Source organism: Schistocerca serialis, chromosome 1 (genome assembly GCF_023864345.2).
Source record: "Schistocerca serialis cubense isolate TAMUIC-IGC-003099 chromosome 1, iqSchSeri2.2, whole genome shotgun sequence".
Classification (NCBI taxonomy): Eukaryota; Metazoa; Arthropoda; class Insecta; order Orthoptera; family Acrididae; genus Schistocerca; species Schistocerca serialis.
The window spans coordinates 784,141,206-784,213,294 of NC_064638.1; the positions used below are offsets into that span (position 1 = coordinate 784,141,206).

The following is a 72,089-nucleotide window of genomic DNA, read 5'->3' on the forward strand; positions in this document are numbered from 1 at the left end:
GAGTACAGTCATTTAAAAACACTCGTCTAGTTTATTGCTATTCAATACTGCATGACAACTCACCGACAAATTTCTTTTTATTATTGTGACCGAAATATTTCATATAGCTAGAGGAAAATAAGTCAAGATGTGCAGAAATGAATGTGTTGATTGGAGGAGAAGGCTAAGTAGTGTACCGTTGCATCATTTCTAATAGTTCGTAGTTCCAAGCGATTTTTCCTCCTAAAATTAGTTCTGGCTGATGCATACGCAGGTTTATCAAACGCACGTTGAATGATGTCTGTGAAAGATCTTGGATTTTTCCACTCTATAGATCTACTAACGCTTCAGAGGAAGGGTGGTGGGAGGTGACAAAATGACAATGTGTAATCAGCAACAGTGAACTACACATTAAATATAACAATCTGTAAGTAAACCCCTACCAACAGGAGTACCAACATGCAAAACAAAAACGCTACGAAGTTACGTACCAACCTAGAGCTTCGATTCCGGAAATTCACTGCCACAAGAGTAATTTACCATGAGCAACAGCTTATTGATAACGGATCGAGGACTGAAACAATTGACAATAGGGCCATTGGGCAGCAAATCTTTTATCAGTCGTGCTGTGAAACTGAAATGTCTCTCTTTCCACTGGCCCAGCAGGCCGCACCTGTGCGGTAGGACGTTCTTATTTCGCCAAAGAATGTGTGTGGTGGCCACAGGACAGAGGTAGGCCACATCAAGACTTGCTGGGACGGTGCGACACCGCGATTGGCGGTTGGAAGCATGGAGCTGAATCGGGCACATCGTCTGGATTCCGGTGCCTTGGCCGCAGTGTGGAAGCAGCTGACAATACTGCGGTGTGTCGTTGACGGGCGAAGCATTGGTGTGTCGGTCAGGGCTGTCTGAAGTCGGTGGGCTGGTCCATGATGTACCGGGTCAGAGCGGGCCTGCAGTATGGAGCGGAAGCGATGGTTTCGACTTGACCGAGCGCTGGAGGCAGCTTTGGACTGTGGCTGTGAGATCGCGCGGCAGTGCGCGAGTTTTGTACGACGTCCTGGCCGGACTACTTTTACTTCGGCGTGGCTGTCCCAAGGAGTTGCCACGGAATGCATTTCAGTCTAGTAGAGAGCATAGTAGGGTTTCGTTGACGGCCACCGAGGAAGGAGACACAGCGGAAGCAGAGTGTTGCGGAGCCGTGAGCAACATGGAAGCAACAGCAGTGGACCACAACCGTCAGCTGTAAGGTGTACTTCATCGAGATGTGATAGCAGCTGGTGTCTTTATCCTGGCGTCCAGAAGAAGACAACAGCTGGTAGACGGAAAATGACATTTAGATAGTGGAAGTGACACGAGGCTATGCGCCTTGGAACGGAGAGCTGCATGTGTGACCTTGTGGGGCTTCCGGGAATTAAAGCTGGTTTTTTTTCTATAAATCCTCTTCTCTGGTCATCGGGGCTCACTTCGAAGCGAGACTGATCACAGTTCTACTCCAGTCAATGAGGTTCCAGACCGAAAACGTGCTTCGAACTGAGCCGAAGACGTGTCTGGAGAAGCCCCGGACAGCGTTGGGATACCAACCTGACTGTCGCCCGCCATCTGGCCTGGCTCTCTGGACTGACTGTCTGTGGTGGAATTTATTTTCATAGCAGGATGCCTTTGGTTGTCATCCGCGGCACCCTCACAACACAGCGATACGTAGACAATATTCTACGCCCTTCATGGCTAACCGTCCTGCTTGTCTACATGCTTGCAAAACCCTACTTTGACCGGAAAGTTCGCCGTATCTCTCCTCAATTGAGAGCACTTGGAGTCCTATGGGCAGGTCTCTTCAACCATCTCAGGATTTTGACGATCTAAAGCGCCCATTGGACAGAATTTGGCACGGTATTCCTCAGGAGGACGTTCGACAACTATATCAATCAATGCCAAGGCGAATAACAGTTTGCATAAGGCCCAGAGGTGGACCAACGCACCATTGAGTTGCTCAATTTGTGAAGATCTTTCTCTTCAAAAACTCATCCAATGTTTTAGAAATTCTGATCATTTTTTTGTCTCTCTGTGTATATCACATCTACCGATCTCTATTCCATTCGGATGATTTCTACAACTACAATTATACTCCGCAAACCACCCAACGGTGTGTGGCGGAGGGAACTTTACGTGCCACTGTCATTACCTCCCTTTCCTGTTCCAGTCGCGTATGGTTCGCGGGAAGAACGACTACCGGAAAGCCTCCGTGCGCGCTCGAATCTCTCTAATTTTACATTCGTGATCTCCTCTGGAGGTATAACCAGGGGGAAGCAATATATTCGATACCTCATCCAGAAACGCACCCTCTCGAAACCTGGACAGCAAGCTACACCGCGATGCAGAGCGCCTCTCTTGCAGAGTCTGCCAGTTGAGTTTGCTAAACATCTCTGTAACGCTATCACGCTTTCAAAATAACCCTGTGACGAAACGCGCCGCTCTTCTTTGGATATTCTCTATCTCCTCTGTCAACCCGACCTAGTACGGATCCCACACTGATGAGCAATACTCAAGTATAGGTCGAACGCGTGTTTTGTAAGCCACCTGCTTTGTTGATGGACTACATTTTCTAAGGACTCTCCCAATGAATCTCAACCTGGCACCCGCCTTACCAACAATTAATTTTATATGACCATTCCACTTCAAATCGTTCCGTACGCATACTCCCAGATATTTTACAGAATTAATTGGTACCAGTGTTTGTTCCGCTATCATATATTCATACAATAAAGGATGCTTCTTTCTATGTATTCGCAGTACATTACATTTGTCTATGTTAAGGTTCAGTTGCCACTCCCTGCACCAAGTGCCTATCTGCTGCAGATCTTCTTGCATTTCGCTGCAATTTTCTAATGCTGCAACTTCTCTGTATACTACAGAATCAACCGCTAAAAGCCGCATGGAACTTCCGACACTATCTACTAGGTCATTTATATGTATTGTGAAAAGCAATGCTCCCACAACACTCCACTGTGGCACGCCAGAGGTTACTTTAACGTCTGTAGACGTCTCTCCATTGAAAACAACATGCTGTGTTCTGTTTGCTAAAAACTCTTCAATCCAGCCGCACAGCTGGTCTGATATTCCATAGGCTCTTACTTTGTTTATCAGGCGACAGTGCGGAACTGTATCGAACGCCTTCCGGAAGTCAAGGAAAATGGCATCTACCTGGGAGGCTGTATCTAATATTTTCTGGGTCAAATAAAGCGAGTTGGGTCTCACACGATCGCTGTTTCCGGAATCCATGTTGATTCCTACAGAGTAGATTCTGGGTTTCCGGAAATGACATGACACTCGAGCAAAAAACATTTCTTCGTGATGTGTCTTTTTTTTATTTTTTATTTTTATCCCTTATTTTTTATCACGCGGTGCACAGTTTGTTCCGAAGGCAGGCAGTATATTCCAGACAGGAAGGAGAAGTGTGTAATCAGCGTGAGGTGTTCCACATCGCCTTACATACGCGGCTAGCGCCTGCTGTGCTGAGGTGCTGGACCCGACGGTGCAATGGCCGATCGCGGAAGACGGCGGTATCGCGGTGAGGAATACGAGCGCTGAGGCCAGGAAAGGCGTTCCACCGCAATGCGCTGCCTAATCTCTGCGCCGCACTCGCACAGTTTCCTAGCATTCAGAGATCTCGTAGATAAACTGTATAGCGAAAACAACATCTGTCTGCACTGGCCAGGTACTTGGAAACATACTTTTTTCTTCGAATTTCTCTGTCGTTCTTTAAGTGGACTCATTATTTCAGTACAATGATGAAGAATATCTTCGAAGTTCAGAGAAAATTCACAACATACTTATTGTATTGCTGTATACATCCAGCTCTTATTATCATATAAGTAGAAATTTCTTACGAAATAAAGAACAGCAACACCAGATGATAATCGATAATCTCAACTGGAGTATTACTTCGTGTATTTAAGATGAAAAAGGACAAAAATTATTTATGCACAATCTCTTAGTAATCCACCTACGTAACTGAGTGACAAATGCGTTTCGTCACCACGCACGCGACCCGTCTTCGATTTCTTGTATTTTTTTCCCCTGAGTTTGAAATTCGAAACGGGTGGTAACGCTCGCAAGGACAGGTAAGAAACTACTTAAATGAGACATTGTTGTTGTGATTTGGAGAAACCGGCAGTAATGACCGGAGAAGCGGGCGCTAATAACACGTCCTCCATACTGACATTAAAATGATGCTATAGGCATAGAATGAAACAACAGTCGGCCTGCATCGCATTTCTCCCTCAGTTTACTTTTAGTCTTTCAGTGGATGAATCACAAAGCGTTGCAGTAAAAAAGGAATTCTCTCAACCTGCATAAAACTAAAAATGATTGTGTCGTTGAACATGACCTCGTGCGATTTGATCATAAAGACTCAGAAAAAAATATAGGTTGATATAAACGCTACTTAAACTTAGTCTGAGTTAAAAAGCGATTATAACAAGGACGAAGAGGATTTTTATTTTTCAACTTCTGTGAAGCTTGATAATACTTCTTGTGTTTCGGTAATGAGTTTATCATTTCATATATGAAGTCAACGTTGCTGACAGGGGAACTAACACGTAGCTTCCGTTCAAATTTACCATTGCAGGTTTAAAAGAGATTTTTAGCATTTTTTTTTCAAGTTCAATGAGGCGAATTATAGCTGTATGCCATATGCATCAAGACACTTAAAAAGAAAAGAAACATTCGCTTTTCTCGCAATATATATGTATGTATGTGTACTATATTAGAATTTTTTACTTCTTTTGGCAAGATACCGAACATCGAATGAGCAGATATTGTACATGTTTCAGTGCATTAGTTCAGGAAATATTATACAATTGCAGGTTTTTTTCTGCTTCGTGTTCACCGAATACATATCGTAAGCAACGTCTCGTACCTCATTGAAAGAGTAAAGAGTAACCGGATTGCAAAGTCACGTGTTTTATAACGAAGCGTATATTGACAGTATAAATGAATGTTCCATCAGATATTCTTTACGATAGCGATTAACCGGAGATGTAGTCACAGGAAACTGCAGAATTCGAAAGAGAAGTTAAATTTTCACTTGATCTATAATAAACTACATTTCACCTTAAAGACAAATAACAGATTAATGCTGACCAATAGCTGTAAAAACATAGTATCAAACAGCACCAATAACATGTGTTTGAACTTGATCACAATGTTGGAATGATTGCGTGTAACAACAATGTATAGCGACATGTAACCACGCAATCAACTTTGGAGGAAGCCATAAACTCTTAGTGACGGAAACATCTTTGAATCTATATTGCTTTCTTGTTTTGACGGTGATTTGCCTCCTGGTGATAAATGATTCGCAAAATAATTAATAGTTGCTTGAATTATCTACTGTCAATTGTTTAAATTACCGTTTTCAGATAAATAAAATGTTTTGCAACAGTCAATAAATCTGAAGTAGGTACTGCAGAAACAACAACAAAAATTAATTAGTACTTCTCTCTGTGACCATTATGGCGTATCTTCTGCCTTCGTTGTACAATATTGTAACGCTTGGCTGTTTAATACAAGGGAATAAAGCGTGAAAAAGTGCGGATTTGATAGACATTCATTTAAGACCCAGAGCAGGGGCTTCAGTAAAGCAGAAATCCTTCATCGTTGTTAAAATGAAGAACAGCGTCTCACGAGAGTCTTTTCTTCAGACAATATTATTCTCTTTACTACCAACGCTGCTGATTAAAACGGCTCATTCTAAAACTACTTTTACCTAGTACTCTGTCTTAACAATGACTGTGTTCTCAGCTCTAGCAACAGTATAAGTTTCAGTTTTTTTTTCAATTTTAAATCTACGGTCCACATATTTTGGCATCGTGGTCGTTAAGAAATTGCATCTGATTCGTTTAAAATATACTGATCAGGATGACAGCAACAAGTTCTTCCTGGGTTATGAGTCTAATTTTGCAATCGTACCTTGTCTTAGCTGTAATATTTTTCCTTTGAACTTTTGTACACAGCTCGATTCAAATTACGTACGCAATTTAGATACACTTCAATAGTCGTGTGAAGAGAAATCATTTTAACAGAACTGAAACTGATACAAGTCGTCTTCGAAGGCAAAAATTCAAAGAGAAACTGTAAAAAGTGTAAGAGCCACTAATAACAGTCCTATGGGAAACTGAAAAGATATGCACCAAAAACCATTTTTTTTGTTTCTAGCATCCCCTTGTTCTGCGAAATGCTTTAAATCTGTATTCCATATCTAATTATTATGTCTTAGAATACCTGTTCAGAGGGCACACAGGAGAGGTTTGATTTTCGCAAAAGCCAGTGGCAGTGTGGAACAGTGACCACACACCTCTCTTGTCTTTGACGGGTCGAACAGCCTCGACACACGTTGGACTGTCAGTCGCCTTACTCGTTTCTTGTGGACCGTCACGGCTTCCGTTCTTGTGCCATCCTCGTCATCCGAGAGTGGTATTTTCACACAATGTCCTCAACCATTTGTTGGGTATATTCCAATCTCTGCCTTCCCCTACAGTTTTTACCCTCTACAGCTCCCTCTAGTACAAAGGAAAATATTCCCCTTTGTCTTAACACATGTCCTTATCATCCTGTCCCTTTTTCTTTTCAGTGGTTTTCATATACTTCTTTCCTCGCAGATTCTTCAGAAAAGTTCCTCATTTCATATCAAACATATCCACCTAATTTTCAAGTTATTTCTGTAGCACCAAGTCTCGAGCACTTCGATTCTCTCCTTTTCCAGTTCCCCTGTAGTCTATGGTTCACTACCATACAATGCTGCGCCAAAGACGTACGTTCTCAGAAATTTCGTCCTCAAATTAAGGCCAATGTTTTGGCCAAGGATACCCTTTTTGCCTGCACTAGTCTTCACTTTATGTTCTCTTCGTTTCGCCCGTCACGTGTTATTTTGCTTCAGAGGTAAATTCCTTAACTTTATCTGCTTCGTGGATTTCAGTTTTGATATTATGTTTATCGTTAATCTCATTTCTGCTAATTCTCATCAGTTTCCTCTTCTTCGGATTACTCTCAGTCCCTATCCTGTATTCATTATACCGTTCCTTCCATTCAAGTAAGTCTTCTACACTTTTACTGACGATAACAACGTCTTCAGCGAATCTTATCGTTTATATACTTTGACCTTGAATTTAACCCCCCTGATGAACCTTTCTTTTATTACTGCCATTGCTTCTTCAATGTACAGATTGAACAGTAGGGGAGAAAGTCTGCAGTTCTGTGTTATACCCTTTTTAACCTGAGAATTTCATTCTTCGTCTTACATTCTTATTGATCCTTCTTGGTTCTTATACATATTCTAGTCATTTTTGAGAGTTTAGAAAGGCTTGCACCGTTTCAAATTATCGAACGCATTTTGTATCCCATCAGTCTGAAAAGTTGCGAGACTGGACTAATAAAAAATAGAGAAACTTTAAGTTGGTGGTTTTAATGCTTCAGTTTTCTGCATAATCCCCCCCCCCCTTGAGTACAACGCACAGAACGTACATATCGCCATGTTAAATTGCCAGAAAAGTACTTCTTTGGGATGTTGTTCAACTTGCGCGTCATATTGCATTGACTGTCAGTTCTGTCGTCAAAGTGCTGACCTTCATATGAATTTCTGCACTCGTATTGATAACATCAGCTCTCGTCACCCTTGATGATTGTTCCAGAAAACATTGTCCACGTTCTGCATTTCAGTCAAGTTGCTGCATGGGTCCAGGCGTCGTTTCTGTACTAGAGTCCAGGTGTACGGGACAAACTTTGCGTACACTTTTCGCTTCTTCAGAACGTTCTGGAGAACGTATTGAACATTTGATTAAGAGATGTTGCTCCATAGGAATATGTGACCCAAAAACATTAACATACTACGGACGCACGTCCACTACTGAATACTGCCTGCTCACAAGGTGCGCTGACGTCGCTTGATGATGATGATAAGGTCTTCAGTCCAAAGACTGGTTTGATGCAGCTCTCCATGCTACTCTATCCTGAGCAAGTCTTTTCATCCCCGAGTAACTTCTGCAGCCTACATCTTTCTGAATCTACTTACTGTAGTCATCTCTTGGTCTCCCTCTACGATTTTTACCCTCCAAGCTTCCCTCCAGTACGAAGTTGATGATCCCTTGACGCCTCAGAATGTGTCCTACCAACCAATCCCTTCTTCTAGTCAAGTTGTGCTACAACTCTGTTCAGTACCTCCTCATCAGTTACATGACCTACATATCTAATCTTCACCATTATTCTGTAGCACCACATTTCAAAAGCTTCTATTCTCTTCTTATCTAAACTGTTTCTCGTCCACGTGGATACACTCCGCACAAATACTTTCAGAAATGACTTCCTGAAACTTAAATCTATACTCGATATTAACAACTTTCTCTTCTTCAGAAACACTTTTCTTGCTATCGCCAGTCTACATTTTGTATCCTCCCTACTTCGACCACCATTAGTTATTTTATTGCCCAAATAGCAAAACTCATCGACTACTTTAAGTGTCTGATTTCTCAATCTAATTCCCTCAGGATCACGTGATTTAATTCGACGACATTCCATTATCCTTGTTTTGCTTCTGTTGATGTTCATCTTATATTCTGCTTTCAAGACGCTATCTGTTTCGTTCAACTACTCCTCCAAGTCCTTTACTGTCTCTGACAGAATTACAATGTCATCGGCAAACATCAACGTATTTATTTATCCTCCCTGGACTTAAATTCCTTCTCCAAATGTTTCTGTTGTTTCCTCTACTGCCTGCTCAATATACAGATTGAATAACATTATGGATAGGCTACAACCCGGTCTCACTCCCTTCTCAACCACTGCTTTCTTTTCATGTCCCTCGACTCTTATAGCTGTCATCTAGTTTCCGTATAAATTGTAAACAGCCTTTCGCTCCCTTTATTTTACCGCTGCCGCCATTAGAATTTGAAAGAGAATATTCCAGTCAACGTTGTCAAGATCTTTCTCTAAATCTACAAATGCTATAAACATAGGTTTGCCTTTCCTTAACATATTTTCAGTGAGAAGTCGTAGGGTTAGTATTGCCTCGCATGTTCTTATATTTCTCCACAATCCAAACTGATCTTCCCCGAGGTCGGCTTCTACCAGTTTTTCCATTCGTCGGTAAATAATTCGCGTTATTATTTTGCAACCATGAGTAATTAAAATGATAGTTCGGTAATTTTCATACCAGTCAGCACCTGGTTTCTTTGGAATTGGGATTATTATATTTTTCTTGAAGTCTCGGGGTATTTCGCCTGTTTCATACACTTCCTCACTATATGGAAGAGTTTTGTCATGGCTGACTCTCCCATGGCTATCAGCTCCAATGGAATGTTGTCTAGTCCCGGGGCCTTGTTTCGACTTAGATCTTTCAGTACTCTGTCAAATTCTTCACGCAGTATCGTATCGCCCATTTCATCTTCATTTACGTCCTCTTCTATTTCCATAATACTGCCCTCAAGTACATCGCTGTTGGATAGGCCCTCTATATACTTCTTCCAAGCCGGCCGGTGTGGCCGTACCGTTCTAGGCGCTTCAGTCTGGAGCCGCGTGACCGCTACGGTCGCAGGTTCGAATCCTGCCTCGGGCATGGATGTGTGTGATGTCGTTAGGTTTAAGTAGTTCTAAGTCTAGGGGACTGGTGATCTCAGATGTTAAGTCCCATAGTGCTCAGAGCCATTTGAACCATTTTTTACTTCTTCCACCTTTCCGCTTTCGCTTCTTTGCTTAGGACTGGTTTTCCATCTGAGCTTTTGATATTCATAAATGTGTTTCTCTTTTCTCCAAAGGTCTCTTAAATTTTCCTGTAGGCAGTATCTATCTTACCCCTAGTGATATATGCTTCTACATCCTCACATTTGTCCTCTAACCATTCATGCTTAACCATTTTGCACTTCCTCTCGATCTCATTTTTGAGACGTTTATATTCCCTTTCGCCTGCTTCTTTTACTGCATTTTTATATTTTCTCCTTCCATCAGTTAAATTTAGTATCTCCTGTGATACCCAAGGATTGATACTAGCCTTGGCTTTGAACCTAATTGATCCTCTGCTGCCTTCACTATTTCATCGCTCAAAGCTATCATTCTTCTTCTACTGTATTCCTTTCCCCAGTTCTTGTCAATCGTTCCCTAGTGCTACCTCTGAAACTCTCTGCAACATCTGGTTCTTTCAGTTTATACAGGTCCCAACTCCTTAAATTCCTACTTATTTGGAGTTCCTTCAGCTTTAATCTACAGTTCATAACCAATTAATTGTGATCGGAGTCCACATCTGCCCCTGGGAATGTCTTACAATTTAATATACGGTTTCTAAATTTCTGTCTAACCATTATATAATCAATCTGAAACCTTCCGGTGTCTCCAGATCTCTTCCACGTATGCAACCTTGTTTCATGATTCTTAAACCAAGTGTTAGATATGATTAAATTATACTCCGTGCATAATTCTACTAGGCGGCTTCCTCTTGCATTCTTTTCGCCCGGTCAGTATTCATCTCCTGCTTCTCCTTCTCTTCCTTTTCCTACTTTCGAATTCCAGTACCCCATGCCTATTAAATTTTCGTCTCCCTTAACTCTCTGAATAATTTCTTCTATCCCCTCATATATTTCATCAATCTGTTCATCAGCTGCAGAGCTTGTTGACATATATACATGTATTACTGTGGTGGGTGTGGGCTTCGTGTCTGTCTTAGCTACAACAATGCGTTCACTATGCTGCTCGTTGTAGCTTATCCGCGTTCCTATGTTTTTATTCATTATTCAACTTACTTCTGCATTACCCCTGTTTGATTTTGTATTTATAACCCTGTATTCACCCGACCAGAAGTCCTGTCCATCGAACTTCACTAATTCCCACTATATCGACTTTAACCTACCCATTTCCATTTTTAAAATTTTCTAACCTACCTGCCCGGTTTAGGGCTCTAGCATTCCACGCTCCAATCCGTAGTACCCCAGTTTCGTTTCTCCTGATAATGACGTCCTGTTGGGTAGTCGTGCCCAGAGATCCGAATGGGGATTATGTTACCTCAGGAAATTTTATCCAAGAGTATGCCATCATCATTTAACCATACAGTAAAGCTGCATGCCCTCGGGAAAAATTACGGCTGTAGTTTCCCCTTGCTTCCAGCTGTTCGCAGTACCAGAACAGCAAGGCCATTTTTGTTAGTGTTACAAGGCCAGATCAGTCAATTATCCAGACTGTTGCCCCTGCAACTACTGAAAAGGCTGCTGCCCCTCTTGAGGAACCACACGTTTTTCTGGCCTCTCCTTATACTCCCCTTGTGGTTGGACCTATGGTACGGGTATCTGTGTCGATGAGACACGCAAGCCTCCCCACCAACAGCAAGGTCCTTGATTCATTGGGGAGGCGTTTATACGCCAATAGTAAACTCAATCTCAAAACTTTTTGGATCGACAGTGTAGTTGAGAAGTCTTGCTTCTATTATCAAACACGACGTCGGAAGTCATTCTATGGTGCATTTACATCTGTTAAATCCAAGAGATCTAAAATTTTCTTTTCAATTTTTCTGTATATTCTTCTTGTCAGTTATTTTGATACATGAGCTGTTAAGTGGCATGCGCAATCAATCATCCTCACGGTTATCTGGCCTTGCTGTCATCGGAATTGTGCAGATGATATTTTTCCGAAGCTCTGATGATGACTCTCCAGTCTCAGTCATTCAACACACCAACCTATATAGCCGTTCCGTTGCCATTTCCTGAAGTGATTTTAGAAATTATGCTTTCAAAGCTCTGTCAATCTCTGTAATACTGAGTCCCCTTCGCCTTCCACAATGACTCATTTCTTCTTCTATCGAGTCATCAGACAGTTCCTTCCCCTCGTAGGGGCATTCAATGTATTCTTTCGACCTATCTACTCTCTCCTGTAGGTTTAACAAGGGATTTCCTGCTTCACTCTTAGTGTTGCACCGTTTCTTTAAAATTTCACCGAGAGTTGTTTTCAGTTTTCTATTTGATGAATCTCTCCTTCCAACGACCATTTATGTTCTGTTTCTTCACATATTTCCTGTAAGCATTTGACCTTGTCTATTTCATTCGTGTGTGACATATTTCTGTATTCGTGCCTGTTCCTGAGCTTTTTTGTGCTTCCTTCCTTTGTCAATAAGTTAAAGTATTTCAGTCACATTCCTTGTAATTATATTTGTCCTTCCAAGTTCCGTGCTTCTTTTTTAGATACGAACATTCCTCTTCAACTGAAATGCGTACTGTGGAATTCATTATAGCAGTATCTACAGCCTCAGAGAACTTCAAACGCGTATCATCATTCCTCAGTACTTCAGTATCAGACTTCTATCCACATTGAAGATTCTCTTAAACTTCAGTCTACTCTTCATCACGATTAAATTGTGGTGTGAGTCTATATCTGCTCCTGGGGACCACCTACAATATAATATTCTGATTTCGGAATCTCTGTCTCGTCGTAATGCTATAATCCGGCTGGTATCTTCCCATGGCTCCAGGCCTTTCCGAAGTGTACTTCGTCCTGTTGCGATTTTTTAACCGTGTATTCATTATTACCAACTGAAATTAAGCGAAGAACTCTGTTAGTCTTCTCCTTTCTCATTCATACTATCGACCCCTTGCTCTTCCGTAACACAATCTAAACTTCTTTCCCCTACGAAAACGTTTCAATTGCCCATGATTCTTAAATTGTCATCTGCCTTTACATACAGAGTTACTCCTTCATTGTTCCCATATGCTCTATCGCTTCATCTCCTGCTTGTGACGCCGACACGTATAACTGAATCTGTTATCAAGATTCAAATCAGCCACCTTCGGACACACCATTCCGACGCTCAGTGGCATCATCAGTCGTTATGGGTAACGAACTGTCAAGGAAGTGTATGAATGGCAAGAAACAAATAGAATCTGAAGCCGCGTGGAATGGCCTCAGACTGCACGGGAAAACCGTCAAAAGTTATTACAGGAGTCGACTATCGTAATAACAACTTTCTATGCTTGAAACGTAAAAGTGAACACTGTACCGAAAGTGCTATATCGGTGCTCCGATCTTCTGAGACATTTAGCTTGTAATAGAAGTAAAAAAGATCTACAATACACATCATCTTTTACAGGGTTCAGTAATGTAGAATACGGACAACCATAAGCAGAGCCGCGATAGCTGTTTACACTAAAGCAAATGGCCATGTAGCACAAAAAACAGAAACATGACCTTGGCGAGGTATTGCAGCAATACGACACGTGTCTGACGGTAAATTAGTTGGAGGTAAACAGCCAAACCCTGGTGACGCACAGATGATGTAACAACAAACGGCATCGAAGTTCGACGGAACCCAGATATGCACAAATGTCAAGAGCACGGAGACTGCTCAGTTATGTGCAACAATAATGGAGTTTGAAATATCATGGCGGTAAAGCTACAGTTTCAGTATTAATGACGGAAAATAAAAGAAAGTGAGTTTCTAGAAAGTGGAATGTTTCGTAACACAAAGCTTACGGAATCTTCTAACATAAAGTGGGCAGCTAGATAGTTAAATAATTCTTAACGTAAATTATTTGGAATCTTCATGTGTTTTTATTCTTTACATATACAACGAGGCAAAAAATTATGATCATCTTCTTAATAGCGGCTTGGTACAACTTTGGACCGCAATAGATCAGTGAGTCTGCGTAGTATGGGTTCAACAAGTTGTTACGTTTCTGGAGATATACTACACCAGATGTCTATGCACACTTCGCTGAAACTCCAGTGGAGCGGAGCTGGTGCCCTACAGCGTAACAGATGTGTTATGATGGCTCCAGATCGGGCGAACTGGCTGGCGAAGACATCAACAACAGTTTAAAAAATGGTTCAAATGGCTCTGAGCACTATGAGACTTAACTGCTGAGGTCATCAGTCCCCTAGAACTTAGAACTAATTAAACCTAACTAACCTAAGGACATCACACACATCCATGCCCGAGGCAGGATTCGAACCTGCGACCGTAGCGGTCGCGCGGTTCCGGACTGTAGATCCTAGAACCGCTCGGCCACTCCGGCCGGCAACAACAGTTTACCATCAAGCTCCACATACCAGTAGTATGATCCCCTGGAATATGTAAATGCCATCGGCAAAGATATCAAGCATGAAGAGATCGAGGCGGTCCACAATAATGCTTACATAGCCTACGACTGCCACTTACTACGATTACTGCCATACTTGCCAGAGGCCCTGGTGAATGACCCGCATAGCATAATGCTGGCCCCACTGGACTGTGGCCGTGGCGCGAAGCATGTTTCGAGCGGTTGTTCGCTTGGATGATGGCTTATCTGGGCACGGCAATTGGCTTTGTATAACAGCAAACGTGATTCATCCGACCGGGCGACAAGTTTCGTTTGAACTACGGTTCACTTTCGATGATTCCACGTCCACGGGTCAACCCGCGAGCACATAGGGCTGTCTGCTGTGGCGCCCCTTGTTCAATAATGGACGCTGAACGGAGTGCTCCGAAACATTTGTAGCTGCATCAACCACCTATCGTGCTTTACAGAACACGCGAGCCTCCGATCTCCGCATTCTGTTATGAGGCATGGACGTCCAACACCTTGTCGCCTGCTCGTGGTTTCGTCGTATTTCAAACACTTTCCATAGATGCTCAAGACAGTAGCACTTGAGCAGCCGACCAGCTTTGCCGTTTCCCAGATGCTCATTCCCAGGCGCTTGGCCACAACAATCCGTTTTTTGTCGAATCTCTTTTGTTAGTGAATTTCCCCATTAATGGGACCTACTGCCACTAGAATAAATCCCCATTCCTCTCTGCTCATCTTACATGCTTACCTTACACTGCGCCATGTGCCCGAAAAGCCACCAGAGGGTATTCGGTCTTCCGTTGCGCAGTGGTCCTCATGTTTTGTCTTATCACATTGTTTTTTTCCATCCTAGTCACCTTTAAAACAGTTTTCTATCTGTAACGTACAGATATTTGTTCCCTTTACCCGAAGGTACAAATGCTGGAAATCGCATCCTCATGATGGCTGAACGTTTAAGTGCCAGACTACTAACCTAAGGGTCTAGAGTTCAGTCCTGAGTTGGTCGCAGGAATCTTTCTGTCACTTGTCATCTCTTCCAATGATTTGTTAATATGTAATATGCTGAGTTACACCGTGGTTCGGAGTCCATGTTAGAATGTAGCATAATTGGCTCAGTAAATCAGTTCAAAGGCCAGTGGAGGGCAAGATCATACCCTTTCCAACAGCGTCATTCCTAGTAAAGAACTGCCATGTTGAAATCCACCCATGGGCTCAGGACAGATGTACTTTACGTAAAGTTGCAACAGTGATTTTTATATCGGCGGTAGACGTGTTACTAGTACTAATATGGATTCAAGATAACAGACTTTTTAGCCGACTAGCTCTTATTTTCCTTTACGAAACTGCAAAATCGAAATTTCTAAAAGTTTTTTAAGTACGGTCGTAGGCAATAATATTATTTATTAAATTTTCTCTACGAACTTAGTAAAATAATCCAACTTTGCATTGACCTATTGCTGTCATCAATACCTTATACACAAATTCTGAAATCTTAACATCGTATAAGTAGTGACGAATGAAAATCCTAGCGACTGAGTAATTCCACGGAGATGAAGTTTTGAAAAGTAAAATTGCAAAATTGTCTGCGGCGATATTCACCTAATTGTCCGAGTTACTTCGAAGGACTCTACTGTCAGACAGTGTTAACTACTGAGACAAAACTGTGCGAATAAACTATCACCACAATGAAGACACATTTTCGCCACAATAGCAGATTTGGTGGCAAAGAGTAACGGTAATATTTTTGTTAAGGCACCTGTATTAAGACTGTCAGTAACTGAACGCAGATGATATCTTTCATTCTTGCCAATATCATAACATATATGCGACATGTCTCAACTGAAGATTTCCGAATCGATTTCTCTAATTCAGCAGTATAAAATGGATAAAATGGCTCTGAGCACTATGGGACTTAACATCTGAGGTCATCATTCCCCTAGAACTTAGAACTACTTAAACCTAACCAACGCCGGCCGAAGTGGCCGTACGGTTAAAGGCGCTGCAGTCTGGAACCGCAAGACCACTGCGGTCGCAGGTTCGAATCCTGCCTCGGGCATGGGTGTTTGTGATGTCCATAGGTTAGTTAGGTTTAACTAGTTCTAAGTTCTAGGGGACTAATGACCTCAGCAGTTGAGTCCCATAGTGCTCAGAGCCATTTGAACCATTTGAACCTAACCAACCTATGGACATAACACAAATCCATGCCCGAGGCAGGATTCGAACCTGCGGTCGTAGCGGTCGCGCGGTTCCAGACTGAAGCGCCTAGAACCGCCAGGACACAACGGCCGGCTCAGCAGTATGCTATTTTTCAATCTCGTCAAATGGAATTGTGCGACCGTCCCACTGTCAAATAGTGACGTCTTCCTGTAAGTGGTGATAAATATACACGACTTTTTATTTTTCTTAGAGTCTTTCATCGAGCAATGTGGCGCAGTGGTTAGCACACTGGACTCGCATTCGCGAGGACGGCGGTTCAAACCCGCGTCCGGCCATCCTGATTTAGGTTTTCCGTGATCTCCCCAAATCGCATCAGGTAAATGTCGGGATGGTCCCTGTGAAAGGGCGCGGCCGACTTTCTTCCACATCCTTCCATACCCCGATGGGACTGATGACCTCGCTATTTGATCCCCTCCCCCGAAATCAACCAACTAGTGTTAAAGTCTTGGTTTTATCACTTGTGTTGCGCAGCGTTTCCGGATTTTGCTTGCACCATACAACAGCTAACTTATTCTCTTAAATCTTAGGCTTTTGCGATACGAAGGGGGAGCACATGAGTCGAATCTGTCTGCCAACAGAACGAACGGTCGGTGTTGTGACACAATTATGATGCCCTGATAGGCGAGTTTACATAGTACTTTAGACGAATTCCGAGATGGTTCCCCATTCCCGCTTCGGCTGCATAATGTGCAAACGGGAAATATTTGAGAACATGCTGAACTGAGTTTACACAAGGACGGCGAACATAAATTTCTTACGAAGTTTCGAATAGGAGGCGTCGAGCTACGACGGATACTCGGTCACGAAAATAAATGTCAAATGCAAGGAGCATGGATCTGCTGTCCTGTGCGTCCATCTGAAACAGGAAATAAGAAAAACGAATAAAGAAAGCTGATGCAACAGTCTTGTAGTTCAAGCGAAAATTAAGACTACAAAACTAAACAATGGAATCACCAACCATTTGCAACAAATTTTCTAGCATTCATTTTACCACACGCTGCTCTGGGCTAAACAAACAAGAGAGGAAGAGCTCTTTCGGCGCGCAGCAAGGTATATGATTGATGATATTAGAAATGAATGGTCTGAAACTGAATTTTTGCCTGCCCCCTTTCCTGGAGAATTGAGATATACAGTTTTTCTAAGTCAACAATACTGACAGTAAAAAATAGCTAATGAAATTTCGTGAATACATTTGTCTAGGTAACATATTTAAATGATTAATACTGCAAGATTACAGATTAATGTAAGCGCAAGTTAAGCCGTTGCAGATGTGAAATCTTGGTACATCAATAACCGATGTAATCAGGAGAATGTTGAATGCGAGCATACAAACGCGCATGCATTGTGTTGTACACAAGTGTCGGATGTCAGTTTGTGGGATGGAGTTCCATGTCTGCTGCACTCGGCCGGTCAATATAGGGACGGTTAATGCTGTTTACGGATGACGCTGGAGTATTCGTCCGAGGTTGTTCCATACGTACTCGATTGGAGACAGATCTGATGGTCGTTCAGGCTGAGACTACATGTCGACACTCTGTAGAGCATGTTAGGTTACAACAGCGGTATGCGGACGAGCGTAATCCATTCGGAAAAACCGAGTGAGGTGGCGCAGTGGTTAGCACACTGGACTCGCATTCGGAGGACGACGATTCAATCCCGCGTCCGGCCGTCCTGGTTTAGGTTTTCCGTGATTTCCCTAAATCGCTCCAGGTAAATCCGGGATGGTTCCATTGAAAGGGCACGGCCGACTTTCTTCCCCATCCTTCCCTAATCCGATGAGACCGATGACCTCGTAGTTTGGTCTCTTCCCCCAAAACAACCCAACCCTTTCGGAAAACACCCCCTGGAATTCTGTTCATGAATGGCGGCACAACAGGTCGGCCGAGCGGTTCTAGGCGCTTCAGTCCGGAATCGCGCTGCTGCTACGGTCGCAGGTTCGAATCCTACCTCTGGCATGGATGTGTGTGATGTCCTTAGGTTAGTTAGGTTTAAGTAGTTCTAAGTCTAGGGGACTGATGACCTCAGATGTTAAGTCCCATAGCGCTTAGAGCCATTTGAACCATTTGCACAACAGGTCGAACCACCAGAATGAGGTACAATTCTGCAGTCAGGGTGCGTGGGATAACAACGAGAGTGCTCCTGCTGTCATATAAAATCGTACCCCAGACCAAAACTCCAGGTGTAGCTCGAGTGTGCCTAGCACGCAGAAGGGTTTGTTGCAAGTCCTCAACTGGTCTCCTTCTGACCAAGACACGGCCATATCTGGTACCGGGGCAGAATCAGCTTTCATCAGAAAACACAGTATATCGCTACCCTGTCCTCCAATGATGTTTCGCTTGACACCACTGAAGTCTCATATGGCGGTTGTTTGGTGTCAGTGGAATTCACGCTAAAGGGCGTCTGGCTCGAAACTTTCTTTGAAGTAATTGATTTATAGTAGTTCTTTGTGCCAACTGCTGCTCAAATTACTGTTGCAGATGCAGTACGCCAGAGCCAGAGCCATACGCCGAACACGATGGTCCGCCCTCTCGGTAGTGTCACGTGGTCGTCGGCAGCCCGGTCTCCTTGCGACCGTACCTTGCCGTGACCACCGCTCCCAGGAATCGTCTACAGTGGCTACATTCCTACGAAGTCTTTCTGTAATATCGCAGTAGGAATATCCAGCTTCTCGTAGCCCTATTACACGATCTCGTCCAGACTCAGTGAGGTGTTGATAATGGCGTCTTTGTCACCTTAAAAGCATTTTTGGCTAACATCAACTCACCACGTCCAGTCTCAAAGGTAACTAACGCTCACCACAGTTAAAGCGTGTATTTGAAGCAAACATGATTTGCATCCTAATAGTGGCGCTACTAACACCACGCTCATGCGACTGGCGTGAAATTTTAATAAAAATCATCTTTTATACGTAGAAACGTAGAAACACGCCAGCAACTTTCGTTTATGTCGCACAACTTACTCTTAGCCTGCTACGTTTTTTTTCTTTTTTTTTTTTTTGTTTCGTCGTGTATATTTATCAACTGTGGTGTTTTGGTGGGCGATGTGATGCTGGTGCTATATATGGCAGGAGAGTATTTCATCCAGTTGAATATGGTCCTCCAGATCCTCTAGATATTTCACGTAAACTACGAGCAGAACCAACCATTGTCGGATTAGCTCTGTTGTGATCTGTTGTTTTCACCAGCTGCAGCAGCCTTTGCCAGATTAACTAGTTCCGTGTTGAATCAATGCCACATTTTCCAACTTAGACTGTATTAGACTGTATCTCGGAGCCGGCCACTGTGGCCGAGCGGTTATAGGCGCTTCAGTCCGGTTCAAATGGTTCAAATGGCTCTGAGCACTATGGGACTTAACATCTCAGGTCATCAGTCCTTTAGAACTTAGAACTACGTAAACCTAACTAACCTAAGAACATCACACACATCCATGCCCGAGGCAGGATTCGAACCTGCGACCGCATTGGTCGCGCGGTTCCAGACTGAAGTGCCTAGAATCGCTCGCCTACTGCGGCTGGCGTGGGGTCCATCAGTGACTCCACGAGGAGCATATCAGAAATAATTTCTCCTATGTTGTTGTTGCTTCCATGTAGTATAGTCACAAACAATGACTGACTATGATTCATCTTGTGTGTACTGGGACACTTTTTTTAATAACATGATATACAATTAAACCAGTTTCTGGTTGCTTCCGCTGCTGTCACCTTTCAATTGAAATCAAACAAAAGGATATGTCGGATATGATGGCATATAAGAAACGAAGACTTTATATTGGTCACCTCATCTGGACTAACCTTATCAGAAGATACGACACAGCAATGTGATGTCAGTTTGCACCCAGAAACATTCAGCGCGATGTTAGAAGGTATAGTAAAGGTGCAAAATTGTAGGGGTACACAAATATTAGATTATTTACCCGAGTTTACTGAGGATCTTGTTTCTAGAAAATACCCTGTGAGATCAGAGAGTGCACAGAAAGCACCATGAGACTTCATCAAAATAAAGTAAAGTAAAGTAAGGGCTTAATGCATTGGGATCAGAGATGTATCTACTGTCACAATGTGAAAATAGATTTCGAACTCAGTAGAACTGTAGGGAATCAGGTATGTGTCAGGCACATTTCACAGGAAGTGTCCTTGCTCTGCGTTAATGAGGTTACTTTCAAATGGATACGTCAGGAAGCTATAAAATCCAGCTCTCATTCTTAAGTCTAAGAAGTCCATGTATATATACACAGGGTGTTACAAAAAGGTACGGCCAAACTTTCAGGAAACATTCCTCACACACAAATAAAGAAAAGATGTTATGTGGACATGTGTCCGGAAACGCTTGATTTCCATGTTAGAGCTCATTTTAGTTTCGTCAGTATGTACTGTACTTCCTCGATTCACCGCCAGTTGGCCCAATTGAAGGAAGATAATGTTGACTTCGGTGCTTGTGTTGACATGCGACTCATTGCTCTACAGTACTAGCATCAAGCACATCAGTACGTAGCATCAACAGGTTAGTGTTCATCACGAACGTGGTTTTGCAGTCAGTGTAATGTTTGCAAATGCGGAGTTGGCAGATGCCCATTTGATGTATGGATTAGCACGGGGCAATAGCCGTGGCGCGGTACATTTGTATCGAGAGAGATTTCCAGAACGAAGGTGTCCCGACAGGAAGACGTTCGAAGCAACTGATCGGCGTCTTAGGGAGCACGGAACATTCCAGCCTATGACTCGCGACTGGGGAAGACCTAGAACGACGAGGACACCTGCAATGGACGAGGCAATTCTTCGTGCAGTTGACGATAAACCTAATGTCAGCGTCAGAGAAGTTGCTGCTGTACAAGGTAACGTTGACCATGTCACTGTATGGAGAGTACTACGGGAGAACCAGTTGTTTCCGTACCATGTACAGCGTGTGCAGGCACTATCAGCAGCCGATTGGTCTCCACGGGTACACTTCTGCGAACGGTTCATCCAACAATGTGTCAATCCTCATTTCAGTGCAAATGTTCTCTTTACGGATGAGGCTTCATTCCAACGTAATCAAATTGTAAATTTTCACTATCAACATGTGTGGGCTGACGTGAATCCGCACGCAATTGTGCAATCACGTCATCAACACAGATTGTCTGTGAACATTTCGGCAGGCATTGTTGGTGATGTCTTGATTGGGCCCCATGTTCTTCCACCTACGCTCAATGGAGCACGTTATCATGATTTCATACGGGATACTCTACCTGCGCTGCTAGAACATGTGTCTTTTACAAGTACGACACAACATGTGGTTCATGCACGATGGAGCTCCATCACATTTCAGTCGAAGTGTTCGTACGCTTCACAACACATTCGGTGACCGATGGATTGGTAGAGGCGGACCAATTCCATGGTCTCCACGCTCTCCTGACCTCAACCCTCTTGACTTTCATTCATGGGGGCATTTTAAAGCTCTTGTCTACGCAACCCCGGTACCAAATGTAGAGACTCTTCGTGCTCGTATTGTGGACGGCTGTGATAAAATACGCCATTCTCCAGGGCTGCATTAGCGCATCAGGGATTCCATGCTACGGAGGGTGGATGCATGTATCCTCGATAACGGAGGACATTTTGAACATTTCCTGTAACAAAGTGTTTGAAGTCACGCTGGTACGTTCTGTTGCTGTGTGTTTCCATTCCATGATTAATGTGTTTTGAAGAGAAGTAATAAAATGACCTCTAACATCGAAAGTAAGGTTTCCGGATACATGTCCACATAACATATTTTCTTTCTTTGTGTGTGAGGAATGTTTCCTGAAAGTTTGGCCGTACCTTTTTGTAACACCCCGTATATATATATATATATATATATATATATATATATATATATATATATATATGTGTGTGTGTGTGTGTGTGTGTGTGTGTGTGTGTGTGGGTGGATGTGGGTGTGTGTGAGTGTGAGTGTGTGTGTGTGTGTGTGTGTGTGTGTGTGTGTGTGTGTGTGTGTGTGTGTGTGTTTTTTTTGTTTGTGTGTTTTCAACATCTCCTTCTAAACCACTGGGCGCTACAGTCTGGAACCGAGCGACCGCTACGGTCGCAGGTTCGAATCCTGCCTCGGGCATGGATGTGTGTGATATCCTTAGGTTAGTTAGGTTTAATTAGTTCTAAGTTCTAGGCGACCGATGACCTCAGAAGTTAAGTCGCATAGTGCTGAGAGCCATCTGAACCATCTAAACCACTGGACCGATTTAAACCTTGGTACACATATCCCTTACTGTCAGGCAAAAATCGCTATGGGGTAAGAACCATCTTGCTATCATAGTTCAGGAAATATGACGTCATAAACAATGAGATGTGTGAACCACATCGTGCATGATTTTTAAATGTATTACTTCTGTGCCACTAACTGTATTCGCAATAAATTTTGCAGACAGTGTCCACATACGCCGCTAAATGCACTTGCAAAAGTAATGGTACCACAGCAGACGTTGTTGTTGTTGTTGTTGTTGTTGTTGTGCTGTTCAGTCCAGAGACTGGTTTGATGCAGCTCTCCATGCCACTCTATTCTGCGCAAGCTCCTTCATCTCCCAGTACCTACCGCAAACTACATCTTTTTGAATCTGCTTAGTGTATTCATTTCTTGGTCTGCCACTACAATTTTATCCTCTACGCTGCCCTCCAACACTAAATTGGTGATCCCTTGATGCCTCAGAACATGTCCTACCAACCGATCCCTTCTTATAGTCAAGTTGTGCCACGAACTTCTCTTCTCCCCAATTCTATTTAATACCTCCTCATTAGTTATGTGGTCTACCCATCTAATCTTCAGCTTCCTTCTGTAGCACCACATTTCGAAAGCTTCTACTCTCTTCTTGTCTAAAATATTTATCGTCCATGTTTCATTTCCACACAAATACTTTCAGAAACGACTTCCTGACATTTAAATCTATACTTGAAGTTAACAAATTTCTCATCTTCTGAAATGCTTTCCTTGCCATCGCCAGTCTACATTTTATATCCTCTCTACTTCGCCCATCATCAGTTATTTTGCTCCCGAAATAGCAAAATTCATCCACTACTTTAAGTGTCTCATTTCCTAATCTAATTCCCTCAGCATCACCTGATTTAATTCGACTACATTCCATTATCCTCGTTTTGCTTTTGTTGATGTTCATCTTATATCCTCCTTTCAAGACTCTGTCCATTCCTTTCACCTGCTCTTCCAGGTCCTGTGCTGTTTCTGAGAGAATTACAATGTCATCGGTGAACCTCAAAGTTTTTATATCTTCTCCATGGATTTTAATTCCTACTCGGAATTTTTCTTTTGTTTCCCTTAATGCTTGCTCAATATACAGATTGAATAACATCGGGGATAGGCTACAACCCTGTCTCACTCCCTTCGCAACCACTGCTTCCCTGTCATGCCCCTCGACTCTTATAACCGCCATCTGATTTCTGTACAAATTGTAAATAGCCTTTCGCTTCCTGTATTTTATCCATGCCACCTTCAGAATTTTAAAGAGAATATTCCAGTCAACGTTGTCAAAAGCTTTCTCTAAATGTACAAATGCTAGAAACGTAGGTTTGCCTTTCCTTAATCTATCTTCTAAGATAAGTCGTAGGGTCAGTATTCCAACATTTCTACGAAATCCAAACTGATCTTTCCCGAGGTCGGCTTCTACCAGTTTTTCCATCCATCTGTAAATAATTCGTGTTAGTATTTTGCAGCCGTGATATATTAAACTGATAGTTCGGTAATTTTCACATCTGTCAACAGCTGCTTTCTTTGGGATTGGAATTATTATATTCTTCCTGAAGTCTGAGGGTATTTCGCCTGTCTTATATATCTTGCTCACCAGATGGTAGAGTTTTGTCAGCACTGGCTCTCCTAAGGCTATCAGTAGTTCTAATGGAATGTTGTCTACTCCCGGGGCCTTGTTTCGACTCAGGTCTTACAGTGTTCTGTCAAACTCTTCACGCAGTATTGTATCTCCCATTTCGTCTTCATCTACATTCTCTTCCATTTCCAGAATATTGTCCTCAAGTACGTCGCCCTTGTATATACTCCTTCCACCTTTCTGCTTTCCCTTCTTTGCTTAGAACTCGGTTTCCATCTGAGCTCTTGATATTCACACAAGTGGTTCTCTTTCCTCCAAAGGTCTCTTTAATTTTCCTGTAGGCGGTATCTATCTGACCCATAGTGATACATACCTCTACATCCTTACATTTGTCCTGTAGCCATCCCTGCTTAGCCATTTTGCACATCCTGTCGATCTCATTTTTGAGACGTTTGTATTCCTTTTTGCCTGCTTCATTTACTGCATTTTTATATTTTCTCCTTTCATCAATTAAATTCAATATTTCTTTAGTTACCCAAGGATTTCTACTAGCCCTCGTCTTTTTACCTACTTGATCCTCTGCTGCCTTCACTATTTCATCTCTCAAAGCTACTCAATCTTCATCTACTGTATTGCTTTCCCCCATTTTTGTCAATCGTTCCCTAATGCTCTCCCTTAAACTCTCCACAACCTCTGGTTCTGTCAGTTTATCCAGGTCCCATCATCTTAAATTCCTGCCTTTTTGCGGTTTCTTCAGTTTTAATCTACGGTTCATAACCAATAGATTGTGATCATAGTTCACATCTACCCCTGGAAATGTCTTACAATTTAAAACCTGGTTCCTAAATCTCTATGTTACCATTATATAATCTATCGGAAACCTTCCAGTATCTCCAGGCCTCTTCCATGTATACAACCCTCTTTCATGATTCTTGAACCAAGTGTTAGCTATGATTAAGTTATGCTCTGTGCAAAATTCTACCATGTGGCTTCGTCTTTCATTCCTTACTCCCATTCCTTATTCACCTACTACGTTTCCTTCTCTTCCTTATCCTACTACCGAGTTCCAGTCACCCATGACTATTAAATTTTCGTCTCCCTTCACTATCTGAATAATTTCTTTTATCTCATCATACATTTCGTCAATCTCTTCGTCATCTGCGGAGCTGGTTGGCATAGAAACTTGTACAATTGTGGTAAGTGTGGGCTTCGTCTCTATCTTAGCTCGAATAATGCGTTCACTGTGCTGTTTGTAGTAGCTTACCCGCATTCCTATTTTCCTATTCATTATTAAACCTACTCCTGCATTACCCCTATTTGATTTTGTATTTATAACCCCGTAGTCACCTGACTAAAAGTCTTGTTCCTCCTGCCACCGAACTTCACTAATTCCCACTATATCAAACTTTAACCTATCCATTTCGCTTTTTAAATTTTCTAACCTGCCTGTCCGATTAAGGGATCTAACATATCCCGTTCCGATCCGTAGAACGCCAGTTTTCTTTCTCCTGATAACGACGTCCTCCCGAATAGTCCTGCCCAGAGATCCGATGGGGGACTATTTTACCTCCGGAATATTTTACTCAAGAGGGCGCCGTCATCATGTAACCATACAGTAAAGCTGGATGCCCTCGGTAATAGTTACGGCTGTAGTTTCCCCTTGCTTTCAGCCGTTTGCAGTACCAGCACAGCAAGGCCGTTTTGGTTAGTGTTACAAGGCCAGATCAGTCACTCATCCAGACTGTTGCCCCTGCAACTACTGAAAAGGCTGCTGCCCCTCTTCAGGAACTACACGTTTGTCTGGCCTCTCTACAGATACCCCTCCGTTGTGGTTGCACCTACGGTACGGCCATCTGTATCGCTGAGGCACGCAAGCCTCCCCACCAGCGGGGCAAGGTCCATCCAGAGGTCACGCGACGGGGGGGGGGGGGGGGGGGGGGGGGGGCTTCAGGAGATGCCTGAAAATGTGTCGCGTTGTGCGTAACCTTTAAATTTATTACTTCTTTTCTGCTAAATCTACTCGGAATACGTTGCGCAGACATTCCCCACATACACCGGTGAATGTACATTCAAAATTATGACTCATGGGACAGTAGACATGACGTCAAAAACACTGAGATAGTAAAAAAAGTCTCATCATGGATGAGATTTTAATGCATTTATTCTTTACTACACCTACAGTCGATTCATGATAAGGATGTCCCTGACATCTGGCAGCGCTTTTGACAGCTTTCAATTGTTTTACCGCAAACGCTGTAGGCGGAAACGACTGCCGCCTATAGAACTAAGGAGAGGCGTTGCCATCGAGAGTTTTACAAAATCGTGTTGTAGACACCCGAAGCAAGTGTACCCAGCGCACAGAAGCTGTCCGGATCATGTTTCTTAATTAGGTTGTCTCAATTATACATTTGTACATATTGCATATTTCGTTGTACGACTTTTTTATAAGTTTTCACGAATAAAAGGAAATGAAATTTTTTCGATACTTCACTGCAAACGCAGTTCATTTTTTGTTTTCGTTTCTTAGAAAATTGGCAGAATGAATGCCTGGGCAACGCCGGTTTTGTCAGCTAGTTAACTGATAGAAACCATTCAAGTCTAAAGTGTAGTTTTGGCACCAGTCCTAAGACACCCTTGTCAATTACTGATGACGGCTCGGACGTGCAAGCGACAGAACGATGCTTTGTAAGGCTATAGAGCTATCTTTACGTGGCGCTGCAGTTTTCCCTTATGCCTCTGAAACAAGGACTTCATGCTTTTGAGATGTGGATATGTAAGAGCTTGCTGAGAATATCATAAATGAGCAAACGGACCAACAAACCTTTTCTTCGAGAACTCAAAGTTGATAAGAGTTTGTCCAGTATGTTTCCAGCGAATCCTGCAGTTCTTTGGCCACATAACTCAGCACCAGGAGGATAACTTGGAAAAGATGATCATCTATGGCAAAGTCGAATGGAGAAGATTGAAGAGAAGACCACTGTGACGATGTATAGAGCACATAAAGGAGAATGCAAACCAGATATGGGGCCAGCTACTCGTAGATGCAGGAGATCTGGAAAAATGGAGCCAGACTTAAAAGAATTGTGTGATGTGTCACCAACTTTCAACTATGAAAGACGGAGTGTTGCTAATGATAATAAAGTAAACTCATAAACTGAGTACCGAACAACCGCCGGGTCATTCTCTGCCAATGACGTCGCTGGAGGGTCGTGTGGTCACCAGCCATTGCTGGTTTTCCTGCCCTGAAGCCGTTTCTCCGTGGCTATGTAGCTCCTCAGCTGGCCTCACGAGACTGAGTGCACCTCGTTCCAGTCCTGCCACCTAGGAAAGATCCCTGGCAGTATCTGGAATAGAGCCCAGATACTCGACTTGGCAGTCAGCCGTGCTGACCACTCAACTCCTGTGCTCAAAATAAGGACTCGTAGGAGTTGAACCGAATTTGCCTCACTTGCCTGCTTAAAGCTCCGGGATGACACCTGTCCAATTCCATGGGTTTGTATCATGCCACATTATTAGGGCGAAAAACCTGGGAAGAAATATTGACCGCGATTCAGGAATGATGGAAACATTTTCCTCTTTCAGAGTATCATAACGCAGTAGAAACCTTCTTAAACAGAGAAATGGAAGCAAAGGTAGTTCCCAGACGGTATTAGATAAGTGGATGGCGTCTTTGAGTGCACATCAGTGGGTTTACATACAGCTTTGGGACACATACGCTATATGGAGAAAAATTATTTAATTTCGGGTCGCTAGTCTTTCGCATGGTGTGATTCAACCCTCCACGATTTATGTTCTTGTACCAATCTCTTCATCTCAAAGTAGCTCCTTAATTGTTCTATAGAGGATGATTCAACTGCCCATACCGCCGTCGTTTCATGCGTTGCGCATTGTTATCCTGGCCTTCATCAACAAACGAGCGAGATTTCCATATTCTCTCTCTCTCTAAGGCACAAATTAGTAAGTCCTACAGAAAGAATGGGCAGGACCTTTTGTAGGAAATTTAATGAAGTTAAATTCTGATGCGTTTTCGATGAAGGCCACGGTTTTCGAGTTAGTCAAGAAAAACGCACTGAAGTGACCTTCAAACGTACCTCCCCCCCCCCTCCCCCCCCCCCCCCCCACACACACACACAAACACTGATCCCTCACCAGTCAGGAGTTGTAGTATGTTGTTCGTGGCTCTCCCTCCTATGACTGCATAAACATTTCCAACTACACGAACTATTCCCGATATTCCACTTTTTCGGTCTCTACTGACTGGGCTATTACGCCACCAGCATAGTTGGCTACTTCGTTAAAATTATTAATTTAAACATGCTCTTGAGAGTAATCAACGGAAAACAATTTTCGTAAATGTTATGCTAAAACTAATGACGTCGACTTTTCGATCCAAACTTAAGCCTTCCAAACCCAGTAAATTCGTGGGCAGAAGACTTGACGAATACAACGATGTAACTGTTTATTTTATCCTGTTAAAATTCACAAAACTGTTATGCAAAATTCAGTCAGTTTTACAATTCGTAAGTGCTCGACTAAGCCGGTGGCGTCAATGAAGACCAAAAATGGTCAAACGTAGGAAATAATTCGTGCAGTCGCAAATTTTGGTACGGTATTAGGAGGGAGTACTATGAACAACATACTAGAAATACTGACCTCTGGGGGCTGAGTGTGGGGGTGGGGGTGCGTCTGAAGGTCACTTTTGCACATTTTTCTTGAATATTTAAAAAAAAAATACCGCCTACAGCGGAAACGTTACCCAGTAAAAAATTTGACTACATTAAATTTCCTACAAAAGGATCCCATTCATTTTTTCGGTAGGACTAATGGCTTGCGCGTAGCCAGCGAGGGAGTATGAAAATCTCGAGCGTATTTGATAAAGGCCACTTATAACGTTACAGGTTGCATAAAACGACAGCGGTAGGGGCAGCTGAATCACCTATATATTCTAACCTGTGCTCACATTTTTTTAAATCCTTCCAGTACTTGGAAGTTACTCACTTCTTTGGCCATTTGCCTCAATTCTCCCAAGTCTTGCCAACTCTTTTTTCTTCCCCTTCCACTGTCCTCTTCCATGTGTCCCTTGATCTTCCTGTCTTCCTTGTTCCCTGGGGATCCCATTGCAATGCTTTTTTCTCGATGGCTCCATCCGGTTTTCCCAAGGTGTACCCCAACCAACCCCACTTTCTCTCTCGTATCTGGTCTTCTATAGGGCGCCGACCGTGGTGGCCGAGCGGTTCTAGGCGCTACAGTCTGGAACCGGGGGACCACTACCGTCGCAGGTTGGATGCCCTCTGACCCCATAGGGCCAAAGGAATTAAGTCAAGTAAGTCAAATGACTTCGTGGTGTCCATACTTAACACGTATCATCCCACATCTTCTTTTAGTTGAGTTTTTCCATACGTTTCCTTCCTCGTTGGTTGCACAGAGGACGTCCGTTTCTTAGACAGACTGGCACGCGATATACGACTTCATGTAACTACCTGACGTCAAAATGCAACGGTTTCCACGTCATCCGAGAAGAGTAAGACGCGAGTGTACTGAATTCCGTGGCTCGTTTCCTAATAGGGCGAGTCGGAAAGTGATTGCACACCGGCGTGTCGGGAATGCCGACGGCAGCGTCTCCGTCGAAAAAAAGTAGGGAGGAGTTCGCTGGAAGCGACTGCAGCGAGACGATCGAGCCCGCTGGGGAGGGGGCACTGGATGAAGCAAGCGCGGTGTGGAAGGAGAGGCACGCGGGACCGACGGCGGAAGCGGCGCAGGTATTAAGGGGCGGCGGCGGGCGGCGGCGTTCTGTCTCCGCCATGTCGCCGTCCCGCCTGCCCCTGGCACTGCTGCTGCTGCTGCCGCTGCTGCTGGCGCCCCTGGCCGCCGGCGCCTACGAGAAGCCGGGCGCGTGCTCGCCCGCGCTGCCGCAGCTGGTGTGCGAGCGCACCTGCGCCTACGACGGCCACTGCCCCGGCCAGCTCAAGTGCTGCGCCACCACGTGCGGCGGCGCCGTCTGCTCGCAGCCCGTCACGCGCTCCAGGGCGCCACTCATCAGTAAGTACCCGCGCTCGCCTCTCGTCGCTCTTTCAGCAATGGAATAACGCCAATCGTACATGTAGCGCTTCGACTGGCTTGACGATAATTTATTGGGATCGCTTATAGAACAAAAATATTCACATTCGTAAAATGAAGACAAACCGCCTTCAGTCACAAGTTGCGTTTATTTACTGCACTATGCATTTCGAGCCCTGGAGGCTCATCTTCAGGTGCTTTTCAGTGATTTACAAAAGCTTGCATGTTGATATTATATTTTTGTGTTACAACATGGTATATTGAAGATAAACTTATATCTACAATATACCATGTTGTAACACAAAAATGTAATATCAAACTAACTATTAATAATATGAAACTAACTATTATGAACGCTGTTACACTTATATCTACAATATACAATGTTGTAACACAATAATGTAATATCAACAGGCAAACAACTAAAAAACTAATGTCAATCACTAAAAAGCACCTGAAGATGAGCTTCCAGGGCTCCAAATGCATAGTGCAGTAAATAAACGCAACTTGTGACTGAAGGCGGTTTGTTCTTCATTTTACGAAAGTAAAACAGTCGCGGACGAAACACTGAAAAACAATGGATAAAATTAAGTAATACTCACATAACTGGTTTTGCCAACTAGTTGCCTCCTTCAGACGAGTTAAATCCACTAAACGGCTTCATACAGTTGCTCAAAAACAAATATAGTTGCTACGGTCGCAGGTTCGAATCCTGCCTCGGGCATGGATGTGTGTCATGTCCTTTGGTTAGTTAGGTTTAAGTAGTTCTAAGTTCTAGGGCACTGATGACCTCAGAAGTTAAGTCCCATAGTGCTCAAAGCCATTTGAACCATTTGAAATATAGTTAAGCATTTTGGACACCACGAAGTCATTTGACTTACTTAACTTAATTCCTTTGGCCCTATGGGGTCATAGGGCATCCAGAACTCACCATCCGTCTTTGGCCATTTGCCTCAATTCTCCCAAGTCTTGCCAACTCTTTTTGCTTTCCCTTCCACTGTCCTCTTCCATGTGCCCCTTGGTCTTCCTGTCTTCCTTGTTCCCTGGGGATCCCATTGCAATGCTTTTTTCTCGATGGCTCCATCCGGTTTTCCCAACGTGTACCCCAACCAACCCCACTTTCTCTCTCGTATCTGGTCTCCTATAGGGCGCCGACCGTGGTGGCCGAGCGGTTCTAGGCGGTACAGTCTGGAACCGAGGGACCGCTACCGTCGCAGGTTCGAATCCTGCCTCGGGCATGGAGGTGTGTGATGTCCTTAGGTTAGTTAGGTTTAAGTAGTTCTAAGTTCTAGGGGACTGATGACCTCAGAAATTAAGTCTCATAGTGCTCAGAGCCATTTGAACCACTTCTTCTATAGGTATCTGGATTGTTATTCGCCAGAGCTCCTCATTACATATTTTTTTCTGGCCACCAGATATTCATGATGCGTCGAAGACATCTATTTATGAAGCTTTGTTACTGGGATGTTATCTTTTTATCCATTTTCCAGCTTTCACTGGCGTAGAGGACAGCCTTCACATTTGTATTAAAAATACGGATTTTTGTTTTGTACGAGATATTTCTATTTTTCCATATTGGATACAATTGTATGAAGGCAGCATTTGCCTTTTTAATGCGGTTTTTTCACGTCATCTCCAGCTCCACCATCTTCCGTCTCTATACTACCCAGATTCAGGAATGAGTTGACAGTCTCCACCCACCGCTCACCTATTAACAGTGGCACCTCCATGTTCCCTTAATTTACTCTCATTTCCTTTGTTTTGCCTGTATTTATCTTGAGGCCAGCAGTCTCTGCTTCTTCTTTCAGCAAGTTTAATTTAGCTTGCATATCAGTCAGCCTTTGAGCTAATAAAACTATGTCGTCTGCAAAATCCAAATCCTCCAGACGTTCATGGATCCCCCACTGGATTCCTCGTTTCCTGCCTGCTGTGACTCTTCTCATAACTGAGTTTAGAACAAGTAGAAAAAGTGTTGGAGATAAAATGCAACCCCGCCGGACTCCAGTCGTTACTTTTATGGGCTCTGTCGTATTTCCCTTGTGCAGTATGCAACATTTGTAGCCATCATATAGATATTTTATGATGTTTAAGATCTTCTGTAGTATGCCATACTTCCGCAACACCTGCCAGAGCACTTTATGTTTCACGGAATCGAAGGCCTTTTGAAAATCAAAGAATGCCAGGTACATGGTTGCTTAGAATTTTCAACTATATTTTGACGGTCGTTCTATACATCCTTAAGAAAAGAAGAACTTGAAATTTATATACACATAACAAACCAAACACAAGGCATACTGATCGAACCGACGGATCTTAAACATCAATACTATTTAAAACATTTCATTGAAAATCTCGAAAGAGAAAACCGATAAATTCAAACCGCTTTGCAGAGCCAAATATGGCTCACGGCACTATAAAACGTTACTAGCGTTGCTCATATACATACCCTGAAAACATATGTGAGAGAGTCAGTAGAATACGTATGAGAATGAATTCGAAAAGTTGTCGAAAACAGAAGTTCACAAAAGCATACGCGTCAAATAAAAAGCGCCCTTCTAATAAACACCTATAAAATAGCAGCTGAGATCACTATAGACACAGACTATTACGAACATACAGCAATCATAGATACACGTGTAACCAAATAATGCGTATGACATCTGTGTAACAGTGCTTATACTTTGTAAACATACGACATCGCAGCTGCAAAACTGTCAAATTATCATCGCAACAAATTACAAATTAATTACCACTTTAATTCACCAAATATTGAACGACAGTCAAAATGTAGTTGTCTGCGGTGTTATATGAGTGTCAGTCTTTCTGGACAACACATACGTAAGTAGCAATCCATGCACAATTTTCTACTATAACATAAATATGTACAATAAAAATAGTCACCCACATTGTACCACAGGTCACTCGATAATGGAAATTCTGTCGAGACGAATCTGTAGTGAAAGGAAAAGAAATAAAAACTAATATCTCACAGCAGCGAGTTTTGGACACTCCGTATAAATATGTAAATTGCTGACATATCCTACGCTGCAGGTCCTATGAAAGATAAGCTGCCCATCATATTGTCACATGACATGTTCGAAGTGCTTAGTCATATTCGTTCACAGTTATCTGTATGAAGCTTTTCAGTAAATTAAGCACATCTGAAGATGGCATCTACCTGTCGAAACTGGTAATGTGAATATTTTTATTATTAAAGCGATCTCGACTAAATAAGTTACTACACAAACATATACGAAGGTCGCATACTTCCAATTGACAATATATCAGTTTTTAAAAACTGGATTAACTTCTTTAGTGCTATACTGCGTACTTTTAACCCCTGTCACATGAAACCTTGTTGTGCTCCACAGGCCAAACACAGCATTGTTTGCATCTCTCTGTGCGGTGTCTCTCACTTCTTCATCTAACGACTTCTAGACAGCAGCACCGCCATGTAAATATAGCTCCATAGCCTTGAAAGAGATCGTTCTGTGACATTTACATCCGGTTAGACACTGGACTCGCATTCGGGAGGACGACGTTTCAATCCCGCGTCCGGCCATCCTGATTTAGGTTTTCCGTGATTTCCCTCAATCGCTCTAGGCAAATGCCGGGATGGTTCCTTTCAAATGGCACGGCCGACTTCCTTCCCCGTCCTTCCCTAATCCGATGAGACCGATGACCTCGCTGTCTGGTCTCCTTCCCCCAAAACCAACCAACCAACCATTTACATCCGAGTCGTCTTCAGTAACTGACAAGATTGTCTTACAATTGATGCGTTCAGTATGATTTAGACTTCAATGGTCTTTATCAAATACACTCCTGGAAATTGAAATAAGAACACCGTGAATTCATTATCCCAGGAAGGGGAAACTTAATTGACACATTCCTGGGGTCAGATACATCACATGATCACACTGACAGAACCACAGGCACATAGGCACAGGCAACAGAGCATGCACAATGTCGGCACTAGTACAGTGTATATTCACCTTTCGCAGCAATGCAGGCTGCTATTCTCCGATGGAGACGATCGTAGAGATGCTGGATGTAGTCCTGTGGAACGGCTTGCCATGCCATTTCCACCTGGCGCCTCAGTTGGACCAGCGTTCGTGCTGGACGTGCAGACCGCGTGAGACGACGCTTCATCTAGTCCCAAACATGCTCAATGGGGGACAGATCCGGAGATCTTGCTGGCCAGGCTAGTTGACTTACACCTTCTAGAGCACGTTGGGTGGCACGGGATACATGCGGACGTGCATTGTCCTGTTGGAACAGCAAGTTCCCTTGCCGGTCTAGGAATGGTAGAACGATGGGTTCGATGACGGTTTGGATGTACCATGCACTATTCAGTGTCCCCTCGACGATCACCAGTGGTGTACGGCTAGTGTAGGAGATCGCTCCCCACACCATGATGCCGGGTGTTGGCCCTGTGTGCCTCGGTCGTATACAGTCCTGATTGTGGCGCTCACCTGCACGGCGCCAAACACGCATACGACCATCATTGGCACCAAGGCAGAAGCGACTCTCATCGCTGAAGACGACACGTCTCCATTCGTCCCTCCATTCACGCCTGTCGCGACACCACTGGAGGCGGGCTGCACGATGTTGGGGCGTGAGCGGAAGACGGCCTAACGGTGTGCGGGACCGTAGCCCAGCTTCATGGAGACGTTTGCGAATGGTCCTCGCCGATACCCCAGGAGCAACAGTGTCCCTAATTTGCTGGGAAGTGGCGGTGCGGTCCCCTACGGCACTGCGTAGGATCCTACAGTCTTGGCGTGCATCCGTGCGTCGCTGCGGTCCGGTCCCAGGTCGACGGGCACGTGCACCTTCCGCCGACCACTGGCGACAACATCGATGTACTGTGGAGACCTCACGCCCCACGTGTTGAGCAATTCGGCGGTACGTCCACCCGGCCTCCCGCATGCCCACTATACGCCCTCGCTCAAAGTCCGTCAACTGCACATACGGTTCACGTCCACGCTGTCGCGGCATGCTACCAGTGTTAAAGACTGCGATGGAGCTCTGTATGCCACGGCAAACTGGCTGACACTGACGGCGGCGGTGCACAAATGCTGCGCAGCTAGCGCCATTCGACGGCCAACACCGCGGTTCCTGGTGTGTCCGCTGTGCCGTGCGTGTGATCATTGCTTGTACAGCCCTCTCGCAGTGTCCGGAGCAAGTATGGTGGGTCTGACACACCGGTGTCAATGTGTTCTTTTTTCCATTTCCAGGAGTGTATTTTACTAGACCTGAAAATGTGAAGATCGGATTTTGTGGTTTTCCAACGTGTCCGGTTATCAATAACCTCAATAACGAAGAGTGTGGAGACATCCTGTGAAATCTCTCCGACAAATACCCAATTCTGAGGAAGTGTTGCCCCACAGCTCTTATAAATTTAAAAAAATGTCATACTACCACCTTGAGCTGCTGGTAACATACATCATTTATACACCGGTTTCAGTCGTCTGCTATCATCAGGTTCATAAAACTATTCATAGCATCAGTTAGCTGAAATATAAAGTCGTTATCGTCAGGCGATAAAACTATGAATAATACACTGTTATCATATAGTAATATGAATTATGTCGTTAATTTTAAAAACTGTGCTAGTGGGTGTATGCATTCATTTTAAAACTATAGTCAGCTTTAACGCTGCGAACAGATTCACACCACCCAGAGGCGACTGGGCAGCTGATGCCTGTTTGGTTCTACCAGTACGCAATGGTCAGCTGTTCAGTCAGCTCTGTGTGGTGTGAAACTCTTCACAGTGTTAAAGCCGACTATAGTTTTAAAATGAATGAATACACTCACTAACACAGTTTTTATAAATTAACGACATAATTTATATTACGATATGATAACAGTGTATTGCTCGTGGTTTTATCACCTAGCGAGAACGATTTTATACTTCCCCTAGCATGATGCTGTGAATACTGTTATGAACCTGACAATGGTCAGACGTTTGAAACTGGTTGTATAAGTAAAGTACTCGTATTTTACCAGCAACTCAAATCGGTAATTCGATACTTTTCAAATACCCGATCCCTACAGTAATATGTAATTCAAAGTCTGTTGTTGCATTGTGTCAGAAGAGTCGTCTGTGAAACTGATGCACCCAGGCCTTCCTTTAATTTCCACTGATGAAGAGTCTGACGGAGCGTTCTGTGGATTCCTGATCATACGTATGACCAACTAGAAAACAATGTCCTCAGTAAGCTGATGTAAATATTCTACTATTTGAGTACCCTAACAATTTTTAGTTTTCCTGTACCTCTTATTTCGAGCTCACTATTACTGGGTGCTAGCGGATGTCGAAGTAACTTCTCCCACCTTTTGTTAAGGTCGGTGAGACTAGCATAAAGTTCTCCGTTTCTTACTTATATATCCTCTTAATTTTCAAATATCTTCTTTAGCATTGTATTTCAGAACCTTACACTTTTTATCGCAGTTCATGTTTTTCTTCCCCACAGTCGTATGCTCCAAAAGTACTGAAAAAAAGTGTTCAAATGTGTGTGAAATCTTATGGGACTTAACTGCTCAGGTCATCAATCCCTAAGCTTACACACTACTTAACCTAAATTGTCCTAAGGACAAACACACACATCCATCTCCGAGGGAGGACTCGAACCCCCGCAGGGACCAGCCGAAAAGAACTGAAAAAACCTAATTATTTCGGTGTGTTAGGGAAAGATTAAAATTTATCGTCCTATCAGTGAAAGAATTTGTTGAGACTGCGCAATTTTTTCGATGCGGACCCCTTTTTAATTCATTGCGCATTGTTAGTGAGTATTTTACAGTTAGTGAGTTCGCGATTCTGAAACTTACATCTTCTTTAGGGATGTAACTCGAAACATGAGCTGCTAAACCTTTCACGGCGTAGAACGACTGCTGTTGATGGTAATTACCTGACACTGTCAATACCATTGAAGGCGACGTCAGACTCTAAACGCGACCGTTGTTCATATTACAGAAGTTTATTCGTCCAGTTCACACAAAAATACAGAGATTATAGTTTCATCGAAATTAAACCGTCATGTTCAGGTCATTTGTATAGGAAAAGTTTCTGCAGGGCCAATCCATTTCGTCTACTGTTCACATTAACTGGACACCACTTATAGAGATGACATTCCATAGCACTGTCTCTCATCATAGAATAAAAGAACAGCTGTGCGAACATCGCATAATAATTACAAATAAAATATGGAAGACGTGTATAACATACTTTCATGTTGTGTCCTTGTTGAGATCTGATAGAAAACTAGTAATCTTTGTGTATTTTTGTGTGATCTGGGCTAATAAACTTCTGTAACAAGAAGAACAACCGTGTTTTTAATTCTAATTACCCCTGTTTTGTTTCTGTACCCAAACAGCTCTTTTTATTGTTTTCTATTTTAAGTGCCATCGATTTCGAATCGTTCAAATGGCTCTGAGCACAATGGGACTTAACATCTGAGGTCATCAGTCCCCTAGAACTTAGAGCTACTTAAACCTAACTAACCTAAGACATCACACACATCCATGCCCGAGGCAGGATTCGAACCTGCGACCGTAGCAGTCGCGCTGTTCCGGACTGAAGCGCCTAGAACCGCTCGGCCATCACCGATTTAGAATCCAAACCGCTCCGTCTTCAGGTACATAATATGTGATCATGTACAGTGCATCCGCAAGTACATAATGTGAACACGAGGCAGATCATAAATGAGCTGCGTAATGCTCACGTGATACACTTGGGAGCGTATTGCACATCGATTCCCGCACTATTTACCTGAAGAGGAAACCATGTGATTTATTTATTTATTTTTGTCTGTACTATAACACATTCAATATACTGAAAGTTCTCTGTTGTCGTTTATGCCGTCTTCAGTCCAAAGACTGGTCTTACACAGTTCTTCACGCTGGTCCATTCTGTGGAAGTCTTCATCTCTGCATCACTGTTGCAACTTACATGCATTTGAACCTTCTAACTGCATTCAAGCCTTGGTCTCTCTCTACGATTTTAACCCCTTCCAACCCCCCCCCCCCCGCCCGCCCCCCCCCCCCCCACGCACTTGCCTCCATTACCCAATTAACGACCTTTTGATGCTTCAGAATGTGTTATATCAAATGATCCCTTCTTTTAATCAAGTGGTGCCACAAATCTATTTTTCCCCCGTTAGATTCAGAACCTCTTCATTAGTTAGTCGATCTACGGATCTAATCTTCAACATTCTTCTGTAGCACCACATTTCGAAAGCTTACAGTCTCTTACTGTATCAACTGTTTATCGTTCACGTTTCACCTTCAGACAAGGCCACACTCCAGACCAATAGCTTCACAAAAGGCTTGCTAACACTTAAATTTTGTAATCGATGCTAAAAAATTGCTCTTTTTCATAAAACCTTTCTTTTCTGTTGCCCTTCTGCATTTTATATCCTCTCTACTTTGGTCATCGTCAGAAGTATTTTGCTGCCCAAACAGCAAAACTCCTTGACTGATTTTCGTGTGTCTTTTCTTAATCTAATTCTTTTAATATCGCCTGATTTTATTCGACTACATTCCATTACTCTTGTCTTACTTTTGTTGACGTTCGTCTCATAGCTCTTTTCAAGACACGATCCAATCAGCTAAACTGATCTTCCGAGTCATTGGCCGTCCCTGTCATTGGCAAATCCTAAAGGGTTTTCTCTTCTGTCTTAATTTTAATCCCATTTCCAAATTTGTCTTTCGTTTCCTTTTCAGTTTGCTCGGTGTACGATCTAATAATCCAATAATTGAGACTTTGATTTTTCCATATAACTTAACAACAACCATATACAGAATCACAATTACAAAGAAAAATTCGAAAATAAGCAATGAACAAATAAAAATTTATGTATTTAAGTTAGCATGTTAGTTTCTGTTGCTGCTCTTCAGGTTGCGGCTAACTCGGTATGTCTTTGGGCTTTGCCTGTACCGATTGCAAGCCTTCTGATTTCGAAATCGATTGCAATTATAGGGGGAAGCAATAAAAACAGCTGTTTGGAAACAGTAAGAACAAGAAAATAAACCGTATTTATTTTACGCCGTTAAGAGCTTAAAATGTCTGTAGAATATCAATGCATAGTTTCATTGGATACAAATGTTTTACAAGCAAAAATTTCTTTAGATTTGTAAATAAGTTAAACGAAGAGGATGTGATGTCTAGTAAATGCCTTAGTTTTCACATCTTCAACACACAGGTGTTGTTTTCTTTTGTAATCTCAAATATTCGTTCATCATGTTGATCCTGAAGAAATGCTTAGGTGCTTTAATAAGTTTTCTCCTTTTATCAGTAAGAAGAATTAATATTGCATCCCTGCAAACATCGGTCACTCCCTTCTAAGTAGATGAAATCGACTTCACATCTTTCAGTGTTACGCCACCGATTCCACTCGTAGCTTTGGTTGCTATTGACCTAATGGTGTGTTGAGGTGGGCTCATATCTCACGTGCAGCATCAAATCGACAGAAAAAAACTAGCTTATCATATGTAATGTATGTTGCCTACATTTCATGATCCTCACTCAGACCGCATTCCTAATTATTTTCGAATTATTTTGTGTCTGGCATTGTCAAAGCTTCACCCTCCGCTGCTGATGGTGGATTGGAGCCGAGCTCGCGGCCGCAGATGATATGTACCTGGCACGCCAACGTCGAAGGGCTTTTCATCTGTCATTTCCAGTGCGGTTCTCCCTTTGCTGCCTGCATCGGTCGTTCTCCGCAGCACAGGAATCCAGGATCCGTTCACCTTGAGGCTTTCTTCTTTCTTGTTGAAGATATTATTGTGTTTGTGCGTTTCTATACCTTTTGTGAACAAGCGGCTGCGATAGCTCTTCCCTACAGCAAGAACTTCAGTGTTGGCGAATTTACTATGCGGTCCGTCTCACACAGCGCGTGCTCTGCCACGGCCGATTTCTCCACCTGCCCCAACCTGCACTGCCGCTTATGTTTTGTGATCCTGGTGTTGACTGATCGTCCAGTCATTCCAACATACATTTTTCCGCAAGTACATGGTATGCGGTATATTCCCGACATTGCAAGTGGGTCCTTTGTCGCCGTGTTTTATATATAGACTTTTCTGCTTCGATTGGTCGTTCCTGTCATACCCCTGAATATTGACCATTCCTCCTGAGACAGCCTGTAGATTCTCTGCGTGTACGCTACCAGAACTGGCGTTAAGTCATCCGACAATAGGATTAGCAGCTATAAAGGGCCGCCAGCTGACGTCAGCGCCTCCCGGCCAGACATCCAGCGTGTGGGCTGCCCCCGCCGTCGGCTGCCTTCTGGGAAGGATGCGGCTGCCTACTCACTGTTTGCCGTCTTACTCTTGTGCCGGCCGACACACTCACGGATGCACTGCGTGGGTTATTCAGCTAGGATACATCATAAGTCTACTTTGGACAGCAGTGGAAATACACAGACGGGAAGAAATCGCAACACCAAAAAATAATCAACACAGAGTAATGAAATTTCTGGAATACATTAGTGTAGGTAACACATTTCAGTGATTAACACTGCAAAATCACAGTTTTACGTAAGAGCGAGATAGTTCATTGCAAATATGAAATGCTGGTAGATTAATAACCGGTGTAATGTTGAATACAAGCATGCAGACGTGTATGCATTGTGTTATACAGGTGCTGGATATCAGTTTCTGAGGGATAGAATTCCATGCATCTTGCACTCTTTTGCTCAGTACAGGATGACGCTGGGGTTCTCAACCGCGGGTGTACCATACTGTGCTCGATTGGAGACAGATCTGATGATCGCGCGGACCAAGGCAACATGTCGACACTCTTTAGACCACGCCGGGGCTACAACAGCGGTATTTCGGCGAGATTTATATCTTCGGAAAACTCCCCCTGGAATACAGTTCATGAGTGGTAGCACAACAGGTCGCGTCACCAGAGTGACGTGCAAATTTGTAGTCAGGGCGCTTGAGACAACCTCGTGAGTACTCCTGACGTCATACGAAATCGCACCCAGACCATAACTCCAGGTGTAGGTCGAGTGTGCCTAGGATGCAGACAGGTTGGCTGCAGGCCACCAACTAGCCTCCCTCTGACCAGCACACGGCCATCACTGACACAGAGGAAGAACCAGCTTTCATCAGAATACACAATAAACCTCCGTCCTGTCCTGCAGTGATCTCTCGCTTGGCATTACTCAAGTCTCATATGGCGGCTGCTTGGGGTCAGTGGAATGCAGGCTACAGGTCATCTGGCTAGGAGCGGTCCTTCAAGTAACCGATCTGTAACAGATGTGGCACCACGTTGCCAGCTGCTGCTCAAACTGCTGCTGCGGATGCAGTGCGATGCGCCAGAGTCATAAGCCAAACACCGTGGTCTTCCCTCTTGGGAGTGCCAAGTGACCGTCCCGAGCCCAGTCTCCTCGTGACCGTACATTCTCGTCATTACCGCTGCCAGCATTCATGTACGGTGGCTACTTCCCTATCAAGTCTTTCTACAATATCGCAGAGGGAACAGCCAGTTTCTCGTAGCCCTATTACTCGACCTCTTTCAAACTCGGGAGTATTTGCCTAACATCAACTCACTACATCCAGTCTCAAAGGTAAGTAACACTCACAATCGTTGCAGCATGTATTTCAAGCAAACTTGATTTGAATCCTCATAGTGGTGATACTATCGCGACTCTTATGCGACTGGTGGGAAATCTCAATAGATATCACCTTTCAGATGCAGAAACACGACTACTAATTTTCGTTTAGGTCAAACAACACCTTCACTAGAGTACACAAGATATTACGTCAGAGTCTGCAGATGACTCTCCTTCGAGGATAACATGCTACGTCGTCGCCGTCAGAAAACTCGCGATTCAGTCGGGAAGCTGCTTCTTTTGATGGCGTTCGTTGACTCGATCTGAAGGCATCAGATGGTTTAAAAACACCGAATGAGTTTGATTTCCTCTATCCTATCATTAGGTATATTTTGCGTGAAGAGCGCGTGTTCTGTTTTGCATGATCGATCTCTTTGAATCTCCTATCCAGCTACCATGGAAAAAGGTATTTTGTTGCAGTTACTCATGGTATTCGATCTCAAAATGTGTACTACAATTCTGTTACAAACAGATGTGAGTAAAGTAAGTGACGCATCAGTTGTACTGCATTTTTCTGTTGATTAGAGTGATCTAATCCGTTGCCAATATGTGTGAATATTTCTCTGTAGTAAAGCACGATCAACAGTGGAGCTAATTCACTAGCAGTTCATTAGAACTGCAAAAGGGACCTCTTCGGGCCCTGAGGTCTTACCGAACTTTAGCGATGTTAGCTACTTTTAACCACCACTCGCACTAATCACCATCTCATTTTAGCACCTCTGTAGCTATTTAGTGATGGACTATTTGTAGATTTATGCTTTCTTACGACTCACAGTTTGTCGTTGGATATTAGATCCTGCACAGGCACTAGTTGGCAATGCAGGAGAATGTACACTGACAGAAAAAATTGCAACACTAAGAAGAAGTTGTGCGACGTAAACGATAGTTAGTAGTCGTGTTTCTACATCTGAAAGATGATGTCTATTCATATTTCACGCCTGTCGAATAAGAGTAGCGCTAGTTACGTCGATATGATGATGCAAATCAGGTTTGCTTTAAATACGTGGTGTACACGGTCGTGAGCGATGATCACCTTTGTCATTGGACCTGGTGAGTTGATGTTAGTCAAAAATGCCTTTAAGGCGACAAAGACGTCATTATCAACACCTCACTGACTGTGAACACAATCGGATGTTCGCATCTGCACGCATATCACGTCATGAAACGGTATGTACACTACTTTAGAGCTTCGTGTCTCCACATTCTAGTTGCACCGACCCTACAGAACAACACAGTTTACCTTGATATCTATGACGATACTCAAATTAGCATTTTCCACTTAAGATCTCAGTCTTTCGGTTATCCAGCATACGCATATGGGAAGTAAATTGTGTAAGGACACAGATATTTTTTTCTTAATGCTTATCAGTTTGAACATTTTTACCAACTGGTGCTTAGTGTTATTTAAGTTTTCCTCTACTGTACAGTATATTACTTACTTGAATGTTTCATCTTACCTCTACATCGAGCGAGGTGGCGCAGTGGCTAGCACACTGGACTCGTATTCGGGAGGACGACGGTTCAATCCCGCGTCGGGCCATCCTGATTTAGGTTTTCCGTGATTTCCCTAAATCGCTCCAGGCAAATGCCGGGATGGTTCCTTTGAAAGGACTTCCTTCCTCATCCTTCCCTAATCCGATGAGACCGATGACCTCGCTGTTTGGTCTCTTCCCCCAGACAACCCAACCCAACTTACCTCTAAATTTGTTGCTTCAGGTGTCTATTTTATTTGTTCCGGATAATTTGTTGTACAGTTTCATCACATGGTAAATAATAATGTTTTGAGTTTTTTGTTTAATTAAGTTAAGCCTAGCTCTTGTTTCATGATTTTGTCATAGTCTGTAAAATTATTCTACGACATCCATCACAAGGTTTACATGACGACCAGAAAGGAAAGTAAAGTGCATTCGGAAGCATACAGATGTTCACGTGTCCGGCGTTGCGCGGGAGGCAAAACCACGATGGCAGGATCCGATCGCCGCATACGTTGCTGTTCTAGAAATTAGTCAGGTGACGTGCCGGTTTCAGCCCAACTTTCAGAAGATAGGAAGGTGTCCTAAAACCGTCCCGCCATTTAAAACTTCAGTCTGGTGTCAGCTCACACAGCTGTGCACAAACTCAAACTGAAACAATACAAAATAACGGGAGCGCATGTACTGACCAAATAAAGCACTGTTGCTCAACGTCAGTAATGCAACGGTCTATTGCAGTCTGTGCGTCAACACACACACACACACACACACACACACACACACACAAGCGCGCGCGCGCGTACACACACACATACTGTGTCAATTAGTTAGAATAATTTTTAAGAGTTGTTTACAAGAGATGACCCAGGACTACTTAATTTAATCTAATCAATGATAAGTTCATGTCATTACTTGAAAACAGTATTCCACATAAGTTAGTCATAAGGAATATTAAACAGTAATGTAAAAAAAAAAGAACCATGGGTCACAAGAGGGATTGAAGTGCCATGTTAAAGGGAAAGGGAAACGTATCTGTTGGCAAGAACAAGTAAAGATCATCCGATAGTTGCTCATTACAAAAAATACACAGAATTACTAAGAGAAGTTATGATAACCAAGAAACATGTAAACTACGTCAGAGTCAGTAATTCCGACAACAGACTGAGGCTGTATTGAGTGTAATGAAATGAAAGGTAGGACAACAGGCCACAGAACAGGGTAACATCACTATTAAAGTAAGAGGAAGACCTACAAATGGTCAAGCAAAGATAGCAGATATGTTTAATAATCATTTCTTAAATGTAGTAGAAAATATAGGGAGGAACAGTGCAAGAGAAAAATCACAGGACTGTCTTGAAAAATTAACTCTCATAAAATTCAGTCTTGTGAATGATCAACTTATCCTACTAAAATTAAGGGAACTATATGTATATTCATCTGGATTTTATGGTGTTTCCAACAGAGTTATAAAGATTTGTTTTCCTTTAACGAGTCCTGTATTATCTGAAATATGTAATGCGTACTAACTGAAGCCATTTTTTCAGAAAAGAAAATTGACTGGAGAAATGTCAGTAACTACCAAGTTGTTTCACTACTGACATCATTTTTCAAAATTTTAGAGAAAGTGATGCATTGTAGAAAAGTATTCCACCCGAGCAACAGTAAAATCCACAGTAAATCACATTCTGGATTCCAAAAGAATTGCTCTACTGAGAATCCCATTGGCACGTTCACTCACCGAATTTTATGAGCATTAAATAGCAGAATACCAGCGGTTGATATTTTCTGCGACTTATGTAAAGTATCTGACTGCGTGAATCACAAAATTCTACTAGATAAATGGAGGTTTATTGAATGGATGGTATGGCCAACGAATCGATAATATCAAATCTATCCAAACGGGTGCAGAAAGTTGCACTTAATAATTAACCCAATTTAATTAGGGGACACTCTCCTGAGTGGCGATAAATCACGTATGTGGTCCCCAGAGTGTAATATTAGGTCGTTATTGTTCCTCACATATGTAAGCGATCTTCCGTTTAATATACGACAAGCGGAAGTAGTTCTTTTTGTGGATGACACTAGTATTGTAATCAATCCAATCATAAATATAGCGACAGAAGAAAGATAAATAATGTTCTTAAAAGGATCATTGAATAGTTTTCAGCGAATGCTATGACTCTCAATTTCAAAAACACTGAACATATTCAGTTTTGTAAATCAGGAGGTACTGTACCTATGATAAGTGCAACACATGGTGAGGAAAAAATAAATAAATTAGAAACTTCATAATTGTTAGGCGTCCATATAGACGAGAATTTAAGCTGGGAAAGCCACATTTTAGAACTCCTATAACAGCTGGGTTCAGCCACATTTGCACTTACATTCAATGCAAACCTTGGGGTGAGGCAAATGAGAAAGTTGACAAATGTTTCATATTTTGACTGAATAATCTCGTACCGAATAATGTTCTACGAAACTCATCTTTAAGAAAGAAAGTTTTCATTGGTCAAAAACATGCTTAAGAATAGAACGTGATGCTCTCCCATGATCATCTCGTACAGATGTGTTTAAGGAGTCAGGCGTTTTCATGACTGCTTCACAAGATACTTACTCCCTCGTGAAGCTTGTTGTAAATAATTCACTACAATTCAACAGAACAATGATGTGCATAAATACAATACCAGAAGAAGAAAATGCCATTCATTACCCACATTAAGGTTGTCTTTATCACAAAAAGTGGTGTACAATGCTGACACCAAAAATTTTGATTTCTTATCCAGTGATGTAAAGAATCTGACTGAGAGCAACGTATAATTTGAATACAAATTGAAGGAGTTTCTCCTTGAAACCTCCTTCTCTTCCGTAGAAGAATTTCTGTTATTGTAATGTATAATGGGGATGAATATGAATTACCTACTCATATCTTTATATTGTTATTTGAATATAAAATAACTCATTTGACATTATTACGATTTGTCATAAAAATGATCCATGCATTCCGAGATTCACTAAATAACTGCGCATCACTGTTGTAGCAGTGAATTCTGTACGGGCTAAAATGGTTCTCTATAGCAAACCCATTTCCTGGACACCCATCTCTCTGCGGCTTTCGAGTTCAGATGCCAGTTGATATTGTGCCCTTTGACGTCGACGATGCGTATTTGTAGTTCCAGAATGACTCTCTCACAACGAAGTGCGCATTGTTATGAAACTGCCTGGCAGGTTAAAACTGTGGAGCAGACCGGGACTCATGGTAGAAACTTTGCGTTTCGCGCGAATTGCTGTACCGGCTGAGCTATTCGAGCACGAATGATGATCAATTCGCATAGCTTTACTTCTGCCAGCCCCTCTCTCTACAGTTTGCACAGTCGGAGGGTGGCACTCGTAGAAGTAAAGATAGCTCCGGAATCGTACTCAGATAGCTAGCTGAATTTTTAAGACCACGGCCCCCGAACGACAAGGTTTCGGGTTCGGCTCTCTGTCCAGCATACTGTTTTAATCTGCAAAAAAGTTTCAAACGGGCATCTTTCTATCACGTTTCAGCTTCGTTTGATACCTCTGCCCCGAATGAACTCGGTACAACACTAATATTTGCCCACACACGGGGCTCGAGTACACCATCTGTCTATAATTCTAATACACAGACAGAAATGGGGTGTTGCACAATGAGGCGCCACGTAAATGGTATTAAATGATTAAGTTTTAATTCTACTCGAAGCTGATGTCCTTCATTAACGTTAGTATGATGTATGACCCTCACAGACACTAATACAGTCTTGCATTCGTTGAGGCATGGAAGCAAAAACCTGCGAAGATCACATTAGGAACTTCTAGCCATGCCTGATACACAGCAGTTCATGAAGATGCTGGCCGGCGGCTGGTTCAAATGCATACGTCTTTCCGATGCATCCCAGGCGTGTTCCATGGGTGACAAATCAGAAGTCGGAGCAGGTTGGTCGAGGATCCACACACTCCTCAAGGCGTCTGTGGTGTGAAATGACAAATCAGTCTTGTTGTCATATCCACACCGTGATTCCAGGAGTTGTATGGCTCTCGAGAATCACTGCTTTCTGTGTCCTTTCTCCATCCAGTATACAGGCACGTTAGCGACGATCTGACCACCACAGTAGAAGCGTCGGCGTGTTCGTTAGGAGGAGAGGATCACAGCTGGTAGGAATATTACAATTTCCAACATTACCGTCAGCTGTAATTTCAGTCTTAAGTTATTGGCAACCAGTTTCAACTGTACTAGGTAAAAATCATCATCAGGCCCTCTAAAAATATAGTGGTCGAATTTTTCCGAAAGATATCAAGCAGAAAGACCCACGTGAAAATAATCGTTATCCACATCAGCTCTTGAAGAATGCAACCACAGACGGTGAGATCGCAAAAACCAGCTACCTAGCGACGCCGAGAACTATGGATTCGATAGTACACTCCTGGAAATGGAAAAAAGAACACATTGACACCGGTGTGTCAGACCCACCATACTTGCTCCGGACACTGCGAGAGGGCTGTACAAGCAATGATCACACGCACGGCACAGCGGACACACCAGGAACCGCGGTGTTGGCCGTTGAATGGCGCTAGCTGCGCAGCATTTGTGCACCGCCGCCGTCAGTGTCAGCCAGTTTGCCGTGGCATACGGAGCTCCATCGCAGTCTTTAACACTGGTAGCATGCCGCGACAGCGTGGACGTGAACCGTATGTGCAGTTGACGGACTTTGAGCGAGGGCGTATAGTGGGCATGCGGGAGGCCGGGTGGACGTACCGCCGAATTGCTCAACACGTGGAGCGTGAGGTCTCCACAGTACATCGATGTTGTCGCCAGTGGTCGGCGGAAGGTCCACGTGCCCGTCGACCAGGGACCGGACCGCAGCGACGCACGGATGCACGCCAAGACCGTAGGATCCTACGCAGTGCCGTAGGGGACCGCACCGCCACTTCCCAGCAAATTAGGGACACTGTTGCTCCTGGGATATCGGCGAGGACCATTCGCAACCGTCTCCATGAAGCTGGGCTACGGTCCCGCACACCGTTAGGCCGTCTTCCGCTCACGCCCCAACATCGTGCAGCCCGCCTCCAGTGGTGTCGCGACAGGCGTGAATGGAGGGACGAATGGAGACGTGTCGTCTTCAGCGATGAGAGTCGCTTCTGCCTTGGTGCCAATGATGGTCGTATGCGTGTTTGGCGCCGTGCAGGTGAGCGCCACAATCAGGACTGCATACGACCGAGGCACACAGGGCCATCACCCGGCATCATGGTGTGGGGAGCGATCTCCTACACTGGCCGTACACCACTGGTGATCGTCGAGGGGACACTGAATAGTGCACGGTACATCCAAACCGTCATCGAACCCATCGTTCTACCATTCCTAGACCGGCAAGGGAACTTGCTGTTCCAACAGGACAATGCACGTCCGCATGTATCCCGTGCCACCCAACGTGCTCTAGAAGGTGTAAGTCAACTACCCTGGCCAGCAAAATCTCCGGATCTGTCCCCCATTGAGCATGTTTGGGACTGGATGAAGCGTCGTCTCACGCGGTCTGCACGTCCAGCACGAACGCTGGTCCAACTGAGGCGCCAGGTGGAAATGGCATGGCAAGCCGTTCCACAGGACTACATCCAGCATCTCTACGATCGTCTCCATGGGAGAATAGCAGCCTGCATTGCTGCGAAAGGTGGATATAAACTGTACTAGTGCCGACATTGTGCATGCTCTGTTGCCTGTGTCTATGTGCCTGTGGGTCTGTCAGTGTGATCATGTGATGTATCTGACCCCAGGAATGTGTCAATAAAGTTTCCCCTTCCTGGGACAATGATTTCACGGTGTTCTTATTTCAATTTCCAGGGGTGTAATATGGGTTCTTATCTAACATTTTTTTTCATGACACAGCATCTCACTCCTACCCTTAGGAGTTGTAGAGGTATATTACTTGCACAGTTCCTTCTTTTCCTTTTTTTTTTTTTTTTTGCAAATAACACAAGTAGTGAGTCACTTATGTAACAAATTTGGCTGAGGTGGTTCCAAATGTTCCCGACTTATATTTCTATGGCGCCACTTATTCGCTCCTTTCCAGATAGTAAGTGATACGTATAACTGGATTGGTTGAAACCGATCCAGTCGTTGAGGAAGAGATGTGGGACATGCATACATAATCGTTATCATCATCATCTTGAACCGTTTCCAGTCTCAGACTGGGTCTGTTTGGAACGTAAGTCTTGCCATCTAGGTCTGTTTTCCAATCATCTTTCTGCTTTGTGTGTTCTCTCAGGTCTAGTCTTCTCCTTTTTTTTCAGCACACTCCTCCATATCTTTCAGCCATCAGTCCCATGGTCTTCCTCTTGATGGTTTCCTTCGCATCTTCATTTCATGTATCTTCTTGATAATCTTATTGTTTTTTATTCTCTTTAAGTTTCCATATCGTCTTCGCCTTGATGTTTCTAACCTACTCTGCAAGGGTTTCTCTTTCACTATTATCCTTACCCTCTCACTCCTGATCCTATCTCTCCTTGTTACTTCTACCCTATTTCTCAGGAACTTCATTACACATACCTGCAATCTGCTTAGGGGGCCTACATCTCCGAGCGGTCTAGGGCACTGCAGTCATGGACTGTGCGGCTGGTCCCGGCAGAGATTCGAGTCCTCCCTCGGGCATGGGTGTTTGCGTTTGTCCTTAGGATAATTTAGGTTAAATAGTGTGTAAGCTTAGGGACTGATGACCTTAGCAGTTAAGTCCCATAAGATTTCACACGCATTTGAACATTTATTTTGCCTGCATCTCTTTTCTTCATTACTCATGTTTCGGATGCATAGATTGCTCCTGGGTTGTGGTAACTTCTATATATATTACTTCATTGCCTTTTTGTGGGATGCCTTGTCTCAAACCAAGCTGCTAACACTTTGCAGGAATGCTTCTGCCTGTGTGCCTAAATCATTGATCTCTTTCTCAATTCTTCTGTTTTCCTCTATCATACTTCCCAAGTAGTTGACACTTCCCATCTTCTTCCTTTCAGAAGACCAGTCCCTCGCCCAAGTCGGGGGAGGCTAGCAACTCAAAGTCGATTATAGCCTACAGAGACGAAGTAGTGTGGAGACTCGAATGCCCTGGGACCAATTCATAGGTGTGAAGACCCTGTAGGAACTCCGAGAAATGGCAGCTAACCGGGCTCTGGTGAAGTTGTCATTAGACTAGCTAGCCAACAGTTGATCAACAAGCAGCATTCAACAAGGGAACTAGCCTCGTAAAGGATGGGAGATGCATGCATACATTTCTGTAACATATGTAGATAGATGCAGTGAGACAGGGCTCTAGCCTATCTCTAATGTTATTCAATCTGTGCACTGGGCAAGCAGTAAATGAAATCAAAGAAAAATTTAGAGCAGGAATTTAAGTTCAGGGAGAAATAATAAAAACTTTGAGATTTGCCGATGAGATTGTAATTCTGTCAGACACAGCAACGTATGTGGAAAAGCAGTTGAATGGAATGGACAGTGTCTTGAAAGGAGGATGTAACATAAACATCAACAAAAGCAAAACAAGTATAATGGAATACAGTCGACTTAAATCAGGCAATGCTGAGAAAATCAGATTTGGAAATGAGACACTAAAAGTAGTAGATGACTTTTGTTATTTGGGCAGAAAAATAAATGATTGTGTGTATTGTGTATTAAACTGGGGACTTATAAACGACGGAGAGACTTCATCCTGCCATAGCCCTCAGTGGTTCACAACCCCACGACAGACCACAGCAGTCCTCCCACCCCACCACCATCCCACACCGAACTCAGGATTATTGTGCGGTTCAGCAGCAATCGCCAACATAGTGTAACTGAGGTGGAATAAGGGGAACGAGCCCACATTCTCTGAGGAAATGGAAAACCGCCTTAAAAACCATCCACAGGCTGCCCGACACACCAGACCTCGACACTAATCCGCTGGACGGATTCGTGCCGTGGACTGGCGCGCCTTCCCACTCAGGAAGCGGTGCGTTAGACTGTGCGGCTAGCTGGGCGGGCAAAAATAGCTGATGATGGCCAAAGTAGAGAAGAGATAAAATGTAAACTGGCAATGGCAAGAAAAGCTTTCCTGATGAAGAGAAATTTGTTAACCCTGAATATAGATTTAAATATTAGGAAGTCTTTTCTGAAGGTATTTATCTGGAGTTTATCCATGTATGGAAGTGGAACATGTACAATAAATAATTTAGACAGGAAGATAACAGAGATTTTGAAATTGTGCAGAAGAATGTTTGAGACTAGATGAGCAGATCACATAACTAATGGAAAGATACTGAATAGAACCAAGAGACAAGAAATTTGTGTCACAACTTGACTAAAAGAAGGGATTAGTTGGTAGGACACATTCTGGAGGAGATTACTGTTTAACGTCCTGTCGACAACGAGGTCATTAGAGACAGAGCACAAGCTAGGATTAGGGAAGGATGGGGAAGGAAATCAGTCGTGCACTTTCAAAGGAACATCCCAGCATTTGCCTGGAGTGATCTAGGGAAATCACAGGACACATTCTGAGATATCAAGAGATCACCAGTTTAGTAGTGGAGGGAAATGTGTGTGTGGTGTGGGGAGGGGGGGGGGGAGTGGGAGTGATGGAGGGGTAAAAAATCGTAGAAAGAGACCAAGAGATGCATACAGTAAGTAGATTCAGAAGGATGTAGGTTGCAGTAGTTATTCTGAGATGAAGAGGCTTACAAAGGATACAGTAGCAGGGAAAGCTGCATAAAATCAATGTTCGGAATGAAGACCACAACAACATGTAGATAAACACTAAGAGAAAAAAAGACACATCACAAAGGAATTATCTGAATGGGATAGAATGCAGCAGATGTTTTGTACATGTACAGACAAACAAATGATTACAATTTCAGGGAATATGTGTGGTTTATTGGATCTGTATCATTCGGAAATTCCTTCATGATGTGTCATTTAAATTTTTTTGTATTGGAATGGAGATAAACTCGCATAAGTAGGAAGGTTGCCCAGAAAACAATGCACCGCATTTTTTTCTTCAACAGTTCTTTATTGAACATAATGAGAATCACACACATGAAAGAATGGTGTCTTATCTACACACCCTAACTTTCCACGTAATCTCCATCCCGTTCTATGCCCTTCCTCCAGTGCAAAAAAAGGGTGTGTATGCCCTGTCGGTACCAATCCTTGTCCTGGTGGCAAAACCAGTGCTCCACTGAGTGAATCACCTCCTCATCGTCCTCAAAATGTCTTCCACAAATGGCAACCTTTAATACTCCAAACAAGTAGAGGTCCCAGGGGGCGAGGTCAGGGCTGTAGGGTGGATGGTATCCCCAACCGCTGAAAATTGTGGAGCTTCACCGAACCGCATTCTGATGACCTCACCCTCCGTGCCCACTGTACTTCTGTCGACAGCAGTTGCTCCATAGACTTTGCACAAGCGTTTGTGAATATTCCCCACAGTTTGTTTCTCTGCAGTGAGAAATTCAATGACGGCATGTTGCTTGTAACGTACATCACCTACAGACGCCATTTTGAAACTGTCCTGGAGCTACGCTATCTGTCGGAAGTAATGGAAACTTGCCGCGCTCACTCAGGAGACGTCAAATAATACGTACGCAACGTTTCGCATTCGTAGCATTGTCTTCAGCTGAGTGATAAAAGTGACGTACACTACTTTCTGAGCAACCCTCGTATTTAATTTTAATCCGTATATAGCACAGGCTTAGAAACTATGCAGTTAGGTAGTGTTCCATCAAGATGTTCGTGGTGTGACACTCTTCGTTTCATTCAGCGTAATTTATTGACGGTACACTGCTGAATAGACGGTGCTTGTATTGTTTGTTGGTGTTCAACTTTGAATATTTCGACGAGCGCACCCAGTTTTCCGAGAGCAGCGAGGTGACACGTGCGCTTTTGTTGCAGTGAAGGCGGGCACGTGCCCCGACCCGCCGCCGCGCAAGCCGTGGGTGTGCTCGAACCGCTGCTCGCTGGACGGCGACTGCCGCGGGCCGCTCAAGTGCTGCCGCTCTGCCTGCGGCGGCCTCGCCTGCCTGCCGCCCGCCTACCCAGAGGAGCCGCTGCTCTACTACTGACTACCTCACCTCACCTCACACTCAATTCGCGTCCTTGTTTCCCTACATTTTTGGCTTTCTGAACTCATTCCCATTTTGCAAAATGGGAAAGTTTAGGAAACAAATTCCAACGCTCTTACCTCCAATGGTGCCGTGAGCCTCCAAATGAAGTAATACAGGTTCATTTTGTTTTGTCAGTAGCACACATTCAAACAGTTTTGTACAGTTATTCCATTGTCTTTTGTTGGGAACAAGTAAATGTATCGATGACTGTCTGATTTGAATATAGCCGTGTCTTTTCAGAGACATTTAAGACTGTGTCCTTAGGTAGCGAAACAATTGTAAATATTTCCCCTATCTCTGTCGATTAGAATAGACACAACTCATTTCATCTAGCTTATTTAATGTCCTCATTTTTATTTCGTGCAACTATGAGAGCACAAGTTTTTTTCGCTGTATTTCTTTACAAAGAGATTACACAAAAAATACCACTACAATTTTGTAAATATGTTAGATGTAAGACAAATAATCTTTGTTACTTGCTTATTGCATCTTTACTTGTGAATATGTCATCGAGTATGTATAATAAATTGCATCAATTTTTATTCTTTTGTTGTTACTGTAGCTGAAAAGACCCACTTTGCTTGCACTTCATTTCCATTTTTTTCCATGATAACATTCCATACTACATGAAATGTCCCCACTTCCTTATGTGCATAAGAAATCGACGTACGTTTAAAGGTAGACAAACTTTTCATGATTTTGATCGCAGATTGGTGGTCCAGTATCGTATGACGTGTCAGTGGGTAAGTGTCGCGGCTACAAACACAAATGTTCGAGGTTCGGCGCCCTTTCTGTCCTAAGATTACGTCTGGACGTCTGGGAAAATACCATCCTGAAATGTGATTACGTCCCTCCTCCCCGCCCTCCACCCCTCCCCCCCCCCCCACCCTCGCCCCCACGATCTCTTATAAAGAAGAGGTTGAGAGAATTTAAAGGTAAGTAGAGCACAAGATAAAATCGTCACGAACAGGGTTACACGTACTAAACCACTGATCTGTGAACCAATTTTCGAGTTGTTATTCATTGTCCTATTTTATTTATTCATATAGTCTTTGGTAAGTCTCAGAAACCAGCCACAGCAATTCCTCTGACATGACTTCCCTTTTCATCTCTGTTGTTTGCTATATTCAGGTGAATAATCAATCTTTATATGACATGCGATACACTTAAACGTGTGCCAGTCGGTATAATTTTTCCCATTTGATTCCTAGGCCCTATCAGATTATAGAATTAAGGTCAGCGTTGCAGTTACCTTCTTTGAAAATCATAGACGGGCAGGGGCACAAACCTGAAAAAAAGCAAAAAAAAAAAACTGTAGTCCTATCTTCGTATGACGACAGATAACGTACCTCGTAGCACGACTGCGCATGCTGAACTCTGTTGGAATGTATTTCGTCACTCGTATGAATAGACCACCACAGTTACGGCATAGTTTTCGTTTCTTATATATATTCGGAATCTCTAGGTTCCGAGAAATGTTGGTTTCAGAAGACTCAGTCTGATGTTCACTTCGATAGCCTTCTGGTAATGATATTTCACCTTACTTTACAAGTCACTGGATAGCACTCTACCTCCTCAAATTCTTTGTAGGTAGTTGTTGATGTATGGAATGTGAATATGCTATACTGCAGATGAAATTGTTTGAAGAAAAAAATATCAACACGGAACTTCTTTTTCTTAAGAGGAATTTCCTTGGAAGTTATCTGAGTTGTGTGTATGAATATAAACACCAGTTTAAAGAAACTCATGTATCATTAATTAATATATAACTCTTCACAAATAAATATTAAATTCTGGTGTATAATCATAGGCGTACAAGAGCAAAATGGTCGATAACATCGTTCTACACTCGAAGACCCACGTGTTAGTCAACAGCCACAAAATGCTTTTTAATTTACAAAATGGTTCACCCGCACGACTAATTTTCTCTTCATAGATATTAAATATGGAAAAGAATGCATGCGTTTTTTGCCTTAAAAACAGTGGTCTCTTTTCTGTCTTATTTCCACTTTTTCTTTTGCTTTCAGTGCTTGTAGTACCATTAACAAAATAGGGCTACATCACTAAAAAGAAGCTCAACAGAATCAGGATATTTGACCACAGAATTAACCATTTTGGAAAAGGTACTACGTAACTGAAAATACTGACAAATACATATTGGTTCGTTAAGAGCAAGAAAAAGACACAGAAACATAAATTCAAGAGTGACGATGTTGCTTACGTATAGTATTGGGTTGATGCGTAAATTCGTAGCGTTTTTCCATAAGATTGATAAACACAACAGATACACGTAACAGAGACTTTAGTCATCAATAATACATTCTCGCCGGCCGCGGTGGTCTCGCGGTTCTAGGCGCGCAGTCCGGAACCGCGCGACTGCTACGGTCGCAGGTTCGAATCCTGCCTCGGGCATGGATGTGTGTGATGTCCTTAGGTTAGTTAGGTTTAAGTAGTTCTAAGTTCTAGGGGACTGATGACCACAGCTGTTAAGTCCCATAGTGCTCAGAGCCATTTGAACCATTTGAACCAATACATTCTCCTTCACTTCTTACACGACCGGGAGAGCGGTGTACTGACCCCACGCCCCTCCTATCCGCATCCTCTTCTGAGGATGACACAGCGGGTGGATGGTCCCGATGGGCCACTTGTGGCCTGTAGACGGAGTGGTTCTTTTTTTTTTTCACTACTTACAACAGTCTATCACCGCTGGGGTAACTTTCGATTCTGCGACTGTAGAAGTCCTGTGGTCTTGAGGTAAAGATCTCCTCGAGCCATGTTCGGAAAGCATTTTCATCCGGAAATTAAGTTCCTTGAAGGTTTTTCGATATAGAGCGGAAAAGGTGAAAGACTGAGAGTGTAAGGTTAGGTGAATAAGGTAGGTCGGAAAGACTTCCCAACCAAACTCCTTTGTAGTGTTTTTTGTCAGTCTAGTAGAAAGCGGGCGGGCGTTATCGCGGAGTAGCATCTCTTCAAGCTGTCATCCTGGTCGTTGATCTTGGACTGCGTCTGCAAGACGCCTCAGTTGTTGGCAGTAAATGTCAGCAGTGATGGGTACACCTCGGGGAAGCAATACGTAGTACATCACACCGTCACTGTTCCACAAGATGCATAACATTATCTTTTTTCGATGCGTGCAGGTTTTTGTACAACGAGTTGCTCCTTTGTTTGGGGTCAAGAATTCCTTTCTTTTCCGTATTTTAGCATAAAGACCCCATTTCTCGTCACCGGTAACGATACAGGACAGGAATGGTCGGTGTTGTTCAGAAGCCAATTCATGACGAGCGAACTGAAATGCACATACGGCCATCAGCTAATTTATGTGATTTTGCCTTAAAGCATGCGATACTCATGCACCCGATTTTTGAACCTTCCTCATTCATCAAAATGTCGAACGATGGTGGAATGATGACAGTTCATCTCATCTGCCATTTCTCGAATACTCTGACGTGGATCATTGCGGATTAATACGTTTAAACGATCTTCTTCGAACCATAAGGCCTTCCCGCACATGCAGAATCGCTACTGTCAAAACAATCCTGATTAAAACGAGAAATACATTTTCTTGCCGTGCTCTGTCCAATGGCATTATCCCCATAGACGGTGAAAATGTTTCTAGTTGTCACCCCTCTTTTGAACTAAAATATCGGAAATGTTCCGATTTCTCCACCCGGCACTCCATTTTCTGGGGTGTACAGCTCCATTCACTATCTCAAAATGACAATATGTAAATCCAGATAGCAACAGTAAACTACAAGAAAAAATCGATAAATAAACTCAGTTCAACACGGAATACCAACATGCAAAACAAAAATACAACGAACTTATGCACCAACCTAATAGTCCACTTACTGCAGGCTGTTTCTGAAATGAATGTAAAGAGTGAGAAGGTAGTAGAATAGGTCATAACAAGCAACTTTCGAACAGCAACCCATGTCCAGCATGTGTTTGGCAGTAGGCGTCATTTACCAGCGTCGCGCCCCGCCAGGTAGGTAGGCACACAGCTCGCCATCCGAGCCGACGTGGTAGCAGGTATTCCGGGCGGGACAAAACCAGGGTGTTCCTTACAGCATTTGTTGGGATACGAAAGCGTCGCGTTTGGCAGTGCTTATGCCAGTTTGATACGATGTCGCACAGAGGGCGACACCTGTGCACACTACAGAGTCCATTTAGCCCTGCGTCAGTGTGTCGACAAACGAGGATACACTTTTGTTTGGTACTGTGTGAAGCGGACTGGTAATGGAGCTATTTCTTGGAAGGAAAGGGTAGACATGAACTATGCTTACGGGGAGCGGATGGAAATGCTCTGGCTGCTCAAAGCTTGTACGTCCAGTGGTTTCCCAATCGTCGTGTGCCACATCCACGCACTTTCGTCGCCATCCATAGGTCCCTATGAGATACAGGTGAGTTGTCCATTGACAAGGTGTCGTAATGGCGCAAGTGCACTTTAGACCTACATCGAAAACCGATGCTTTTATTTTACGATGTAGGTGCGAAAGCCAAACGGACGCGGTCGTCAACGCAAAGTGCGTACATCAGAGTTTGGAGAGCGGGCGTTAGCAATGCTGCAAAACACACCCTGTACAAGCCCGCGGAATGTTTCTCGAGAAGTGGGTGTATGCCATTCCACTTTCTGGAGTGTGTGGAATGAAGATGATTTGCATCGCTACCGCTTTAAGAAAGTTCAAGCCCTTAACTCAGAACATTTTGCGCATGACATTGACATCTGCCAGTGGTTTTTGCAGAAGTGTGCCATTCAACCTTATTTCCCACACTGTATTTTTTTCTGATGAGGCATCATTCACAAGGGAATGCGTGTTCAGCAGCCACAGTGAACATGTGTTAGCACGTGCAAATCTGCACCCTATCTTCGTTCCTGATCACCAAGAGCGCTTCGTCGTAAGTGTTTAAGCTGGTTTGGTAGGCGATAATCTGACCGGTCCATACATGCTTCGCTAACGGCTGAACACAAACAGATATATAACCCTCTTAAAGGAAACACTTCCAGAGTTATTGGAACACGTCCCATCAACTTGCGGCAGCGTCTGTGGTACCAACGCTCATATGCGCACTTCACTCATGCGGTATGAAATCATTTGAATGAGACCTTTGGAGAGAACTGGATAGGATACTGTGGGCCAGCGGATAGCCTGCACGTTCCCCCCGGCCTGATGCCCGATGACTTTTTCGTCTGGGAACACATGAAACCTGTTGTTTACGAAGCACCTATCGACACGGATGATGAGCTGATAGCGTGAGTTATGGCAGTATCTGAAGCCATTCCCTCTTTGTCTGGACTGTTTGAACGGGAACGGCAACCACTCAGGCGTTGTTGCACATTAGGGCCGGCCGAAGTGGCCGTGCGGTTAAAGGCGCTGCAGTCTGGAACCACAAGACCGCTACGGTCGCAGGTTCGAATCCTGCCTCGGGCATGGATGTTTGTGATGTTCTTAGGTTAGTTAGGTTTAACTAGTTCTAAGTTCTAGGGGACTAATGACCTCAGCAGTTGAGTCCCATAGTGCTCAGAGCCATTTTTGCACATTAGGCATTCAAGTAATAGGGCGTAATTTCGAGCAGTGTTTGTAAGTGTTTGCAAATAAAGGCCGTGAAACGTCAACACCACCTCTCTTTTACCTTGATGTCACACATAAATTGAAAAAGTTGCCCTGCAGACCTGCTACTATGTCGACTCTGATGGTGGGGCGTTTGACTATCTTCCCGGCCGCACGCGACGCTATTAAATGGCGCCTAGCGCCGAATGCTATGGGGTGCGGACATGGGCTATTATGTAGAAGTTGCTTGTTATGACCCACTCTACAGGTCTCTCATTTTTTATATTCGTTTTAGAAACAACCTGTACTGGGTGAGTCACTAACTATATCCAAAACTATGATAGGAGCTGAAAAGTTTGTGGGACAAAAGTTTCATGGAACAACGAGGGCCATAATATGACGTTGGTTTCTAGTTGCTAGGTGGGGTCGCTTCAGAGATATGAAGGTCAACTTTGCTTTTTTAAATGGGATGCTATAGTTTGGTACTTATTTTATGATATCGACTATCGAGATGAATCCAATGATGTGTAACAGTAAGGTCTTTGGATGTCAACGAAGGTCGCAAAGGCGGCATGAACGTCCATTTACAGAAGGTGTTCGAAGTGATGGCCATTGGTATCAATGCAGTGCTGCAATCTTCTTGTCATGGATTGAGTAGTATTCCAAATCACATCGGCACGTATCGAAGCACATGCTCTGACAGTTTTCACTCGCTTATCTTCATGTGCAGTTGGAACGTCTTTATAAACAACGTCTTTTACGAATGCCTACCAGAAAAAAATCCAGAGGCGTCAAGTCTGGTGAAAGAGCCGGCCACGACACATCTCCTCCACGTCCAATCCAACGATTTGGAAATTGTCTCTGCAACTCATTTCTAGCCATCAGCGAAAAATGTGCCGGACACCCATCGTGTTGATACCACATTCTGTTCTGTGTTCCTAAAGCTATTTCTTCCAATAACAGTCCTAATGTTTATTGCAGGAATGTGTTGTACTTTGGACGATTAAGATTTCCTTCGATGAAATAGGGGTCTATAATTCTGTCCTCCAGAATCCCACAGCATACATTCACCGATCACAGTTTTTGGTTTGCAACTCGCCGCAGTCAACATAGATTTTCAATTGCCCAGCAATGCATGTTATGCAAGTTAACATTTCCACAGTTCGTGAATGTAGCCTCGTCAGTAAATAAAATCAAATTAATAAATATGTCATCGCTCTGAATCTGAAGTAGAGCCGTGGGCAGAATTCAATGTGACGCATACAATCCGCACCAGTTAATTCTTGGTGTAGACTGATATGGTAAGGATGATATTTATGGCGATGCAGAACACGAACAACACTACTCTGGCTCATGCCAGATTCCCCTGCGATTTGACTCAAACTAACACAAGGATCTCGAACCACAGTGGCAAGAGTACCAATTTCCGTTTGCTCGTTAGTAACTTTCTTATGCTGGATATGTTTCCGATGCGTTAAAGATCCAGTTGTTCTCAATTTATCATACACATATTTAAATGCACGACGTGTAGGGTGAGTACATTGAGGATATCTTTCAGCGTATAAGTCTCCAGCTCTCACTGAATTTCGTTGGCATTCTCCGCAACTGAGAAGCTCATCGACTTGTCCTTCCAAGGAATACATCATTCACATTCGTTTGATTCGACGATACTAGTCTTACTTTTCGTATTAGTGTTGTATTGCGAAACTGTCGAATGGTGTTTACATGTCAATGTAACGTTTGACGGATACTTCGTATTCGGCGAATATTTACTATTTGCATGATATACGAGAGAGAGTTGTCAGAGCACGTGCTTCGGTAAATGCCGAAGTGATAAGGGATCCATTCAATCCATGATAAGAAGATTGCAGCACTGCATTGATACCAATGGCCATCACGTCCAACACTTTCTGTAAATGGACGTTCATGCCACCTTTTTGACCTTCGTTGATCTTTAAAGACCTTACTGTTACACAACATTGGATTCGTCTCGATAGCTGCTATCAGAAAATAAGTACCAAACTATAGCGTCCCGTTTTAAAAAAACATAGTGACCTTCATATCTCTGAAGCAACCCCACCAAGCAACAAAAAACCAACGTCATATTGTGGCTCCCGTTGTCCCATGCAACATTCGTGCCACAAACGTTTCAGTTACTATCATACTTTCGGAGTTATTCTTGGTGGCAATAGTTAGTGACTCACCCTGTATATCACAGACAGGCGTAACTCTGTGTGTTGTCATAGCTTGTCTGTGAAAGTTGCTGAAATAGAACATTTAAACTATTTCATTAGCAATGTGAGATCATACTCTGATTAGTCTGTCTTTTTTTCTTTTATCGTAAGCATGACGTTTCATCAATATAATGGTTGTATAAAATGGTTACGGTGAACGTATCACGTTATATCTTACCTATGTAAAAGTCCGAGACTGTTCAGGAATTTTTTTCTTAATTTGCAGCCCTTGATTACAAATGTTGTCCTCAGACACTGGATTCAGTCAAGAACGACTATCGTCGAGGATGTTCGTAACTGGTTGAAATTTGCCCACATCTCGTGGTCGTGCGGTAGCGTTCTCGCTTCCCACGCCCGGGTTCCCGGGTTCGATTCCCGGCGGGGTCAGGGATTTTCTCTGCCTCTAAGTTCTAGGGGACTGATGACCTTAGATGTTAAGTCCCATAGTGCTCAGAGCCATTTGAACAATTAACTGGTTGAAATAGATAGTGCTGAAAATAATAAAGAAATTTTTATAGGTTTTGTATCACAGCGTGAATTAGCGCGGCTATGTCGCAGCTCCTCTCGTTTGTCAACTTTTGTCAAACAAATGATGACAGGTGTAGTTGATCTGTCTAAACGTGCTATCGTTGCTATATTTACGTATGTCCCTGCAGAAGATAGTGTATCTATCGGGTGATCAATTCTCTCCAACAATTATAACATTGTTTTGGAACGTGCTGTCCATTAATTACTTTTTATAAAATGGTAAATATTCATTCGTATCGCCTTCAACGGTTCGTCCTGTTTTTATCGTTTTGAGTTTGGTACCCATTTAATTTGCCGTCATGACAGGTAGACGTTGTAGAGTTTCACGAACACCTACCACCATAAAGTTTACAGTGGAAATGGAGAAAGGAAACCTGCTCTTCGTAGACGTTTTGATTGACCGGAATCCACACGGTGCACTTGGCTACTGCGTGTATCATAAACGAGCAACACAGACGGGTGTCAACGCGGCCACAGCATCCATCATCCTATCCAAAATCCTTTTACCTGAACGCATAGCAAATGAGAAGCATCTCGGTGACGAAAAACCCATGCGGTGTTTCTGTTCAGACAAAATTCATATCGACCACGGAAGATCAAGTCAAAGCTGTCTGGAATGCGTAGCCACGCCCGGTCGGCTAACACAATAACGTCAGGAAATGGTATTCCTTCCGTCTGTGGACTAAACCGTTTTTCAGCCTATTAAGAAGATAAAAAAGATGCTGTTCCCTGTGAAGAATATTCAGAACCACAGACTCCCAGATATTTGTTCTTAATAGTTTTTGATGTCACAGCGGAACGGCAGCGATCGCATTTAACAGCATAACAGAGCAGTTGCCGACGGTGCTTCTTGGTCCGCACAGCAGCACCGAAAACCGGCCCCACACGTCCTCAAGGAGCTACTACTCGGAAAATGGTTGCTTAGTCTGAAACCGGTTACTAGAATAAATAAATAAATAATTATTGTGATCTGGATTGACTGTTTCTCTTAGATTATGTATGCTTAACTTTCCGTGTTAATGTCATAGCAGTTCCGTGCGACAGTCTACTCAAACTACTTTCCAGCGCTGGTCGCAGGGTAAACCATTACATCCTTCACTCCTGTGGAATGTATCACCTCCCTCGTGATGCAGATGGTGGTGGATATTATAGAAAACTTGAATTACATATAGAGTGAACGTGATTCTAAGGATATTTTATAAAACGTTTTTGTCCTTATTTACAAAAGTTTTCAGAAAACGAATGTTTGTACAGGAATTATTTCATAACGCAACTTCGCGACCGACTAACTTCTAGTTGAAGAGTTTAAAAAAAAAAAAAGTCCCCTGTGGATGACCTACAACTGAGTGCAAATACAGCTGAGTGTACATTACAGCCTAATAGGAACAAGTTATGCCTTACGTACAAAGAACATTAAATAAATAGGTAACTTATTACAGGGAGGTGAACGCCAATGAGAAATGTGTGTGAATAAGACGGGACTAAAATCACGAAAGAACGTTAATGTCAGCAGCATACTGTCTGTATTTGAGTATTTAGCCTTGGAAATTTAAGAAGGGGGTACAAAGGTTGAATCTCCTGCAGCTTCATTAGTTACCTATGGAGAGAAGCTACGGCAGCTGTAGTGTGCCGATTTATGGACTGATCTGAAGACCGGAAGAAAAGTATCTCTTTAGACAGTAACAGCTCACGCAAGTCCAATGATATTTTATCTTTGGAACCGACCTCTGCTCGGCTGGCGACGTGTGCATAATACGGTCAAAAGGACACGGAGATTGAAGATTCTCTAGAATTGTAAAACTAAAAACTACCCTGTAATCATTTTTCGGCAAATCACTTTTTAGTGTTGGAAAAGAGGGCATACTCAAAAGCAACGAAAGTTGCTAGTAAATAATTCGAAACGAAGATTTCGAGGTGATGGATCAGTAGCAATAATATGCTCAGAGAGATAAGTCTGCTGAACCACAAAGGGAAAGGAGACAGGGATCTACTGTGGAACACTTTGCTGCGAGACCTGATGGCAGGCACATTAATGTCTGCTGAGAGGCAGGTCAACAGCTCAGCATCATTGTTAGTGACGCCTGGAACAGACCAGAGGCACGACAGCCATTTTTGGCCATCTCGCGTGAAAGCCGCGAGTTAGTTATGGCACTAATTGACCACTCTGTACCTGCCAATGAAATTCAGTAATGGATTCCTAAAGGAGTCAGCTAGCACAAGTAATAATTCAGACGCAGAAAAGTGACCCAGAGGTTTTCAATTAATAGAATGGGCTTATTTCTGTATTGCTTTGGTCTGTGAAATAGATACATGTTGATTGTTTTCAGAAAACGCTATTAAGTATGTGAAGGGCAACTACACTCCTGGAAATGGAAAAAAGAACACATTGACACCGGTGTGTCAGACCCACCATACTTGCTCCGGACACTGCGAGAGGGCTGTACAAGCAATGATCACACGCACGACACAGCGGACACACCAGGACCCGCGGTGTTGGCCGTCGAATGGCGCTAGCTGCGCAGCATTTGTGCACCGCCGCCGTCAGTGTCAGCCAGTTTGCCGTGGCATACGGAGCTCCATCGCAGTCTTTAACACTGGTAGCATGCCGCGACAGCGTGGACGTGAACCGTATGTGCAGTTGACGGACTTTGAGCGAGGGCGTATAGTGGGCATGCGGGAGGCCGGGTGGACGTACCGCCGAATTGCTCAACACGTGGGGCGTGAGGTCTCCACAGTACATCGATGTTGTCGCCAGTGGTCGGCGGAAGGTGCACGTGCCCGTCGACCTGGAACCGGACCGCAGCGACGCACGGATGCACGCCAAGACCGTAGGATCCTACGCAGTGCCGTAGGGGACCGCACCGCCACTTCCCAGCAAATTAGGGACACTGTTGCTCCTGGGGCATCGGCGAGGACCATTCGCAACCGTCTCCATGAAGCTGGGCTACGGTCCCGCACACCGTTAGGCCGTCTTCCGCTCACGCCCCAACATCGTGCAGCCCGCCTCCAGTGGTGTCGCGACAGGCGTGAATGGAGGAACGAATGGAGACGTGTCGTCTTCAGCGATGAGAGTCGCTTCTGCCTTGGTGCCAATGATGGTAGTATGCGTGTTTGGCGCCGTGCAGGTGAGCGCCACAATCAGGACTGCATACGACCGAGGCACACAGGGCCAACACCCGGCATCATGGTGTGGGGAGCGATCTCCTACACTGGCCGTACACCACTGGTGATCGTCGAGGGGACACTGAATAGTGCACGGTACATCCAAACCGTCATCGAACCCATTGTTCTACCATTCCTAGACCGGCAAGGGAACTTGCTGTTCCAACAGGACAATGCACGTCCGCATGTATCCCGTGCCACTCAACGTGCTCTAGAAGGTGTAAGTCAACTACCCTGGCCAGCAAGATCTCCGGATCTGTCCCCCATTGAGCATGTTTGGGACTGGATGAAGCGTCGTCTCACGCGGTCTGCACGTCCAGCACGAACGCTGGTCCAACTGAGGCGCCAGGTGGAAATGGCATGGCAAGCCGTTCCACAGGACTACATCCAGCATCTCTACGATCGTCTCCATGGGAGAATAGCAGCCTGCATTGCTGCGAAAGGTGGATATACACTGTACTAGTGCCGACATTGTGCATGCTCTGTTGCCTGTGTCTATGTGCCTGTGGTTCTGTCAGTGTGATCATGTGATGTATCTGACCCCAGGAATGTGTCAATAAAGTTTCCCCTTCCTGGGACAATGAATTCACGGTGTTCTTATTTCAATTTCCAGGAGTGTATGATAAATTTAGCTGTGGCCAAGGATAGAAAACTATGTTGGAAATGAGAGCAATGATAATGTACTTTAATTACGTCACTACAGTTGATACACATAAGCCGTTTTATTGACTGTAAATCCCACACTTAAATGTGCTGTGTATATAAATTAGTTTTACAAACTGGATGCATAAAAATCGGTAAGTATATAAGTCAACTTCCGAAAGAGGCTTAACAAAACTAGCACTACACACGTGGTTGATTGTGGTCACTTATTATAGCACCGCGAGCCAGTACTATCTCAGATCAGTGTTGTCTTGCAGTGTACTCACTGGGTGCGTGAGCAATAGTAGGTGTAACAAATATGTATATATTTATAAAGAGAGTATTGCAATCTACAGCTGAGAGTGGTCTGTAACATTGCTTCCAGAGTGGACTGGGACTCAAATAGCAAAGCTGCTGCCATTGTCGTGGTTAAAGCGATGGACACCTTTTTGGCTAGAGAGAAATTCAAATCTCAGTTCGGCCAATCAGTTTTAAGTTTGCCGTGTTTCCAAATCGATTAAAGTGAATACAGTGATAATTTGTGTGAAAAGAACTCGGTCTGTTTCCTTTCCCATCATTGTCCATCCTAAGTCTCTGTTTCGGCAGTAATGACCTCCTCGTCGACGGGACGCTAAACTCTATCTTTTTTACTTTTTTGCTACTGCCAGCCGTTCTAATTTAATTATGTGTTATAGCCCAAAGCTTGAATACAGCACCAGTGTTTTCAAAACTCCATAGTGAAAATTGTTTGCAAAATTATAGGTACATCAATCATTTCTGTCAGTCTGCACAAAATTAGTTTCTGGTTTCATATTCGAAAGGATTGCATTCGAATTCAGTATTTCGTTAGTTTGACTATATTGATTCAGGAGAATGTCGGAATCATTCCTAATATAAGACCACTTTTAGATATTATTCATTACTTATAAATTGATAAAGTAAAAATTTCACTCTTCAGAAGTGTGTGCTCTGTGAGCCTACTTTCTGAGAAGATAAAACTGTGATGTTCCGTTTCTAATGGTCCTGGCGTACACGAGATATTACCTCTCAGCATCCTTGATTTCTTTTTTGCCGGTATTCGGCTGTTAGTACCAAGCGAGGTTCCTTAACTCTACAACATATTCGAAATGGTCCCAAAGCAAATCATGTAGGTTTCTACTTAAACAGAAATTCATTGTTTTTAAATGACATCATATTCGCCGTTGATTGTAGAAATTATTTATTTCACAATTGCTGGCCTTTGGACCATTTTCGAGCAGACTTTAAGGTCATCCGACATGTACACATGTGACCGTCAGAAGTGAAAAGGCTTGTTTTTGAAGATGACATAAATACATTCCGGAGGATTTGAAAGGCTGACGTGTGCTGAAGCAAAATCTTTCGTAGTACCATTTGAAAATGGACCAAAGGCCGCAAATGCAATTGTGAAATAAATAATTTCTAGAGCTGACGGCGAATATGACATCCTTTAAAAAAATCTACGTGACTGTTAACCCCGAACGTGAGAAGTTAATCAGAAATCCATTAAGAAGTGCATGGGGGCTTAATTAAATAAAATGCAAATATTTTTAGTAGCTGTAAGTCCGATTACGCTGTTTCGTAAACGGTTGGCCCTGACTAGTATTATTACGCTATCTGACTGCAAACAACAACAACAAAGAATGAAATGAAAATTTTCGTTAACACAATTAATTGATTAAGTCCCCAGCAACTATGAAACCTACGCAACAACAAGCACAAGAGTAACTGTTCTGTGTGTGGAAGTATGACTCAACGTACACATCCGGCACGGTTCTTCTTCGATAAGACAAGAAATTTCAAATACCATTTATACTGAAGTGATAAAAAAATAGAAATACTATAATTGCTCAAGAAAACCAGGATTACACTCTAGTACAAGAACACAAGCCAGATGCCTTGTTGACTGAACCTGTAATGACGCATTATTTAGGACACTGAAATAATGAGAAAAAAAAGAAAAGTAGTTTGTTACCTTAATTTATATTGATGAAAAGCACTCTAAACATTACAATCCCTCCACACCAACTCGCTACTACCACATCTCAACCAGAACTCTCCAATATCACATCTCAGCAAGCACTGCCTACAAACACTCTCTGCTACGAGTTCTTAACAAGTACTGACTGCTACGAGTTCTTAACAGGCACTGACTACTACGAGCTCTCCCCAAGCACTCCGTGGAGGAGGCTGAATAATACTCTTTGGCGCAATCTCTGGCGCTGTGGCTCAGTGTAGCCACCTTTCATATGCCCCTCCTCCACAGGCCAGAATTTGATGGTATTTTTGCCAGCATTGGTGGTGAAAATACCACCAAATTCGTCCAGAAAAATACAAACAAAAATAAAAGATAATATTAATACCTAAATATCACATAATTAGTTAAAATTTTGGCTTTGCACTGACCTTTCAATAAACTAATATATGAAATACAGTAAGCGATACAAATTCTTTCATACATGTGACTTTACATAATAGTTTACACAATACACAAAAAATCAGTTTAACAAATGTTCACATAACATGCTTTCCATGATTAGTTCCAGTAGTAGCACCCAGCGATGGTCAACAGGTGCAAATACCAACAAGTGACATCATTTTAGTAAAAGCAGTTTCATCAGTGGCACCCAGTAAAGTTGAGCAGGTACACACAGCGACAAGTCACATTATTTCAGTAAAAAGCAGTCCATCAGTGGCACCCAGCAATGTTGAACAGGTGCAGACACCAACAAGTGACATCATTTCAATAGAAGCAGTTCCATCAGTGGCACCCAGTAGTGTTGAGCAGGTGCAGACACCAACAAGTGACATTATTTCAGTAGAAGCTGTTCATCAGTGGCACCCAGCAATGTTGACAGGTGCAGACACCAACAAGTGACATTATTTCAGTATAAGCAGTTCCATTAGTGGCACCCAGTAATGTTGAACAGGTGCAGACACCAACAAGTGACATCACTCAGCAGAAACAGTTCCATTAGTGGCACTCAGCAATGTTGAGCAAGTACAGACACCAACAGGTGACATCTTTTCAGTAGAAGCAGTCCCATTTGTGGCACCCAGTAATGTTGAGCAGGTGCAGTCACCAACAAGTGACATTATGTCAGTAGAAGCAGTCCATCAGTGGCACCCAGTAATGTTGAGCAGGTGCAGACACCAACAAGTGACATTATTTCAGTATAAGCAGTTCCATTTGTGGCATCCAGCAATGTTGAAGAGGTACACACAGCAACAAGTCACATTTCTCAACAGAAGCAGTTCCATTAGTGGCACCCAGTAGTGTTGAGCAGGTACACACAGCAACAAGTCACATTATTTCAGTAACAAACAGTCCATCAGTGGCACCCAGTAATGTTGAGCAGGTGCAGACACCAACAAGTGACTTCATTTCAGTAGAAGCAGTTCCATCAGTTGCACCCAGTAATGTTGACAGGTGCAGACATCAACAAGTGACATTATTTCAGTAGAAGCAGTTCATTAGTGGCACCCAGCAATGTTGACAGGTGCAGACACCAACAAGTGACATTATCTCAGTAGAAACAGTCCATCAGTGGCAACCAGCAAAGTTGAGCAGGTGCAGACAGCAACAAGTGACATTATTTCAGTAGAAGCAGTTCCATCTGTGGCACCCAGCAATGTCGAACAGGTGCAGACAGCAAGAAGTAACATCATTTCAGTAGAAACAGTTCCAACAGTGGCACCCACCAATGTTGAGTAGGTGCAGACACCAACAAGTGACATCTTCTCAGTTGAAGCAATTCCATCAGTGGCACCCAGCAATGTCGAACAGGTGCAGACACCAACAAGTGACATTATTTCAGTAGAAGCAGTCCATCAGTTGCACCTAGCAATGATGAGCAGGTCCAGAGAGCAGTCCATAATATTCACTATCACTGATCACACTGTTCATCAGAGTTTATAAGCAGAAATTAAACATGTCCTAGTGGCACCAATCATGTAGAAAAAGTGCAAGTAACAGTCCATAATATTCACTATCCTAATCACACAGTTCATCAGCAGAAATTAATCATTTCTAAGTGGCACCCATTATGTTGAAAAATGCAGGTAACAGTTCATAATATTCACCATCACTAATCAGACAGCTCAAGCATGAACAATAGTTTGAATACACATACAAATGCTTTTACAATGCACTTACACTAAACATACAAATTCTAATAAACACACAAATGATATCAGATAATTGTCATATTAACTATTACAAATACACAAATATCAGTAAACCTATAATATTTATGGGTGTCAGTGCAAGCCACTACAAATAAATAAAATAATATTTAGGAGATAGGTGGGTAGGATTAGGAAAGGAAAACACACGAAACACACTCACTCATCTTTCATCCACATTAAGTACTACTGTGTAATTGAATAGTGTTAACTGTGTAAATGCAATTCTGTCAAAATTTGATGTTCATCTTGTGTATCAAGTAGTAGTGGCAGCAATGTATACAGTCAATAATAGTTAGTCAACGTCATAGTCATCATGTCAAGACCAATGTTTGCCAAGCCAGATCAAAATGTATGGTTGCTGAACAACTGTCAGTGAGCCAAGATATGCAAATACTTCCTCTCTCCAAAAAAAAAAAAAAAGTTATGTACTGCTTAGTGATTTAACAAAGTGTGTGTAGACAATCTTCCTTCCACTTTAATGTTCTAGTATGCTATCTTCATCCTCCTTGTTCCATATAGACCAACAAAAAAAAAATATGCACCTCACTTACTTCACCTCTTATCCACCAAAACTCCAATAATCATCAGCATCACATAATCTCAATACTTCAATAATACCTCTTACGTCGATACATATAAACCTTATCATTAATAGCATTTACCTTACCTCTTGTCCACCAAAACTCCAATAATCATCAACTTCATATAATCTCAATACCTCAATAATACCTCTTCAATACGTCGACACATATTACCAATATCATTTCACTTCCATAACAACTCTTTCCTCTAGTCAGTCTCCTCGAACAAGTACAGATAAAATCCTAGTGCAAACTTCAGTTCATCATCCCATACAATCTGAAGACACATTGTCAACACACAACCTCTGTGTAATCCATCTGAGCCAAATCTTCTACTCATTATGAATTATAAACCAAAGAAATGCATACATAACCTCTAACAGACTTAGTTCGAATAACTCTCAGTAATTAAGTACGATTACGGAGTGTGAATGATCATAATATTTCACAGTGTGTACACCACTTCAAGAATTATGGCAAACAGAAGCAAACATGTCGAGTATTTCTTGTGTCAAGTGTCACTTCCTATTTCAATTGCTCACGAAAAATGCTGTGTAATAACTGTCAATGGTCTAAACCTAGTTTTGGTATGTCATGTCGTTAGCTTCCTTCCTATTAGCATAAATTTATACAGCTTCCATAAAACCTCAGCTCATGTGACTTCTATGAAGTTTCTTGTACTAATGTCGTTCGTCGAATTATAGCAGTTCATTTTCTTATCTTAAAATATAAGGCACTGAGCGTAAGCAAAACAAGCAATAGCGAGTAAATATACCAGTAGAGAACAGAATGTCAACAAGTGGATGCAGCACAATTCTTACAACTAGGCTCTGCCAAGCGAACAATCTATAATTAATACCATAGTGTGACCTAAACTCTATGTTTGTACACCTTATATCAGCATTTCTATATACCAAATTAAAGAGTAGTTATGACAACAAACAGAAATGTATAAATATGCAATCCATACGCATAGCAGCAAACAGGTCATTAGCATCATATCAGCATAAGCAAATAAATGTTCATATGTAATCTTAATAAGTAAACATGAAGGCGTAAGCAGATAAATCACAAAGTATAACTTACATACATATCAGCACAACTAATCAGGTGACAATTATAATTTAAATAAATAAGCACAGCAGGCACATAATTAAAAAAAATATGACATCAGTGAAAAAGCAGTGCAGCCAAGCGATGCATAATATACACAAGTTACAACCCAGTTCATTAATAATCATTGTCAAAATCAGTTAACGTACGCAAGCACGTCGCTTCACAAGTAAATTCATAGAACATGAAATTAGCACAAAGTATGAATCACGTGATTGCGAGCAGCAAATTACGTCTAAAGTACGTACCTAAGTGGAAATATGTTAACTGAAAAATGAACTCAATTAATAGTTACCTTTTTTAGTTTATTAGTTTCTTCTTGGAAATTACATTCTTTCTGAAATTTTCTCGATAGCAAGTCCTCTTAACGTCGGAGACACACAGAATTTACCTGAAGTTCTTAAATATTTTATAGAACCGTGTCCTGAAAAATACTGAACGTTAATAACATAATTCATCAAGTCACTATAGCTTTATACTGAATTTAATCGGAGAAATTAAACTGTGTATTTGTTTACGGCTGTCAGTGCATTCGCACAGAGCGCTCGATCAGCTGTAGGCGCGTGACGTAGGAAGCAATTGTTTGCGGTCAACGACTGCCTTGTGCGGCGCGCAGACTTGAGTGTTACTTTGAGTATGTGCCGCCGCCAAAACACAGCGCGGTATCCTTGTACTCTCTGCGTGTTTACATGTAGCTGTTAGTTTCTCACAAGTATGTCATCCCACAAAAA

The 72,089-nt window shown here is 43.1% G+C and overlaps 1 protein-coding gene across 1 annotated transcript; it reads left to right on the forward strand.

The window, feature by feature from the left end:
• The first annotated feature begins 29,668 nt into the window (after positions 1-29,668).
• LOC126483614 (WAP four-disulfide core domain protein 2-like) lies at positions 29,669-53,885 on the forward strand. Its single transcript, XM_050106659.1, has 2 exons — positions 29,669-30,104; positions 53,132-53,885. The coding sequence occupies exons 1-2, from the start codon at positions 29,669-29,671 to the stop codon at positions 53,299-53,301; spliced, it is 606 nt and encodes a 201-aa protein (XP_049962616.1). The 3' UTR covers positions 53,302-53,885.
• Positions 53,886-72,089: the final 18,204 nt, after the last annotated feature.

What these genes read in the sequence shown, in the direction of transcription:
- LOC126483614 (XM_050106659.1), top strand. Translation starts at nt 29,669, where the DNA reads ATGCCGACGGCAGCGTCTCCGTCGAAAAAAAGTAGGGAGGAGTTCGCT. An exon ending in CTCCAGGGCGCCACTCATCA is followed by an intron (nt 30,105 to 53,131) that starts GTAAGTACCCGC and finishes CTTTTGTTGCAG; the next exon opens with TGAAGGCGGGCACGTGCCCC.